General features: G+C 42.6%; 1 protein-coding gene across 8 annotated transcripts; it reads right to left on the minus strand.

The window, feature by feature from the left end:
* Positions 1-12,350: 12,350 nt before the first annotated feature.
* Positions 12,351-51,369, minus strand: pebp4 (phosphatidylethanolamine binding protein 4). Of its 8 annotated transcripts, none has more exons than XM_002932705.1 (8): positions 51,262-51,369; positions 46,347-46,455; positions 45,190-45,327; positions 44,914-45,046; positions 24,282-24,380; positions 15,902-15,950; positions 15,657-15,770; positions 12,351-12,654 (listed from the first exon to the last, which is right to left on the minus strand). In XM_002932705.1, exons 3-8 carry the CDS (start codon positions 45,309-45,311, stop codon positions 12,563-12,565), a joined length of 609 nt encoding a protein of 202 aa, XP_002932751.1. In that variant the 5' UTR covers positions 45,312-45,327; positions 46,347-46,455; positions 51,262-51,369; the 3' UTR covers positions 12,351-12,562. The 8 variants fall into 8 exon arrangements, with proteins under 8 accessions (XP_002932751.1, XP_004912585.1, XP_031755173.1 ...); XM_004912528.3 differs by lacking the exon at positions 51,262-51,369 and adding an exon at positions 51,222-51,242; XM_031899313.1 differs by lacking the exon at positions 51,262-51,369 and adding an exon at positions 47,615-47,710 and having other exon boundaries at positions 46,360-46,455.
* Between the last annotated feature and the right edge of the window lie 17,420 nt (positions 51,370-68,789).

Genomic DNA, 68,789 nt, shown 5'->3' on the forward strand with positions numbered 1-68,789 from the left:
GTGATGCCCCTTTGAAAGCTCTGGTAACGTTGCTGCTGCCTTTGTATTGAAAGTTTGTATACATGGAAGGCGTGACGTGGCCTTCAAAAATCATGTACAATGCTACACAACAGAAGTCAAATATTTTGTGATGTCTGTAGGTTCATTTTAGACCAATAAAATTCAATTACCCAATAAATTATCCATTTTGCATGCATAGACTGAATTTGGGCAAGTCCCCGCATTGACTGCTGGCTGGGCGCAGGGGTTATTAACATTATTACACATCATTTTGTGTCTTTTGTATTTGTATCTACATTTTTCCTCTCCAAAGTGCCCCTCTGATGCAGAGGACCCAGAGGTAATGGCCAGTGGTGTAACCATAGAGAAAGCAGACGTAGGGTTGCCACCTTTGCCAGTGGCTAAATCCAAATAAAGGGGGCGGGGCTGATGCTATCGAGGGTGGGGCAGTAAAGCTGGGGGGGCATGATGATATCAGGGCCAGGCACATTGAATACAATTCAGTACAATTGGCTGGAATTCAGTTCAGTTTTTTAATGAAAAACTGGGATGTCCAGTTCAAAACCAGATGGTTGGCAACCCTAGTTCTGTCTTTATTCTGCCTGATGAGTCAAATCCTTTAATTGTATTGGGGTCTGTTATACCAGTTATCCAGAAAGCTCTGAAATTTGCTTTTTCTTTCTGTAATAATAAGAGATTAATTGAATTTTATGATAACTAAGCCATGTTGATAGAAAAAAAATCTCAATATTTAAATGCTTTTCATTTATTGGCCAGATTGTTGTCCAGGCTTCACAAGGCTGAAAACTGACGAGACCCGAACAGCCCCAAGGAAACCGAACTGTTCGGGTCAAAACCAAACAGGTGGCAACCCTAAGCAGACCAGGGTCGGACTGGGGGGTGAAGGGCCCTGCAGGTGCCCCCAGCCAGGCGCGTCCCCTAACCCCCCCGCAGGGACCCCCCAAACCCCCCCGCAGGGCCCCACCCTAACCCCCCTCACAGGGCCCCCCTAACCCCCCTCACAGGGCCCCCCACCCGACGTCCTCCTCCGAGCGCGTAAATTTGAAGCGTCAGGGGAGGAGAGGTCGGGAGGGGGAGCACCGGCAAAGGTCGGGTCCGCGGCCCAGTCCGACCCTGAAGCAGACCCCGCAGTTTTGGGGGGGCCCAGGGCACGGGGGGCTGGGACTGTGGGGTCTGCTTCCTCTATTTTACATAGTGGGTGGGGAGCAGGGATTTATACATGAGTGGGGGGTAAAGGGGATGCGTCAGGGTGACTGGAGGGCGCTTCAGGGCAGGGGGCCGGGTAAGTTAGCTGCTCAGCACTGGGCCCCTTTGAAGATATTTTTGCAGGGGGGCCTGGAGCAGAGTAGTTGCGCCACTGGTCACTGCACCTTTGCCCTGCAGCGATGTCACTATGGAGGAAGGCAAAGTACTCATTGTGCCACTGCGCTGCTTATCCAGGGTGCACGCGAGAAGTTACTACTCACAAAGTGGTATTTGAGTCCCCCTGGTATCATAAATCAGTCCCACTGCAAAAATACAGGCAGAGTTGAGAACGGAGCAATAATATGTGTAAGAGCAGATGTGGGATAAATATAGTATCTGTGGGAGAGAAGATGGGATCGGTGTAATTTGTCATGTATGTATGTAGAGCTGGGCCCGGAACAGCAGTGTTCCACTGGCATTACAGTTCATCCTAAGAAGACGTGTTATCTGTCCAAGAATTTTAAAGAGGTGGTTAACTTTTATGTATGTTATAGAATGGCCATATCTAAGCAACATTTCAATTGGTCTTCATTTTTTTAAATATTTTTTGAATTATTTGCCTTCATCTTTCCACCTTTTAAATGGGGGTCACTGACCCCAGCAGACGAACAAATGTTACTCTGTGAGGCTACAATTTTATTGTTATAGTTACTTGTTATTACAAATTCATATTTCAGTCTTTTATTTAAACCACTCCCTGGTGGCTAAGGTAATTTGGACCCTAGCAACTGGATAGCTGCTGAAATCCCAAAACTGAAGAGCCTCTGAACCAAAAGTGAAATAATGAAAAAAACAATCAATAATAAAAAACGAAAACAAATAGTAAATTGTTTGAGAATATCACTCTCTAAATCATACTAAAAGTTAACTCAAAGGTAAGCACAAGCGCTTTAATGAGCGTCCCTTATAATCTGCCATAGTAGTAGCCACGTCTCCCACTTTTCTAATTTTCCCCAATGAAGATGGAAACCCAACTCTGACAATGCCGAAATCCCTGATTATTAAGCACAATTGTTCTAGAGTAAGTTGTCGGCGTCGGGTACCTGGAAGGGTGGTTGTTAGGCACCTTGGGGTTGGTTTTTCTGCCACTTGAACTCTCACCAACAATGAAAACTGGAAGCTGGTCACTGTGAGTGGATCAGTGGTGGCTTACTAACAGGCCGGTGGCTGGTTGGATCAACTTGCTTTCATTTCAACAAAAAAGGGATAAGTATTCTTTATTAACTTTATCAAAACCATTGTGGTTTTTTTTTAACTGTTGGGTTTTATTTATTTATTTATTTATTTATTTATTTTTCAAAAGTAAAAGTAATTGTTGTTTTTGGTGCTAATTTTCAAAGTTTGTGGGATCCATAGGCTTACAGCAGGTTACATCCCTTTGTAATTACCCTCAGTTGGAGGTGGGTGGGGTTTGATTAGTTGACCTTTACAGACTGGCACTCCAGTGAGCTTGCTCTGGTGGTAGGTGCTCTGTAAGTGTTTGCTCTTTAAGTGGGGGCTCTGTAAGTGGAGTTATAAACTCAGGAGTTAGTGGGGGCTCTGTAAGTGGAGTTATAAACTCAGGAGTTAGTGGGGGCTCTGTAAGTGGAGTTATAAACTCAGGAGTTAGTGGGGGCTCTTAAGTGGAGTTATAAACTCAGGAGTTAGTGGGGGCTCTGTAAGTGGAGTTATAAACTCAGGAGTTAGTGGGGGCTCTTAAGTGGAGTTATAAACTCAGGAGTTAGTGGGGGCTCTTAAGTGGAGTTATAAACTCAGGAGTTAGTGGGGGCTCTTAAGTGGAGTTATAAACTCAGGAGTTAGTGGGGGCTCTGTAAGTGGAGTTATAAACTCAGGGAGTTAGTGGGGGCTCTGTAAGTGGAGTTATAAACTCAGGAGTTAGTGGGGGCTCTGTAAGTGGAGTTATAAACTCAGGAGTTAGTGGGGGCTCTGTAAGTGGAGTTATAAACTCAGGAGTTAGTGGGGGCTCTTAAGTGGAGTTATAAACTCAGGAGTTAGTGGGGGCTCTGTAAGTGGAGTTATAAACTCAGGAGTTAGTGGGGGCTCTTAAGTGGAGTTATAAACTCAGGAGTTAGTGGGGGCTCTTAAGTGGAGTTATAAACTCAGGAGTTAGTGGGGGCTCTGTAAGTGGAGTTATAAACTCAGGAGTTAGTGGGGGCTCTGTAAGTGGAGTTATAAACTCAGGAGTTAGTGGGGGCTCTGTAAGTGGAGTTATAAACTCAGGAGTTAGTGGGGGCTCTGTAAGTGGAGTTATAAACTCAGGAGTTAGTGGGGGCTCTGTAAGTGGAGTTATAAACTCAGGAGTTAGTGGGGGCTCTGTAAGTGGAGTTATAAACTCAGGAGTTAGTGGGGGCTCTGTAAGTGGAGTTATAAACTCAGGAGTTAGTGGGGGCTCTTAAGTGGAGTTATAAACTCAGGAGTTAGTGGGGGCTCTGTAAGTGGAGTTATAAACTCAGGAGTTAGTGGGGGCTCTTAAGTGGAGTCCTTACACCTATTTTTGTTTAACTGTTTCTGTAACTGGGAGAATGAGTGGTAGCAACATTGAAGGTATGACACAGTGCACAGCCTGCCGCATGTATGCAGTTGTGGAACAACAGTTCCAAGGTGCATACCTCTGTTGTGGATGTGAGCGAATTGCCACTTTAGAGGCTTGCGTTAGAGTCCTAGAGCAGTGCTGTCCAACTGGCGGCCCGCGGGCCGCATGCGGCCCGCGACCCCCCTCTGTGTGGCCCCCCACCTGTCTGGCTGCTTTGATGGCTTACCTTTGTGTAAGCTTTAAATGGTATCAGTACTGAGATTAACTGCCCCCCCTGCATGGTTCTCACCTCAGATTCAGGCTGTAATCAGGCTGTATTGTTTAAATATGTAATCCCCTGTGTTGGTCACACCTTTTAATCTCTGCATTGTTCACCCCCTGCAGTGTTCACACCTCAGGCTCAGGCTGTAATCACCCACATTGTTCCCCTGTTCACACCTCAGGAGCAGTAGAAACCCACAAATAATCCCTGCATACTACGAAAAGAACATATACTGAGGTGGTACTTCAATTAAAAAGTTTTTTAATATATAGTTATTGTGCAGACTGTAGGAGCAGTGCCAGCATTGTGTCACAGTAGGCTGCATGTGTGTGCCATACACACAGGCATCATAGGGCAAGCAGAGTATGGCACACACAGGCAGGGTAGGGAAGGCAGAGTATGGCACACACAGACAGAGTATGGCACACACAGGCCAAGTATGGCACAAACCAGCCAAGAATGGCAAACACAGTGAAAGTATGGCACACGCAGGTAGGGTAGGGCAGGCAGAGTGTGGCACAAATCAGCCAAGAATGGCACACACAGTGAAAGTATGGCACGCAGGGTAGGGCAGGCAGAGTATGGCACACACAGGCAGGGTAGGGAAGGCAGAGTATGGCACACGCAGGCAGGGTAGGGCAGGCAGAGTATGGCAGGTTTTTGCTGTAGTATAACCATTAATATAGGTATGGTCATGTGATAACATGGGTGTGGTTTCAAGTGGGTGCGGTTTCCAAAAGGGGAGTGGTCAAAACTGGCTTCCATTATCGGCCCTCCACCACGTAGGTCGGAAAAATTCCGGCCCTCGGTACAACAGAAGTTGGACAGCACTGTCCTAGAGGAACACGTTGCAACACTGCGTTCAATCAACAATCTTGAAAGAAGTCTCTTGCTAACTGAACAAGAACTAGCGGGGTCAGATAGTATGGGGGGAGGGGAGCAGCAAAAGGATGATAGGGCAGTAAGCTGGGTGACAGTTAGGAAATCGAGTGTGGGGAAAAGAAAAAGGGAGGCTGCTCCAGGGTTTGCGCATCCCAACAGATTTGCCAGATTGTGTGAAGAAGATGGGAGTGTGAACTCTGGACTGGCGGTTCTAGATGAGGCTGATCTCTCTAACAGCCGGGAGACCAGTTTCTCTAGTAGTGGTGGGGAGGAGAGCAGAGCTAGGCAGTGGCGTAGCGTGGGCTTTCGTCGCCTGGGGCCGACCGGAAATTTGCCGCCCCTCTATTTAGTTATTCTTAAAAAGTTCCCCCAATAGAAAGTGCCCCCATACACAGTGCCCCCATAAACAGTGCCCCCAATTGCCCCATACAAAGTGCCCCCAATAGGAAGTGCCCCCATACACAGTGCCCCAATTGCCCCATACACAGTGTCCCCATAGACAATACCCCCCAAAGACCTTGCCCCCCAATAGAAAGTGCCCTCATACACAGAGCCCCAATTGCCCCATACACAGTGCCCCCAATAGGAAGTGCCCCCATACACAATACCCCACAAAGACCTGGCCCCCCCCATGGAAAGTGCCCCAATTTCCCCATAGACAGTAGCCCCCCCACAGTGCCCCCAATTTCCCCCATAGTACATACCCCCAACAGACCATCGGCGGCGGCTCCTTCTCTCTTACAGGCAACAGGCGCTTCTATAAGGTTGCGCCTCGTCGCTGACGTGTGACATCATACGCACGGGTGCAACCTTATAAAAGCGCCTGTTGCTGCGCCATAAGAGAGAAGGAACCACCGCTGATGGTCTGTTGGGGGTACGTTAAATATCATGGTGATTGCCGCCGCCCCTTCTGATACGCCGCCCGGGGCCATGGCCCCCTCGGCACCCCCCTCGCTACGCCACTGGAGCTAGGCCTAAACAGATGGTGGTTATAGGGGATTCGATCATTAGGAAGGTGGACAGGGTAATCTGTCAAGCGGATCGCTTCAACCGGACAGTTTGCTGTCTTCCTGGTGCCAGGGTTCGGCATGTGGTTGATCGGGTTGATACATTATTGGGAGGGGCTGGGCATGACCCGGCTGTCTTGGTACATATCGGTACTAACGACAAAATGAACGGTAGGTGGGGGACCTTAAAGAGTGAGTTCAGGGATCTAGGCCCTAAGATTAAGCAAAGGTCCTCCAATGTCATTTTTTCGGAAATTTTGCCGGTGCCGCGTGCTAGTTTAGGGAGACAGCAGGAGCTTAGGGAGCTAAATGCGTGGCTAAAGTCTTGGTGTAGGAAGGAAGGGTTTGGGTTCCTAGAGCACTGGGCTGACTTTTCCTTGCGGTACAATCTATACAGCCGTGACGGATTGCACCTCAATGGAAGGGGGTCTACTGTGCTAGGGGAGAGAATGGTTAAGAGGCTGGAGGAGTGTTTAAACTAGACAAGGGGGGGTGGGTGAGCTAGAGCTCTATGGGAAAATTAGTGTAGACGGGGCAGGGGGACTAGCAAAGGGTTGTGGGGGAGGAGTGAGGGGGGCATATAGTTTATCAGATAAGGAGCCTTAGCTCTAATTCTCCATTAGCTAATGTAAACATCAGAGGGAGAAGTAATAATCTCCGCTGCATGCTGGCTAATGCGCGTAGCTTGTCGGGTAAATTAGGGGAGCTGCAAGCTATTGCATGTATTGAAAATTATGATTTAATAGGTATCACTGAGACCTGGTGGGATGATAAATGCGACTGGGCTGCGAATTTAAATGGTTATACACTTTTTAGGAGGGACAGAGAGATTAAAAAGGGTGGAGGGGTTTGTCTTTATGTAAAGTCAGATTTAAAGCCATGTAATAAAGACATCTCTTTGGGTAGAAATTTCTGTAGGGCTGAAGGTCACAAAGAAAATGATCATTGGTGTATGCTATAAACCACCCCGTATAGATGAGGGGGATGAGGCCCAGCTATTGTTGCAAATGGAGGAGGCTTCAAAACTGGGTCAAGTTGTTATTATGGGGGACTTTAATTATCCGGACATTGACTGGAGTAATGGGGTGGCTAAGTCAGAAAAAGCTAGTAGGTTTGTAAATATGCTAAATGACAACTTTTTATTTCAGGCGGTTCAAGAACCTACTCGGAATGAGTCTATTTTGGACCTGGTAATATCTAATAATACTGAACTTATCTCTAACATTTGTGTGGGTGAGCATTTGGGGAACAGTGATCACAACATGGTCTCCTTTGAGATAATGCTACAGAGACAGCGCTATAAGGGAGTAACTAAAACGCTCAATTTTAGACGTGCAGACTTTGCCAGTATAAGGGCATCTCTGCAATGTGTCAACTGGGAAAGGCTTTTCATGGGGTTAGACACAGAAGGAAAATGGAACATCTTTAAAACATTGCTTTGTAGGTATACACAACAGTATATCCCCCTTGTAAGCAAGGAGAGGCATCGCAAAGCAAAACCTTTATGGCTGAATAAAAGTGTTAGTGTCGAGGTTGGTAAGAAAAAACGTGCTTTTAGGGCATTCAAGTTAGCTGGGACAGCGGAAACTTTCATCAGGTACAAGGAAGCAAATAAAGCAGCAAAAAAGCAAAATTATTTTTTAATTATGTGAATAGTAAAAAAATGAAGCAAGAAGGGGTGGGAACTTTATTATCACGGGGGGGTAAGTTGGTTGATGAGAACGGGGAAAAAGCAGAAATTTTGAACTCTTATTTTTCATCTGTCTATACATCTGAGGAGCCAGATAATGAAGTCTTCCCTTGTAATATACCCAGTTCTAGTAATTTAGCTACTGACGCATGGGTCACTCGGAAGGAAATTCAAAGGAGACTTGAACATGTAAAGGTAAACAAAGGTCCAGGGCCGGATGGGATTCATCCCAGGGTATTAAATGAGCTGAGTGCTGTGATTGCCAAACCCCTTCACTTAATTTTTCAGGATTCATTGAGGTCTGGCATGGTGCCGAGAGACTGGCGGATTGCTAATGTGGTACCGTTATTTAAAAAGGGATCCCATTCTCAGCCTGAAAACTATAGGCCTGTTAGTCTGACATCAGTAGTAGGAAAACTTTTGGAAGGGGTAATAAGGGATAGGGTACTTGAATACATTGCAGATCACAATACTATTAGTTTGTGCCAGCATGGTTTTATGCGTAACAGATCTTGCCAGACTAATTTAATTGCCTTTTATGAGGAGGTGAGCAGGAACCTTGATGCTGGAATGGCAGTTGATCTCATCTACTTGGACTTTGCTAAAGCGTTTGATACAGTACCTCACAGAAGGTTAATGATCAAATTGAGGAATATTGGCCTAGAACATAATATTTGTAATTGGATAGAGAACTGGCTGAAGGATAGAGTACAAAGAGTGGTTGTAAATGGAACATTTTCTAATTGGACCAGTGTGGTTAGTGGAGTACCGCAGGGGTCAGTCCTTGGTCCTTTGCTTTTTAACTTGTTTATTAATGGCCTGGAGGAGGGCATAGACAGTACTGTTTCTATTTTTGCTGATGACACTAAATTGTGCAAAACTATAAGTTCCATGCAGGATGCTGCCGCTTTGCAGAGCGATTTGACAAAATTGGAAAACTGGGCAGCAAACTGGAAAATGAGGTTCAATGTTGATAAGTGCAAAGTTATGCTCTTTGGTAGAAATAATATAAACGCGAACTATCTACTGAATGGTAGTGTGTTGGGGGGATCCTTAATGGAGAAGGATCTGGGGGTTTTGTAGATAACAAGTTGTCCAATTCCAGGCAGTGTCATTCTGTGGCTACTAAAGCAAATAAAGTGCTGTCTTGTATAAAAAAGGGCATTGACTCAAGGGATGAGAACATAATTTTGCCCCTTTATAGGTCCCTGGTAAGGCCTCACCTTGAGTATGCAGTGCAGTTTTGGGCTCCAGTCCTTAAGAAGGATATTAATGAGCTGGAGGGAGTGCAGAGACGTGCAACTAAACTGGTAAAGGGGATGGAAGGGTTAAACTATGAGGTGAGACTGTCGAGGTTGAGGTTGTTTTCTCTGGAAAAGAGGCGCTTGCGAGGGGACATGATTACTCTGTACAAGTACATTAGAGGGGATTATAGGCAGTTGGGGGATGTTCTTTTTTCCCATGAAAAAAATCAACGCACCAGAGGTCACCCCTTTAGATTAGAGGAACAGAGCTTCCATTTGAAGCAGCGTAGGTGGTTTTTCACGGTGAGGGCAGTGAGGTTGGGGAATGCCCTTCCTAGTGATGTGGTAATGGCAGATTCTGTTAATGCCTGTTAATGCCTATAAGAGGGGCCTGGATGAGTTCTTGAACAATCAGAATATCCAAGGCTATTGTGATACTGATATCTACAGTATTAGTGGTTGTGTTTATAGTTTGTGTATGTGAGTGTCTTTTTTCAACCCTATGTAACTATGTAACTATGTTCAGAGACCCAACAAGAGAAACAAATCTAATCCCATACCAGCATTTCTGATTTTAATAATTAGAACATTTAATGCCACATTAAGGCATGGAGCCTGGACATTCTTGACTGCAACTGTCTGTACCAGGGATCTTCTCTGGTTTGGACTCCTGCTCATGAGAGTTGAGAAACTCGCCTCAGGCAGCGCCCAGCAAGTTACCTGTCGCAAAACAGGTAGGCATGGGGGGAGCAAAGGCGGCACCAACTTGGCCGCCTTAGGTGGCTATGACCCCTGAGGTGATGCTGCTCCTGAGTACAGATGTCCTAAGCCAGTGATTCCCAACATGTTGGTCACCAACCCCATGGATTTTTTTGCCACCCACAGTAATTTGCTGCCTGAGGCGAGTTTCTCAATTTCTCATGGAAGCAGTGGCCTCAAAGCAGATGGTTATTTTTTAATCTCTGGCTTGGAGGCAAGTTTTGGAAGCACAGAGACACAGTTTTACTATAAACAGAGCCTCCTGTAGGCTGTCAGTCAACATAGGGGTTACCAAATAGCCAATGACAGCTCATATTTGGCACCCCCGGAACTTTTTTTTAATGCTTGTGTTGCTCCCCAACTCTTTTTACATTTGAAAGTGGCTCGTGGGTAAAAATAGTTGGGGTCCCCTGTCCTAAGCTAATGTGTCTCCAGGGACACGAGTCAGTCATCTGAGGCTGGAGGAGTCTGTAGCAACAAAGTGCTCAGGCCGAAAGTACTGATATTGGCAGATAGTACTGGCTAATTAGAGCTGGCTAAAAAGTGATTTTACTGTTTTCTATAGTGCATATAAATGAGCATTGCCCATACAGAACAATTTACATTTGAAATAATACAGAAAGCTGTGTGTAATGCTATAGATTGTTGTACAGTGTGTTATGTGTGGTGCAGTTAGCAGTTAAAGGGCACCAGTAATGTGTATGAATGTGTCCCAACATAGCTGCTCACACCCACAGCTCCATCCTGTTGCGCCTGGCATAGCCCTTGTTACCCTCATCCAAACTACAGCCTGTATTAGCCTGTATTATCATTTTGCTTGGATAGGTGCCTTTTGATGGTCCCTACGTTTTTGTATAGTGAAAAATAAAGAGCAATTAATGACTTTAAAGGGGTTGTAAATAACATTTTGCATAATGAGAGCTAATTAAATTCTAAGCAACTATCCAATATGCACCAACTACACATTTTTAATTATTTTCAAGTTGTAGTTAGTGTAATTGCTATGGAAAGCAGTCTTTGGCTGTCCTTTGCTATTATCTGCACTGCAGGTTCTGACTACATGTCCCATTACAGCAGGGAGCTGGGCCCTCAGCCAAGACTCCATTCCTCTTGCACACTGCTGCCATGCAGGTTTCAAGGAAATATTTGGTGTAGATTATTGCCAAACTGCTTCTGCGGGAAAGTGTCACCCTGCTTTCTCTTATTAAATACCTATTAACCCACCTCCACATGTATTGGAGATACTATCTATCCTTTTGTGTGATACAGTTTGAATGGAAGTTTCAGCGAGAGTACTCACCACCCCACTGGAACAACTCACACCCACTGCCCACGTGCTGTCGCCTGATTGTTCAGGGTACATTTCTCTTTGCAAATCTGTAACTGATACCTGGCCCAGCCCTACACACACCTGTTCTGCTGGTTTCTTCTCCAAATCAGCACTGCCAGCCAGCCTTACACTCAAGCCAACAACTCAAGGATATTAAAGTAAAAGCAGTTTTACCACCTTTTTAGCCTGAAGGCTAATTGGTTGGACACTGGTCAGTATTTGCGGTGGTAAGTCTCGGTGATCTCAGATCTTTATAGGCTGAGTGCTCCAGAGAGTTCTTCTACTTTATACCTCAGTAAAAACCATTTGTGGCAAAAATTTGGCTGTACTGAGCCTCCAGGTTGTTTAACAAGGCAGACAAAACAACCTACAGTATTTTTTTGGGGGGGGGGGTAAACCCACTAGATAGGGTTGGTTCCATAACACCTTAAATGATCTTAGTTGTATCCAAGTATAAAATAATAGCAAACATTTTTAGTAATGAAATAAACCCTTTGTGTTGGCCAGAGTCTGGGATCTCTGGGTAACCTATACAACCCCAGGTGCTGAGCATTCTGGATAACAGGTCCCATACTGTCTTAACATCAGCTCCAAGACATCAGAATGAATAGACTGCAGAGATAAATGCATGAAGGCAAGCACAGCTGCAGATTATTGTAGTGCACATTAGGATCCCAGATCAGTTGTTTTAAACTGAATGTTATAGTCCAAGAAACTGCTGCACACTGTAGAACTTTGTAGTGACTTTATTAGCTCAATACAAGTAGACATCAGCAAGGCATTCTCTCTTTCCTTTCTGATGGCAGTTGTCTTGGACTATTTGTGCATGTACACCCACAGCAGGTTGGGTTCATATACTGCTTGGTACCTACTCCAAAAGGATTACCATAGGGGTAGAGCACTTTGCCACTGCATTAAACTGAATGTTATAACACCATAATACTCCCAAGGTCAGCCCTTGGCCCTTGCCAACAAGCCTCAATGAAAAAGAAATTACCCACAGACACATGGCCAGGCCCATAACCCACCTGGCCTATCTAGTGTAAATAAATCTAAAGCAACTGGTAATCATTGAAGACGTTTCACTACTCATCTGAGCAGCTTCTTCAGTTCAACCCAATTACCTGTAAGGTTTGCCTTCCGTTTATTGGCCGCGGAATAGTTAAAGGAAAACTATAGCATACTGAGTGGCCTATTAAAGAATCTTAGCAAACTGGAATACGTATCAGTAAAAATTGCATCTTTTCACTTGAGCCACCATTTAGTAATGAGCTGTGTGCTCCCTCAGAGTCAAGGCACTCAGCCTTGAATCTCCCAATAATAAACATGAATGTGGGGACGCAGAGTATGATTAGTTGACTCATGGCAGCAGAAGAATATTGTTTAAGCAAATGTTTTTTACTCATGTAATATATAAACACTCAGGTCTATAACCTAGTATTTTACATTTCATTACATTACATACTTTACTAATATCCCTTTATATAGTATTGCCAAAAAATCATATTGGACTGACATAACTGGCATGCCTAAAATACAATAAGTGTACAGCATCAAGGGAAGGGCAGCAAGCTTGGATGTGGTGCATTCTACTGAATAGGATTCATAGCCAGGAACTGGGTGGTGGCCACGGGCTCCCCTAGCTTGTTGCGCTGAACAAAGGCTTTTAAATCCCAGGTGCCTGAAAGAGAATGGCAAAGGAAATTATGAGATGCACATGTTATACGACTGGAAAGAGAAAACAGTAATAAGCTGAGATGGTGATGGCTATAATAATAATAGTAATAATATCAATAAGCCAACAGGAGGGTAAGAGATAATGATAGGGAGAGGAGACTGAGAGGGCAAATCTGGAGTAAAACTGGTTATTAATATTATTATTATTATTATTAAAGAGCAGTCAGTGTAGGACCAGAGAAGAGGACAAACAGAACAAAACCAATAAGGAGAACAACAAAAAGCGGGCTTGGGGGAATATATTGAGGAGAAGAGATAGATGTGCCATGGATGCGTCTCTTATATACTTATGTACTTCACTTTGTGTGCACTTTAGTGTCCTGGACTTGGACCTGGCTAATTGATAATTGGCCCCCCTGTCCTGATGGGCCCTCGGCAAAGCTCCTTTTGCCCCTGGTGGTCCCTGGCCAGAGGGGCTGCTGTAAGATGCCATAGAAAGTCACTATTTATTGGGCTGGTGGGGCTGTTTGGGCCTCTGGGTACTTAATGCCAGGGCCTATTTTGTGTCCCAGTCCAGGCCTGGGCATAGCAGTAGTATTAATGTTAGTCGCTACAGTAACAAGGTGCAAGCGCTTGCGCATGGAGGGAGCCACTTAATAATTACTGGATTTTGGGATTTTTTTCCCGATTCAGATTTTCTACGCTAAAAGTGGGTAAAAAAAAAAAAAGGGAATTTTCAGAGATTTACTATGTGACAATACTGCGACAATTCCAAATCACCGTCTAAAACATGTCGAGTTCATGTAGAAGCCAATGGCAGATGTCTCTTCCCTTCTATGAAAGATCTTTCTTTGTTTCAAAACTTTAGACGTTTTCGGATTTTGGCACTGTTTTTTGAGTGACAGTTTTCAAAAAGTTTGGAGTTTTACCAAGATATTTTGATAAATGTCAGACATTTGTTGAAATGAGTTTATTTGAATTTTTTAAAATGAAAAAAAAAAAATAAAAAAATGAGAAAAGTTAGAGTTTTAGTAAATCTGCCCCTTAGATAATGGGGCAGATTTAACACATAAAAAACCCAATGTCAAAAAATTTGAAACCTCTAAAGTTTCAGGGAAGGGAAGGAGCATCTGCCATTGACTTCTACATGATCTTCAGCGACTTTTAGCGCTAAAAATAGGGGAAAAAAAATCTGAAAGTTAGTAAATGGCCCCCTATGTGTCATACTGACTGGCAGACAGAGCCATACTGCAAAACCCTCATCATTTTAGTGATAAAGAAATATATATATTTATCCTGGCACTGATATATCGTAATTAATGATCAGGCGAGCATTGAAAGAAATAATAATATCGCCATTCATTAAAATACACAAAGACAAGGGAGGACAGACAGACGGCAATGGCAGGCAGAAGGAGTTAATTCCCCAGCAGATCTACCCAGACACAATATGGTTTTGTCAGAAGGGCGAAATGCTATCCTGAAGGTTTCTAAAATTTGCTACCCAAGCAGTTCTGCGCAAGTTCAATTATCATCATGCCAGAGACCCCAAAAGATTAATGGGGCCGCAGATAGGTGGGTGGTAGCAATTAAAAAGGGAATTGTTTTGTCCCTTAAAAACGCTTTAGAAGCGGCTAATACAATTGTCCTGAATGCACTTCTTTTTCAGTACAGGCAACAGTACAATATGGAACCGTCCTCCTGTTGTAACTTTTCTGTTATTGTACTGAGCCATTCAGATTGAAAATTGTCAGCCCTTGACTTGCCGCTGCATTGGGGAGGTTCTGCAGCAGTCACAGGTTTATTGTACAGGAGTTTTTCAACTGTGGGCTAAAGCAGTTTGGGGGAACTTGAAGGAAATATTTTAGGAGGTACCAGCAGTACCGCTCCTGTGTGGCTAGCATGCATTTCACCCTTGACCAGGATATTGCTACCTGCCTAACAATTGGATCTTTATATGGACTACATCTGTTTCCCTGGTTCTTTGGCCCTCAGCAGTCTAAACCTTTTGGTTGCCTGAAGGGAATTTGATATTTGTAGATGTATAAGGTACAGCAGAATGTCTGAGCCAATGGTATTGATTAACACCGACCTAAAAATTTCTTCTTTTCCAACCAGATCAGATAAAAAAAATTGAGCTTAGCCAATGTTCTGAAGCCAGACCTTTACCAGTGCAGTAAAGCAATTAAGCCCAGGCATGGGGAGCATTATTCATATTTTCAATCTTTAATGATCCAGGGATCAAAGTATCTGCTGCAAAGCTCCTGGCTCATTACCAGATGGGCACCGAGCATGGGGCTCGGCTTTCAGCACCATACCCCAGTGTTGTGGTCCCTTTTTTTTTCTACTTTCATCATCATCAACATCATCATCATCATCATCATCATCATCCTCATCATCATCTTACCAACTTTGCTTGGGAAACTTTACTTATCTATACCCTGAAAAGGGAGAATCTAGCACTGCTACATTATAGAGTCTTCCTGTGCACTAATTAGAAATCACTATGCAGAGCTGCTTTGCGCCTATGACTTTTCTTACCAATCACTATTCTACTGGGAGTCCATTCATAATGATGGTGGTTATCCAGATCCATTTCTACCAGTATTCTACTATGTGGGCTCCCTAACAATTATAACACATATAAGTCAGTGTTCCATTGATGAAGGAATCATTTGGTGACAGTTTGTACCCATCCCTATCCTATGCCAGCTTTGAGACAGTTCTATGTCTCTTGATGTTCTGATAGTGAGTCCTGCATAGAAAAAGGTTCAACAGAAATCCTTTGACTCTGAAGGTATTGTACTTGTCGCTTTAGAAGCCCTGTCACTGATAGGACTTAACCTATAACTGTTCTTACACAGTAACCATCTCCCTTTGACAGTTCTGTACCTATTACTATTTCATAAAAGCCACAGGTACTCACAACGTCATTTAGCGGACATGCAGAACCATGTTACTTTATAAGAAACTTAATCAGAATAGCAGGACATTTGGATAACATACTTCTGCGAATTTCCTCAGGGAGAAAGTATAGAATAACCCAAAGAGGCTGCTCATAGAGGTAGAATTGGTATCGATGGTAGCCGGTCCCGGGAGGTGGACTTGGCCGACGATAGGCTGAGTGAAGAAAAATGACAGTGAGCCTTAAATGAAACATACGGAAGGAACAGAGGTAGCAAAGCACTGGAAATATCTTGCAAAAATAATATCATCAGGATTCTTTGGGACTGGGCATTTCCACTTCTTACCTGATATATCATTTCCAGTTAAATCTCTTCCAGAAAGAAGCTGCCATCCCTTAAAAAAAAGAGGGAGAGAGTGACTCAGAAAAGAAAAGAAATATTAAGATAATGAATGGTGAGAGACTGAGGTACATAGGAAGAGAAGGAGATTGCAAGCCTAGGGAGATAAAAAAAAATGATTTAATGAAAATGGCCATAAACATCCCCTCTATGAGAGCCCTGCCTACCTCACATTGCTGCTGCCAACTAGTCACAGACACACGGGGTCACTCTATCTTAAACTCAAAATGAAGCCTTTGGAAAATGTAGCAGTTCTGCTTCCAACTAACAGACTATCATTTGCAGCTACAGTATTGGTTGGTTCTATTTTTGGGAGGATTAGGCATAATCACTCAAATAAACTTCCCTAACCCAAATCTTAAGGCAGTCACATATTCACCCGCAATGCAATGTCATGTTTGAGTCAATGTATCTACATGTCAACATGTCTACAATAGCCTGGAACTTCCAATCCATCCGACCATAACTGCTTACTTTCCTCTTACTATACCACCCACTTGGCCACTGGTTCAGTGCAATCTGATTACATTTTCTGACAGGGCAAAGATGGCTGGAGTAACATATATTTATAGATATTTTGGCACTGGCACCAAATAAAAGCACTAGAATGTTGTTATTTAATCAGATATTGGGCCATTCTTCAGCTAGAAAAGTCTCCAGTTCTTTCAGGGATGATGGACAGTGAGTTGGAAATGTATTTTGTGCTCTACCTTCCAGAAGTTCAATGACCTGGTAATTGGGGAGCTATGAAGGTGTTGGTGTCCATGACACCAATCTTCACTTTGTTTAGTAATGTGTGTGAGACGTTATCTTATGCAGGCATATCCTATGTTGCATACACCACAACCAGTATGCACCAGTATGGACCATGTTGAAATTCTGGAATTCTGCTGCATTTTGGGTAAATACCACACTTTGCACTTGCATAAGAAATGAGAATTTTGGACAATCTAGCAAAATTAGAATTGTTTCTAATAACAAGTCCAATACCTACTTTTGTGTAGGTGGTGCATCCGGAGTGGTGACTCTGAGAAGAATGCTAAGGAAGAATTTGCTTTACAAATATACTCTCTTCTTCCTATTGCCTGGCATTGAAATACTGTATATGTTTAATCCATGCAAGATTGCCCTCCTTGCTGCTGCTGCAGACACGTATTTTGTACTGATATACTCCTAGTACTCCTACCAAGCCAGTTTGGCTTTAGGCAATAACGAGTCCACTCCCTACTGTTGTGTAGGTGGTGCATCCGGAGTGGGGACTCAGGTGTGGCAATAGCATGTAGAGAATGTGAGTGGGCAAGTAATGTGTTTCATCTGGTCAATACACTTGACTTCAGGATGGATGGTGAGGTCGGTTGCAGCCCTAAGTGGGGTAATAAGCACGTTTGTACAATTCAATCTCTTTTCAAGTTCTATTATTATATATTATTTAAGATAAATGCTGCAAGTAGCTAGGGCTTCTACTGAGGTCTTCTCCATAACACCTAACTCAATAACACCTTATGTTGACCACAGCTCCTGAATGTTGGACAAATAGCTAATTGTATTAGTTTCATTTCTTGCATGCATTCAACAAATTCAGTTGCTAATGAGAATGATACATTTCCATTTTGATGGAGTTTGTAGACAATGCATGAATCCTTATTTCGTTAACAGTTTGGGATAGTGGGATTGTGATTGTATTGTAGTGCACATAAAGGTGGTGACATATCCATGAACAAGGTCGGACAGTTTGGTCAGAAGCTGATTTACTCCCTAACCATGCCGCCAATTGATGGGGAAACCTAAAAGTCAGCCTATATATTTTAGCTTTGGTCCTGTGTCTAATCATCTGCACCATGCCAAATACATGGCAATTGCACTTTAGAGTATTATCATGCCTTGAGGCCTGCTTCACAATCTGAACTGCAATGAGCAAATACATATAAGTCTTAACTGTCCCTAATGTGTAGGGGTATTCCTGGTATTCACGACTTGGCCAACTAAAAACTACAGAAGAATGTCAATGTTTGTATCACCAGAAATCAATTCTTTTTGTCTTCTCTCACTCAATAAACTATTCAACAACTGATACATAGTAGGTTGCTGGTATAAAGTTAGTAGTCTGGATCCAGAGACTGATCAGTTTAGGAGGCCATACATGGGCAGATTTAATCTGCTGATTTGGGCCCTTCAGACTGATTTCCTTATTTACCCATGTATAGGGCCCTCCAATGGGCCTATCTAACATATATCTGGCTGAAAATCAACCAGATGTCCATTGGGCAGGTTTGATTTTCCCATCAGATCAAAAACTGCATTGGGTTGTTGATACAGTCCTCTCCCCGACGGCTTGTGTTTCTGTCATTGTAATTTGAGAAACATCCGCTCATTTGAGAACCTCACCAAACCAGTGGATCTCACAGTATATGACCAGCTTTAGAGTCAGTAAATATATTTCTCTCTCTTCTGTTGGAAACAGAGAACGCGTTCAGAGTTTTTTTTCCCCCTCTCTTTTGTTTTCCATGAACTAGAATCTAAGAAGGAATTATCTGAGTTTGATCTTGATGTGGAGTTGTCTATTCGACTTTAACATGATGCTGCCTGTGTACATATATATTATAGATCTCTGCCGCTAATCAATCATGGGGGCAACATACAGTCTAATGTACTTGTCAGTCACCACACACAATTATACAAAGAGAATCTGCACTACAGATTACTGGGAGATCACTGTAATGTTTCTGCAGCTTTCTGAGTGTATTTGGGGGGGACCAAATGATTGTTTTGAAAATTCAAAATCTCCAAAAGGAGTGCCCCTTCATATTCTGATATCCCCAACTAAATAATTCAGCCGTTGAGGTAAATAAACCAAATGTGTCTGTATATAATGGCTGCAGTGATTTCTGTCCACCTTTTATACTGTGATTGATTCACTCTGTATCTGACCCTTTCTTATGGATCTGATACCTGGTATGGTTGGTAAATCCAAGCCTGCTTGGGCAGGATAGGCAAAGGTAAGGAAGAAAGGTGGGCAAAAATCAAATATTAGGGAAATAAAGGTAAAAGTAAAAGATAATAGTCTGGTGCACCCTATGGGCAGGGAATTCCTGGCAATGGTACCATAGGTGGGTAGAGTTATGAAATATATATGAAATGTACACATGTTTCTGTGTGCCAGTATGTGTGCCTGTATTAGTTCTTCTGCATGTATATATGCTCAGAATAGGGAAATATATACAGATCACTAGCTGTCAATACATCCTACAATACATTCCGTAACTGTACTAAGCTTCACTGCGGTTGTGCAACAGATTTTGCTATGTGTGTGCTGGGTATGGTGTATTTTCATTTAGAAAAGCAGGAGGTAGGGCAGGTTTAATAAAGTAAAATCAGTACAGGGCAGGTTGTGCAACTGTGAGAGCTCGGCTGAACATGAACATCGTATAAATGAAATGCAGCAGAGTTTAGAATAGGGCTTTCTAGAATTATCTCTCTCTCAGCAGTATCAGTATCACTGGGGAATATATAAAAAGCAGGGTGCATTAAAGAGCCTTAAAGGTATTTCATGTAGTAAATTAGAATAAGCATAGTACATTGCAGCATTTGCTGAAAAGGGAGAATGACAACAAGCAGGACCAAACTCTGCAGTGGCCGCCTATGTAGCTCTAAATAGCCCCTCATAGAAGCTTAGAAAAGCTTCATTATAATACAGGTATGGGATCCGTTATCCAGAACTCCGAATTACAGAAAGCCTGTCTCCCATAGTCTCCATTTTAATCAAATAATTAAGAATTTTAAAATGTATTTCCTTTTTCTCTGTAATAATAAAACAGTGCCTTGTACCTGATCCCAGCTAAGGTATTATTAATCCTTATTGGAAGCAAAATAGTCCTATTGGGTTAAATTAATGTTTAAATAATTTCTCAGCAGACTTAAGTTATGGAGATCCAAATTACGGAAAGATCCCTTATCTGGAATACCCTTGGTCCTGAGCATTCTGGATAAGGGGTCCTATACCTGTAATATGTTCTAATAATAATGATCAGGCTTCATTGAGCTGCAGTAAGAGTACTCTTGAAAAAGTTACCTGTATTTTAGAGCACATTATAATGCGTAGGGTGTAATGATGTGCGGCTAGGGGAAAAACTCAACCTGAACCCAATCTTATCCTGTAAAACCTTAATTTGCACCCAACCTGAACCCAAAAAATGTTGCCATTGTAGGTCCCACACCCAACCAGTACCCATGTCTTTCTGATCTCTACACTACGTCTGTGCATGACTTAGATTTCAAGACAGGGAAACTTCGGGATCAGAGGAAGTGTGTTCTGCCCCAGTCTAACCCACATCCAACTGGAATGCATAATAGTTGCCCAAATTTTAACCCTAACCTGCCTGACCAGAGGGTTAACCTGTGGGTTCTACTGGTTGTGGGTCAACCCGCACATCACTAGTAGACTGCCCTGTTGACTCAACCTGCTACTGTAACCCTGGAGCGACCACCACATCCAGGCTCCTCTTATGGAACTCTGATGTGACAGATCCTGCTAGCCCACTCTTCCACGGAGCAGGAAAACCTGTGCCAGCACCAAGCCCCGGAACCTTCTGCAGCGGTACTTACAGGGAACCTATTTACTCCAGAGGAAGGGACTGGCAAGGTGCAGATCAGGAGAGCTATTAACAGACAGTAGTCAAAGGGGGTGATGTAACAAAAGGCACTAAGTTTGCCCAGGTACAGTAACCCATAGCTACCAATCAGCAGAAAGCATTTACTGGTCACCTGTTTGAAAGCAAACATCTTATTGGTTGCTATGGGTTACTGTACCTGTGCAAACTTAGTGCCTTTTATTACATAAGGAGGCAAAACTGGAGAAGCAAAGTAAAGCAGGGAACTTTGCAAAAAGTGAGAATTTTAACCTAAAAGGACAGCAAAAATGAGAAATGGGTGGCAAAAAAACACACAACATCATGAGAACATACACCGGCGCCATCAGGGGCACATCCTGACATTGTAACGTGCGCCGTAGTGTGATGATGTAGCACAAGAGCAACTGGGTTCTGGCACACTGATAGGTAGGAGAAAGTGCCGCTCTTCCACCTACAATCAGTACATACACCATTCATCAGAGCAGGTCGGCCAGCTGCTTTGGCGCTCAATGCAGAATGTAAGTGCTAGAAGCGTGTATAGGCGCAAGTACCTTATCTGAAGGGCATAATGCCTGCTTACTTATCCCCCTGTTTGACTACTTTGCACTTACAATTGCAATCATAAATGAGGCTTTTGGTTACCCAGAGTACTCTCTAAATATATTGTGATAGAGTAATAGAGGACTTATGTGTCCCAGTCCAGTAAAGTGAAGAACCAGTAAGCTCCAAGCTGCTGTACCATGACAACCCTTTTGCAGCTGTCACTGCACAAACCCCTTAATTCTAGGGTGCAGTTAGTTAGAAGTTAATTTGATGGTATTATTTGATGGTAAATCCTGAGGATCAGAGGGCATAACTAATATGCTGTGGGGCAAGTAATTGGTATGTATTCTCTGCTAATTAGGATACATATTAGTAAGGGACAGGCAACCTGTTGCCCTCCAGACTGTGCTGAGCAACAACTTCCCGCATCTCCTGATAACTTTCGGCTGTCAGCTCTGCGGGGCAAGGTGTATTTATAACAGTGAGCTGTTACAGGGAAACTCTTGCATTCTCCCACTCCTGGGCCACGTGTGAAAAGGAATCTCCCACTCAGACACGGAACGGCACAGAGAATCAGGGAGAAGACCAGGCGTGGGAGAGGTGGAGGGGGAGAGAGAAGGAAAGCCAGGGATGACGATTAGAGAAAGGCATATGCAATACTGATAGAAGTGAATGAGGGAAAAGTGGCAGATTAGAGAGTAAGAGGCTGCAAAGAGAGCACTGGGTGGTGGAAATGACTGGAAATGGAGGCAAGGAATTAAGTGAGAAAAAGGTGAGGATAAAGAAAGGTAAAATGAAGGAAGGCCTGGTACCACATTCATATGCACATAACAAGGGTGGCTCTGGCTCATATCCGCATTATCCCTCACTATCCCGTTTTCTTCCACATATTTTTGTCTCATCTGACAGTTTTCCCCCTCTTGATCTCCTCCCATTCTCCCTCAGTTTCTCTTCTGCTGTCTTTTCTCAGTATTTCTCTCTGCTTATCTCTCCCCCCCACCTCTCTTTCTAGGCTCTCCCCCTCTCGACATCTCTAAATGCAGTAGTTCCCTTGGTAACTGCAGTGGGTTTGGATTTTGGGATGAGTCAAAAGAAGGCAGTTCGCTTTCTTCCTCCACTTTAAGTTCTGACCATGTGGGACAGAGCAACATAACTTTCAGAGACAACAGTCTAAAAAAAAAATATATCCGCCCCCACCCCACTGATCCTAAATTCAACCCCCCCCACCAAAATATACATAATATCTTCCATTGTGCAGCAACCTAACTCTTAGTTGTCTAACTCATCTAATAAATCCATAAGTCTTGAGGATATGTGCACTACATTTAATCCTAGCTTATTTATATGGCCAATGGCATCATTTTGGCTGGATTGCCCACCTGGGTGACTTTGCCTAAAATACAAAGTCAAAAACACACAATAAAGCCAACCCCTGAGATCACTGAACAGCAATTCTTACTCAAAATTGCATCCATGCATCCATGCTTTTAGTAAGGCAAAATTTGGTGGGTAAGATGACTGAAATCACCTGTATTCCATTGCCCTATATATATGTGTGTTGGGCCAGCAAAGAAAAGCAAAAAGTTGTGCCAGGTGTACAAGACATCTGCAGGGGTATCCTCTACACACAGGGGTATCCTCTACACACAGGGCTATCCTCTACACACAGGGGTATCCTCTACACACAGGGGTATCCTCTATACACAGGGGTATCCTCTACACACAGGGGTATCCTCTACACACAGGGGTATCCTCTACACACAGGGGTATCCTCTACACACAGGGGTATCCTCTACACACAGGGGTATCCTATACACACAGGGGTATCCTATACACACAAGGGTATCCTCTACACACAGGGGTATCCTCTACACACAGGGGTATCCTATACACACAGGGGTATCCTATACACACAGGGGTATCCTCTACACACAGGGGTATCCTATACACACAGGGGTATCCTCTACACACAGGGGTATCCTCTACACACAGGGGTATCCTCTACACACGGGGGTATCCTCTACACACGGGGGTATCCTATACACACGGGGGTATCCTCTACACACGGGGGTATCCTCTACACACAGGGGTATCCTCTACACACAGGGGTATCCTCTACACACAGGGGTATCCTCTACACACAGGGGTATCCCCTTCACACAGGGGTATCCACTTCAAACAGGGGTATCCTCTACACACAGGGGTATCCTCTACAAACAGGGGTATCCTCTACACACAGGGGTATCCTCTACACACAGGGGTATCCTCTACACACAGGGGTATCCTCTACAAACAGGGGTATCCTCTACAAACAGGGGTATCCTCTACACACAGGGGTATCCTCTACACACAGTGGTATCCTCTACACACAGGGGTATCCTCTATACACAGGGGTATCCTCTACACACAGGGGTATCCTCTACACATGATGTGATGATCAGATTTTATCTGACCTACAAGACTTTATTTGACACTATCCTACAAAATCTCCAGTGTAGTTTAGCACTGATTTTTCCTGTCCTCTTCTATTCACTTTCCATCATGACTTCCAAACTACTGCTTGGTTGCTAAGGTAATAAATCCTACCAATTATATAGCAATTCTGAACCTGAACTACCCCTTTAATTACAAGTTATTGTAATTAGTATCAGCTCATTATAAGAAAACAGAAGCACAGTTATGGTTCAGGCAGCTTTTTATTTTAGCTCTGTGGTTGGCTACTCATGTAGTTTACAAATGTAGCCACACGCATGGTCAAAAATTGGACGCAAATGTTGCATTTTTTTTGTGCCATTAATTTAAAGCTGCATTGTGAATGACCCTTTCCTATATCCTCTCTTTCAGTTATAGTCATCAATATCTCCAGTGCTGACACCAGGCCCAGACTGGCAATCTGGGGATTTTGGCAAATGCCAGAGGGGCTGCTGTAAGATGCCATAGTCACTCACTATTTATTGGGCTGGTGGGCTGTTTGGCCTCTGGGTACTTGAAATGCCAGGGCCTATTTTGACTCCCTCCCTGGACCTGGCTTACCCTACCAATCCCCAGCATTTATGTTCTAATAATCTATAACCTCCTCCAAACCACAATTCATCTCTCAGCGTTCTGGCTTGTAACTTGTTCTGCTAAACGCCATGTCCTGCATATTTACTCACCGGTATATCAGTAAGGACCCAGTGCCTCCAGTATCGATATTTGGGGTCCCATCGGGATGGTGCATCTGGATCCACCATAATCAGGACATATTTTAGTCCCTAAAACGAGAAACATTTTTTTAAACTCTCAATGCTTACTAAAAGAACAATATATCAAAAGAATAATAAAATAATATAAAATAAATAAAGAATGCTCTTATATAAACACATTGCTGGGGGAGGGGCTATCATTCTAATGCAGATAAAATACAGATAACAGTTGTAACTCTCAGCAAATAATGCAGTTTATGGGAATATTACAGAAGGCAGAGCTGTTCCTTTATATGACAATTTACAGCTCCATTCAAAAGGCACCCATATGTTCTCTCCTCCCAGGCCCGGACTGGCAATCTGTAGATTCTGGCAAATGCCAGAGGGGCTGCTGTAAGATGCCATAGACACTCACTATTTATTGGGCTGGTGGGGGGCTGTTTGGGCCTCTGTGTACTTGTAATGCAAGGGCATTTGAATCCCATTTTGGATCTGCCTCCTCCCTAGTCATATGAATGTATGGGGAGCCAAAGAAAACCACTAGGAGTTGGGAGTAAAAAGGGAAAGAAAGTCAAAGCAAGAGAGTCACCTAGAGAAAAGGAATGATAGTCCTGGAGCATTTAAGGACATTTAAGCAAAGCAAGTACTATCTAAATCCCCAGAGAGGCAAAATGGAAATGGAAATGCAGGAAACTGCCCAAAGAAAATATCAGACATGGGTGAATTTTTATTTACTATTATGGCAAAGTCTGACATTTTCCCATGATCTTAGTTTCACCGGCACCTCTATCTATACTGTCCATGTCTTCCTGAAAGCTCCCGCCAACTCTGCAGAACTCTGGCCATTTTGGGGAGATACTCACCCTAAAAATCTGTTAGTGGATCAGGCTTAGAGTCCAACAGAATGAGCACATATGGGTTGGTAGAAGAACTTCAGAAACCGGCAAGCTGCAGAACAGGGTTTGTGAAAGCCCCCATTTGTTATAGTGATTGGATTATTTAAAGCTCCGTTTCTGTGACAACTGCTCAGCCTGAAACATGCATTATGTGTAACGTGGAGACCTCATTGAGAAGGATTCTGGGAGATGCCGTGGCAAGACATCTTCAGCTCAGCAAGCCTGCCCTCCCCTTGGAGCAGCTTCTCAACCTCAAAAACTATGCACAGTATTTCTGCATGAATTCTAATCCCCCTAGTTATATAGATATTCATCCGCAGACCAGCCAATACCTACTGACCAAACTGCATTTTGTCTGTCATCCCACGTCAGGAAAGATAACTGCATAGGGCGACACGTGAGAGGAGGTGCTTGGTCTAAGGTGCATGGGGCACAGGGGAAAGGGAGGCTACCTGCCCCAGTCTATACTTTGGTCTGGTATGAGAAATAAGATATCAGTCATAAGGTGCATTGGCACAGGGGAAAGGGAGGCTACTTGCCCCAGTCTATACTTTGGTCTGGTATGAGAAATAAGATATCAGTCATAAGGTGCATGGGGTACAGGGGAAAGGGAGGCTACCTGCCCCAGTTTATACTTTGGTCTGGTATGAGAAATAAGATATCAGTCATAAGGTGCATTGGCACAGGGGAAAGGGAGGCTACCTGCCCCAGTCTATACTTTGGTCTGGTATGAGAAATAAGATATCAGTCATAAGGTGCATTGGCACAGGGGAAAGGGAGGCTACCTGCCCCAGACTATTCTTTGGTCTGGTATGAGAAAGAAGATACCAAAAAAAAATGCATATAGGGCACTTGACTTTATTATTCTGCATTACTGTAGAGAACAGTTCTTGAACATGGCTTGAAGTAAAAAAAAAAATAGAAAATTCACTGAGGAAGGTCTAATACATATATTGTTATCATGAAATAAAATAGAAGTTTAAAGTCAGAGGCAAATTCTAACAAGGCATAATTGAATAAGAAATGACATATACAGCATTTTAATGTTGTTCCCAAGTGTCCTTTGGGTTAGGGAAGATGCAATGGATGTTGAGAGAAACATCAGGTCAGTCTAAAGACTGCCAAGTAGCTTTATTTATCTGTTTGTTATAGTTTATAGGGTTTTACATCATGTGGTATCTTCAAAATAATGTGGGCTTTAACTTTTTGGCAGAGCCCACAGACATGCAAGTAAAATGCAACAGATTGCGCTTGCCTTGCTGACTGGCCAATAATCATTCATCCCCAGCTCATTTCATACCCAAGGATTCTATCAATTTCTTTGTATGGCTTCAAATAATTCATAACTGTAGTGTTTAAAAACAGCGGTTCCCAAATTGTGGGCTTTTCCCCCCACTAGGGGCTTGTGTATAGGGTCTTTCAGGCCTCACAGATATTGTTCAACTATAACTCCCAGAACCATCCAACAGCCTTTGTCTATCAATGGGGTGCAGGAAGTTAGTTAGTAGTAGTTTAACAACACCTACAGTTATCCCACACCAATAGATATGCAGGGGAGTACAAGGAAATGATCCCATGCAACTTGCTTTACACAGCAGTTTGTGTTTCTTTTGCCAGTACTTGGGCAGCAGCAGCAGCAGCAGGGAGACACACAGTTTATTAAAGTCTTATTGATTTTTTTAGGCTTGCAGTCCGACTGGAGGCGGAGGGGCTGCAATTCTTCCCACTTCTCCCTCCCCTCGGCAAATGCTATCCTCCTCCGCTGGAGACAACCACTCGGGCTTCCCCTGGCTGGATCACTGCGGGGGCTATGTGGAAAATACCAGAGAAAGGGAGATAGGAGAAGGAAGGCTGAGCTACTGAATGTCACATTACACAGGAAGTGATGATCAATGTGAAATAACCCTTAAGGTGCCAAACTGTGCCAGGGATAACTTTCCAGATCCATTTCCATACTTACATAGGGTCCCAGGCTGGGGTTTTTTAAGCCACCTTTTTATCAATTTTACTATGAATTTTATGGCATCTATTTATTCTTTTAAGCACTTATGCCCACCTTTTTAGCACTTTTATGGATTTCGGTGCAATAGCCTCCGGGTTCCACTTTGGGACCTCTTCGGAGGTCCATTGTTTACCCTGTCCCCTTCTACGCTTTGACTTGGAGGGGAATGGACAAAGGGATCCCTCTAGCCTTGCGACGAAGGGACCCTTGCCTCCTGCGGGCCTTTTGGCTGGGGGGGGGGGGGTGTCAGGGATGAAGGGGTTCCCCTGAGCTTCGGCGAGGGGGTTCCTGAAGATTTTGGGATCATTTTTGCGCCTTTTGGCCAGGTGAACCTGGAAGTTTTGGACTCTTTAGAGTCATGCACCCTAATGCATTGTGTGGCATTTTTGCGCCTTTTGGCCAGGTGAACCTGGAAGTTTTGGACTCTTTAGAGTCATGCACCCTTATGCATTGTGTGGCACTTTTATGTGAGCACTTTTTGCACTTGGGTGACTGAAGCACACGGGCTTCAATAAGAATAAAACCGGTGCCATCTCAGCTACAGTGCAACCAGAGGCAAGAAAAGAGTAGGCTTTACTATATAACTGATACTATCGTTCAGTATGTGAAATAACCATCATAAGACAGCAAATATAAAGGCACCAGGCACTCCTGGGAAGTCCAGTCTGAGTCAGTTGGACGAATACAACTATGATCAGACTTAATTGGTCTAACATGTCCACCATATAATAGGCTGTGGCACTTGTACAGCTGGAGCACAGCTAATGCATATACTGATCTAGTTACATGAGATCCAACACTATTAGACCACCATGCAGAGGCCAATAAAAGCTGTCAGTGTATGGGGTCCTGCCACTGGCCTGCTTGCCTGATATCTGACCAAAAATGATCCAGATATCTATGATGGAGGTTAAAACATCCCAACTGGTGAGGATCTTGTTGCCCCATTGTGGTTTGATCATTGGTTCAAGGCCAGGAGCTTGATTGGTCCAGGTCATTGGTGGCCAAACGAGGCAAAGATACGTTTGTTTGGTAAGCAGATTTTAGAGTGTATTCCCAGCTTTAAGTATCTTTCTAATCTGAGTTAGCCCAGGCCAATCTGCATCCAAATTACATGGAATAGCTAAGAATATGCACCTAAGAATGATGTGTGCACTTCAAATTAAACTTATGTGTTCTGTAACTTAGGGATTCTGTTGTGATTGGTATGGGGTCATTTTATCACTATATGACACTGTGTACATTGCAAAATAATCCATTCTACCATTTATAATGTTATTCTTGAACCAATCTTAGTGCATTGTGCCTGAGTCTGAGCTTTCAGAAGGAGCCAGCGCTACACATTAGAACTGCTTTCAGGTAACCCATTGTTTCATTGTTTCTTCAACTCAATGTTATTTCCCAAGTCGTGTGATGACTTGGCTGTCTCCCATTGTTCCTGCTTCGGTGCTATTCTCATATCTACCACTAGGCGGGGCACAGACCATGTTTAGATTTTTGAATTAATTTTAATCTATATAATGCTAAAACCTTTTCTGCCCTTAAAGTAAACTGCTTTATCTGTAGTGTCAGAAATCATTGCCTCTCACTGTATATATTGAATTTTGGGCTAAAGTTCCTACTACCTGTAAAATTCTCATTGTTATTGGAAGTCACTGTACCATTGTTTACAAGTGAACATTGTTTATATATGTATATATATATATATATATATAAATGGAGCACACCCTATAGTAATTCAAACGCCCTGGGTGCTGGCAAAAAATAGTAATAATATAGAAGTGTCAGACAGCTTCATTTTACAATATAAAGTGGTATGAGTGGCTTCTGGCATTCCTCTGCCAGCTAATATATTGTAGAACAACTGCCCCATAGCTATTAGGCCAAATATATATATATATATATATATATATATATATATATATACATAGAAGCAGAGAGCCACACACACAGGGACTTTGCAATAAATGAAAAGTTTATTGAAAAAAAAAAACAACGTTCCTCTTCCCTGCTCGAAACGTTGGATTTTTTTCATAAACTTTTCATTTTCTGCAAAGTCCCTGTATGTGCGGCTCTCTGCTTCTATGTATATATATATATATATATATATATATATATATATATATATATATATATATAATAGCTATGGGGCAGTTGTTCTACAATATATTAGCTGGCAGAGGAATGCCAGAATCCACTCATACCACTTTATATTGTAAATTGAAGCTGCCTGACACACCAAGTACAGTTGGTTCTCATCTCAATAAATGTATTTTGATAACTACCAGTACTAGCAGTGTTAGCCATTAGGGCTAAGGCACAGAGGGCATTTTATTAGGGTAACTAAATGCCCCGTTACCACTCCTGATAATATTATATGAAAAGCACATTGAGTTGACCTCCCCCTGTCACCAGACCAATAAATAGTGACTGTCTATAGCATCTTACAGCAGCTCCTCCATAGTCTGGGCCTGGACCAATGTGGTCTGAAGGCTCAGTGATAAAGATAGTAAGAGTCTGAGCCATAAAGCATGTAAGAGTTGCAGCTTTGTAAGAGTGTAAGAGTAAGGAAATAGGCTCCAACATTGGGTAACACAGGAACCGTTGCAGGAAGCATTTCCTCTGTGACAGCAGCTTCATTCAGAGACATACTGATCTTGCTATCTCTAGTGCCCGGGGGCCTCTCAGCTCATAACCTGAAACCGCTTAATGCTGCTACTTTCTGTCTTGACAAACTAGACCAGATAGAGTCATTCTAGTCTCATGTGTGGCCCCTGCGCTGCCCTATATGCACGAGTGACAGCCAATGGACACACATTACTACAAGCAGATATTTCATAGAACATAACAGCCCTATAGAGCTGCACAGCAGGGACCCTGTGTACCAGACTAATGTTATGGGCAGGAAGTGTATGTAATCAGCTGGTTACTGTGACTCACATATACCAAACTGTACACTGGAATAAATGGTATTATAAGCAAAATGTAGCACTGGTTCCGGGAACGCAGGGCCAAAAGCTCAGCCAGAAATAGATAAGGAGAAGAAGTATTCTAAAAGAAAGGAAAGAGGAAGGGGAGGGGACAAGTGACATTACAGGGAGGGTGAAACAGAAGGGAAAGTACATCATTTGAGTGAGGGGGAGAGTGACAACTAATGGAAACTTCAGAGAGAAGAAGTGATGATGACACACAATGAAAATGATACACAATACAAGGAATAAAGAAACCCCGAGACTCAGGTTAGGGACCCTGCGGGGGCCCCAGGTAAAGGCATGGCTGAGGTAGTACAGCTATAAGGAAAGGTTATAGATCTGAAGAGAGATGGAGAGAAATAGAGGAGCTGGGAATGGGGCAACAGGAAAAGAGAAAATAGCAAGGGGGCAAATAAGGAGTAATAAATCATAGATAGATATTCTAAAATAAGGAATAAAGAGGAAGTTCACTATCATTACATCATTTCAATTTTGTAACAATACTATTTATAATCATTCATAACTCTATGTATCTGTTTATATAAAACAACATACACAATACGGCCAACAGTATCTGTACACCTGCCTATCCAACATCTCATTCCCAAACCAAGGAGATTATATATGAAGTCCCTTTTCTGGCAAGGTTCCACTAGATGTTGGAACAGTGTTGGTGGGATTTGCTTCCATTCAGCCTCATCATGGGGATCAGGCCTGGGTCAGAGGGTTCCAATTCATCCCTCAGGTGGTCAGTATGGTTAAGGTTAGAGCTCTGTGAAGGCTAGTTCTGCTCTACTGCTCCCATCTCTGCCAACCCATTCTGTATGGACCTGCCTTGCAAAACAGTTTTGAACCCAAAATGTATGGACATGACGTTTTTGGCTAAACATTTTGCCATATACAGGTATGGGATGCCTTATCCGGAAACCTCTTATCTAGAAAGCTCAGAATTACGGAAAGCCCGTCTCCCATAGACTCCATTTTAATCAAATAATTCAGATTTTTAAAATTGATTATTTCCTTTTTCTCTGTAATAATAAAACAGTACCTGTACTTGATCCCAACTAAGATATAATTACCCCTTATTGGGGCAGAACAGCCCTATTGGGTTTATTTAATGGTTAAATGATTCCCTTTTCTCTGTAATAATAAAACAGTACCTGTACTTGATCCCAACTAAGATATAATTACCCCTTATTGGGGGCAGAACAGCCCTATTGGGTTTATTTAATGGTTAAATGATTCCCTTTTCTCTGTAATAATAAAACAGTACCTTGTATTTGATCCCAATTAAAATATAATTATTCCTTAGTAGAGGCAAAACAATCCTATTGGGTTTAATTAATGTTTTATTGATTTTTTAGTAGACTTAAGGTATGAAGGTCTAAATTACAGAAAGGCCCCTTATCCAGAAAGCCCATGGTCCCAAGCATTCTGGATAATGGGTCCTATACCTATAGTATATATTTCAGTTACCATGATTTGGTTTCTTTGCTTACATGCATTACCTCTTACTAAAGGGAATAAATATACTTAATGCAGACTTTACCTATACAGAACCTATAATTAAGTCATTTTATTATATATCTCTGAGCAGATTGTGGCATTGTTCCTGTAGCAGATATCTATAGAGAATTCCATTACCAACCGTGTTTGTCTAAATACACCCATAATTACATGCAATAAGCTCCCTGAGTCACTGGGCTGAGCCCATTTTATTACACTAAAGGTGGGCCGTGGTAGGTTGTGGTCAGCCAGTATGAGACAGTGGCTATTTAGGCTTAAAAAGACTGCAAATTAGGGTTGCACTGGATCCAGTGGCATGCAGCTGAATGAATTCTGACTTTATAGGGGGTGTTCACTGTTACATTTACTTTTAATATGACATAGACTTTGCAATGTGTTTTCATTTTTTGGGGTTTTCCACTTATTTAACTTATTGTTCAGAAGCTATCCATTTTGGAATTTCAGCAGCTATCTGGTTGCTAAAGTCTTGTTTAGCTTAGCAACCAGACAGAGATGCTAATGAGATACTGGAAGATGAATAAGAGGGGGCCAAATAGAAAGATAAGTAATAAAAAGTAACAACAACAGTAAAATTGTAGCCTCAAAAAGCAACAGGTTTTTGGGTGAGTGACCCCCATTTGTAAGTTGGAAAGATGTAGAAGAGCATGGCGTATAATTCAAAAACTATAAAAAATAATAAAGACCAACTGCAAAGTTGCTAGGAATAGTACCGTACATTCTATAACATACTAGAGGTATGGGACCTATTACAGGTATGGGATCCCTTATCCAGAAACCCGTTATCCAGAAAGCTCCGAATTACGGAAAGCCTGTCTCCCATAGACTCCATTTTAATCAAATAATTCAAAATTTTAAAACTGATTTCCTTTTTCTCTGTAATAATAAAACAGTACCTTGTAATTGATCCCAACTAAGATATAATTAACCCTTATGGGATGCAAAACAATCCTGTTGTGTTTAATTAATGTTTTATTGATTTTTTAGTAGACTTAAGGTATGGAGATCCAAATTACGGAAAGACCCCTTATCCGGAATACCCTTGGTCCCGAGCATTCTGGATAACAGGTCCTATACCTGTATATAGAATGCTCTTGACCTGGGGTTTTCCGGATAAGGGGTCTTTACATAATTCAGATCTCCTACCTAAAGTCTGCTAAAAACATTATTTAAACATAAATTAAACCCAATAGGCTTGTTTTGCCTCCAATAAGGATTAATTATATCTTAGTTGGGATCAAGTACAGGTACTGTTTTATTATTACAGAGAAAAGGGAATCATTTAACCATTAAATAAACCCAATAGGGCTGTTCTGCCCCCAATAAGGGGTAATTATATCTTAGTTGGGATCAAGTACAGGTACTGTTTTATTATTACAGAGAAAAGGGAATCATTTAACCATTAAATAAACCCAATAGGGCTGTTCTGCCCCCAATAAGGGGTAATTATATCTTAGTTGGGATCAAGTACAGGTACTGTTTTATTATTACAGAGAAAAGGGAATCATTTAACCATTAAATAAACCCAATAGGGCTGTTCTGCCCCCAATAAGGGGTAATTATATCTTAGTTGGGATCAAGTACAGGTACTGTTTTATTATTACAGAGAAAAGGGAATCATTTAACCATTAAATAAACCCAATAGGACTATTCTGCCCCCAATAAGGGGTAATTATATCTTAGTTGGGATCAGTTACAAGGTACTGTTTTATTATTACAGAGAAAAAGGAAATCATTTTTAAAAATGTGAATTATTTGATTAAAATGGAGTCTATACGAGATGGCCTTTCCGTAATTCTGAACTTTCTGGATAATGGGTTTCCGGATAAGGGGTCCGATACCTGTACAAGTTAACCTACAGATGAATTACCCCATTTAAAATGATAAATAACAGAAGGGGGGTACTTTTTGTTCACAGGTGATGCAGTGGGGTCAGTTTTGGTGACATATTGGCAAATAAGTTCTGTATTTGGGCAGCTTTTCTGAAGGATATAGTATCTGGCTGAATTTTAAAATGATAGATTTGATGCATCCTTGTGGCAGACAAAGCCATTAGAGAAATTCTGCCGTGATTTGTTTTGAGGGGTTACTCTTTAAAGGGAATATAAACCCCAAAATAAAAATATGCTCTATGTTAAGCCACAATGCAAATTATAACAGGGTCTTAGACGTTGTTGCGGGTTGAGCCAGCAGTGGATGTGTTAAAACGCTGTCATTTTTCAGCATAAATACTTTGTACCTCTCTATATGGCTTTCTTGAATTTCTGTTGGAGATTAATAGCGGCCAATGATCTCAGCGCTTGAGTTAATGCAATCCATACATCAGGGAGCAGACGTGGGGAAATGCGCCTATTTATCAGCCCAGAGAGAGTGCTGAGCATGGCGCAAGTTTGCTACACGTCGCACTGAAGCTGCTGTACAGTGGTATCTGCTCACTCAGTGATAGGCTCAGAGGGGTGTTGTTTATACATGGACAAGTTGATGCTTCCATTCATGTATTCTGCAGTGGGGGGGTACAAGGGAACAGAAAGCTGCGGCATACGCTAAAGCCCCACAAGGTTTATCCCACTTCTTTGTATCATGTTTAGTTTCTGGCCCAACAGACAGTTCCTACAACGTGTGTGGGGGCAGAGTGTGGGCAATTACTCTTACTCCAAAGATGGTGGGCTAAAGAAATAAGGGAGATGGGAGGACTAAAAGCTGTATTGCTCACGTTTATCATCTCCCTTTAGGCAGTGGCACAAATGTATTACTACTAGGTACCAAGGATGCAGTCTTACAAAGGCAATGACTCTGTATTGGCCAATAACTAGGTTGCAAATATGGCGCATCCCTTTATAATCACTGGGCTCCCATTGTTTATGGAGGTACTGCAAGAGTTAAAGTGGCGGTTCACCTTTAACTTGTATGTTATACAATGTCTTGTTCCTAGCAACTTTGCAATTGGTCTTTATTAGTTATTTATTTTATAGTTTTTTTTATTATTTGCCTTCCTCTTTTACACCATTCCAGCTTTCAAATGAGGGTCATTGACCTCAGCAGCCAGAAAACCTATTGCTCTGTCCTTAACATTTTATTATAATTGTTACCTTGTAATCCTTATCTCTCTAGTCAGTCCCTTTATATTCCAGTTTCTTGTTCAAGCCACTGCCTGGTTGCTAAGGTAAACAAGACCCTGGCAACCAGCTGCCAAAAGTCTAAATTGGTGAGCTACTGAACAAAAAGCTAAATAACTAAAACAAACACAAAAAATAAAAAAAGGAAAAACAAATTGCAAATTGTCTCAGAATCTCAATGTCTATGTCATGCTAAAAGGTTTTTATTTAAAGGTGAACTACCCCTCGGCACATTGGGTGTTTTGTCCTACTAGCGATGTGTATATTTCCCCACTAGCAATTCATGTTTTGTCATCCACGGTAGCACAGATTTAAAGTGGGCAACCAAATGTACTGTATGCATTGCCCTAAATCTAGCTGTACACAGGGTCGGGCTGGGGGTGCTGGGCCCACTGGGGCTGCACCCCCCCAATGGCCCCTTCCGCCTTCACCTGCAGGGCCCCCAACACCCTCAGACCCCTCCCCCAAGTGCGCCTAAATGAAACTTATCTGCGGCGCATTGGGGGAGGGAGACCGAAGGATTGCGGGAACTCCCCGGGGGGGGGGTTCGGTTCAGGGGCGGCCCAGTCCGATGCTTACTGTACATTTCCCAATAAATTAATTTTATGATTGGGGAGGGCAAGCTAGAGTGATTGCTTTGAACCACTGATCAGACCCGGACTGGCAATCTTTGAGTTCTGCCAAATGTCAGAGGGGCTGCTGTAAGATGCCATTGAAAGTCACTGTTTAGTGGGAGCTGTTTGGGCCTCTGTGGACCTGCCAGGACCTATATTGACTCCCAGTCCAGACCTGTGACTGATATAAGTTGGGTCACTGATGATAAATTTCATGTGTTGAATCACACTATGTTGGCCAGTGCATCGTTCCTCTGCAGCTCCCCTTCCTGCTGTTCTGAGCTGATTTATACAGTACAATTGTGGATCCGACTGTTTCTACCTGTGTGGTGCCTGCTGAAAAGCCACAGAAACACCTTGCCTATCTGTGATTCAGGCCAACGCAAGCCGAGCTTTTAATGGAGTAAAGCAATCATTAAGCCTGCTCTGAGCTTCATCGGCTCACTCTGGCAAGTTGCCGCCTTGCATGGCAAGCCTCCAGCGAGATAGCAATGAAAACAAGAAAAATAATTATTTGAATTCCTTGTATGCATGCGTGTAATGCAAACGCAGTTTGAAGGAAGCTCGTTCAATAACTGCCCATTCTTGTAATCCCTTTCCACCCACCTTCCACCTTTCCACCCCATATTAAAAAAATAGCAAATATCCTTCCCACTGATGGTCAAGAACTGTGACACCTTGCTCAAGGTTGCTGTAAGGAATGGTTGGTCCCATACACCCAACCTGCCCAAATCTACCAGAAACCAGAGGGCTGGGATATTGAATAGAGTAGATAAAGCCAAAAAAACAAGTTAATCTGGCCATACACAGGCCATTAAGAGCTTTCCAACAATCAGCCAGATATCAATGACGTAGGTTTAAAATTCCTACTGGACAGGACCGCACTGACATAATGGCGTGATCCTTTCCATATGGATCTCTTTGGCCCCATTATGCTCCGATTGTTTACCTAGATCATCACAATTTGGCCCATCGTGTTGGTGGGCAAATTTGCTAAATACTCGCTCAGTAACTAAACTTGCCAAGTGGATTGTAAGATCTTTAGCTGCCTCAGACTATAGGGTATTAATAAATTAGGGCTGGAACTACCGGTAGGCAGAAGAGGCATGTGTCTATGGTACAGTGGTGAAGGGGGCTTCCAGGCACGTATGTCTTCTGTCTACCCTGAGTTCTGGCCCTTCTGTAGCTCCTAACAAGCCTGGGTCGGCGCCGCTCCCTCCCGTTCCTCCCCTGAGCCACTGTCCCCCCCCACTCACAGTTTAGCATTTATTGCAGAGGGGTCAGGGGGAGTTTGGGGTGACCAGTGGTGCATGGGGGAAGGTCCTGCCTTTGGTGCAATCAATATATATTGCCTTCCAGCACTGGGCCTTCATAAAGTACAGAAAGCATAGCATTGCAATATGTCTGCACCAGGGATCTGGGGGGGGGGGGGGGGGGGGGGGGCAGGCACCACATCTTCTGAAGTAGGGGGGGCATTACAAGCAGGGACTACAGGGCTTGAGCATTTAAACAGTCATATAACATACAAGTTCCATATTTGCAGGTTCATATCTAAAAAGAACAACTGAACCTACAGAGAATGTGTTTTATTTGACCCAGGGAATCAGTAGTAAAAAAAATATCCTGGGTTCCCTAAGTGGTGGGAAGTAGTTAAGGTAAACTGTGACCACTTTATATCAATATCAAGCAGCTCTCAGCACAAACCCGGTTAAAAATATTAACTGAATCACTGACAGATATCAGTTGATTATATGGCGTAGAAATAAGCCTGGAAAGTGGCCAAAAATGGTGCTAATACAAACCCCTCTGTTTCATGTTTCTGCCAACTTCATCACTGGTGGAGGGGGGGGGGGGTGGATGTATAAACGCATTGAGAAATCGAGAAAAGACATCCACTTAGATATATTGGCCGCTCCGATGGAGCTGCAGAGTAGTTGTAATTTGTCGCCATCTTGTGGCTGCTCAGAAAGCAACAAAGCGGTCAGTAGTGTGCAGCCAATCATGTATGTATGTTAGAATGAATACAGAGCTACCACTATATGCCACACTGTATGCTTCAACAATAACAGACATGGCAGCAAAATACCAAAAGCTGCAATTTAAAGTGGTTTCCGCACTGCCTCAATGGTGCCGAGACTGAATCAGCTGCTTTGCCAGGGCCCCAAGAGACTTGAGGGATGAAAGATTCAGACTTTTCCAGCAGGATTCGGATTCCGCCAAATACAGGTGTCTGGCCAAACTGAACCCTTAAAATAATGTGACTTTTTGCCACATGGGAAGTTGAAATCTTTCACAGAGATTCATGGTTCGGCCAGATCCTAGATACTGGCTTTGTACATCCCTAGTAATGTTACAGTGGGAGGTATGAAGAGGAGTCAGCCAGGAACGTATGGGGGCACCAGTGAAGAGATGTAGCAAAGTGAAGGGGAATTAGAGCCCTGGAAAAAGATGTGGAAGGCTTTGCCGACTGCTAAGCAGTCCTTCCCCACTCTCATATCCACTCTCTCACAATCCCAAACATGTTTTCAGCACTCCTCTGTCACTTCAGAGGACTTTGCTAGTTATTTCCATTTTCCAAGACAAAATTAAAAAAATGTGCAAGGAAATAAAGCTGAGCCCAAGGGACAGAGCACAAGCATACATTCCCTCCGCTGCTCCTTCTCTTAAATCCTTTCCCACACTGACAGCGGAGACTTCTCCTGTCTAAATCCTATTGTACCCCCTGCTCTCTTGATCCTCTCATCTCATCCCTCCTCTTGCACCTACGTTTACTCCAACTCTCACTTCTCTCTTTAATCTCTCTCACTCTCCCGGCATATTCCCACTCATTCAAGCACGCAGTTATCAAGCCTTACTATCTTACTGTCAGCCAATCTCTCTACTTCCATTCCCATCAAAACTACGAGAGCTTCTAGAACGACATGTACACAATGAACTCTCACACTATCAAACATCTAACTCCCCACTTGACCCACTTCAGTTTGGCTTCTGCCCCCACTACTCTACAGAAACTGCCCTCACTAAAGTAGCAAATGACTTACTCGCTGCCAAGCAAAGGGCCACTATCCTCCACTAATCCTGCCTGACCTTTCTGCAGCTTTTGACACTGTTGATCATTCTTTCTTGTTCCATATTCTATTCTTACTAGGGATTCAAGAAACTGCTCTTTCTTGGATCTTCTCATATCTTTCCGACCGATCCTTCAGTGTCTCCCATACGGCCTGCACCTCCTCCCCTCGCCCTCTGTCAGTTGGGGTACCTCAAGGCTTCGTTCTTGGACCCTTCCTATTTTCAATAGCTGTATATACCACTGGACTTCAATATGGGTTTCAATATAATTTATATCCATATGATACTCAAATCTACCTCTCTTCTCCAGCCTGCCCTCACTCTTAGCTTGTGTCACAGCAATGTTAGCAGTCATGTCCTCTTGTTGCCTCAAAATCAACGTAAACTAAACTGAACTAGTCATCTTCCCACCTTACAACTCTGTTTCCCTGCCTGTCATCACTGTTAGTGTGGGAAATAATAATATGACTCCAGTTCTGAAAGTTTGCTGCCTAGGAGTCACATATGCTTCCACCTTAAGAGCATCTCTTGAGTTTGACCCTTCCTCTCACATGAGACTAACAAAATTCTCATCTGTACCCTCATTGTATCTCATTTAGACTACTGTAACTCACTGCTCTGTGGGCTTCCCCTGTCTAAACTGACCCCACTCCAATCCATCATGAACAGTGTTGCCAGATTCATACACCTCTCCTCCCGCTCCACAAGTGCCACCTGTCCCGGCACTGGCTGCCTGTTATATATAGAACTTACCTACAAAGCACTCACCGGAGCCGCACCCCTCTATATAATCACCCTAACCCCCAAGTACCCCCCAGATGTAACCTTCCATCTCCTCCTCACTCATTACTTCATCTCTCACCCGCATCCAGGACTTCCCACGAGCTGCACCCATCCTCTGGAACGCTCTCCCCCATCCCATTACACACTCTCAGAGTCTCTAGGCTTTTAAACGATCACTAAAAACTCACCTTTTCATTCAAGCCTATAATGTAAGCCCTCAACAACTTGGTTACCTACTAAACCCACTACTCTTTGCTCACACACTCACTAAGAACTGGTATTCACCTCACTTTACAAACAGGAATTCTACCCCCCTCAGTAGTAGATACCTCATTTTCTCATCATTTATAAATTTGCCAAAAATCACTTTAAAGCAATTGTGCATTATTCACCACAAGAGCCTGTCCCAATGGAACTTACAATACAAGGCACATTCACACTACACACACATAAACAAACACACACACACAATAGAGTCAGCTGCACCAACAATGGTAGGTTGTTTATTTTCCCACGCGTGAGGCAACTGGGCACCTGTTTATACAAAGAATATCAGGGGGAGCAGTAGCCCTCCAGCATCAATAAGCGCAATTGCTCAAAATTCATCTTAAGGGTCAGGATGAAGAAAACTGATGCTCAGCGCAACTGTCCAAAAATGCAAGGAGTGTGTTTGGACTAGGGATGCACTGAATCCGGGATTCAGTTTGGGATTAGGCTAAGATTTCAGCTGAACCCAAAAATGATGGATTCGGTGCGTCCCTAGTTTGGACAAAAGTACCCTTAATATATAGTGTAAATATGTGCACAGCCTTGCATCCATTTTAGCACAGATTCACTTGCAGTCGTAAATAAGCCCTAATATATACAGTGCCTTTACTATAGAGGGAGCAGACCCAGTAATATCCAGTATATCCAATATTCCCTCAGTTACTGCCTGCACAACTGCACCTACAGGCATCCAGCACGTGCAACTGCATGGTCACAAGAAATGGCTTGGGCAGTGTCAGTATAAAGTACCCCAGTGGCACTGAAACTTCTAGTGCCACTGTTTGCTTAACAAGTCAGGTGTGCAACACAAACATAGATACCCACTGCCCCCTTGTGGCCAGTCTGTGAAACATTCTGCATGAACATGTATAGTAATGTCTAATAATTACAGTATCATTGTATATTATTTCAATATAATATATTATTATAATATAACATTAAGTATAACATATCTTATACAAAATATTTTCATATTATATACAGTTATATGTATTATAATATTTAAGTGTAATAAAAAGACACTAAATAAAAGCAAAGTACTAACATTTTCTACTTCAAAATAATTCAACCCATAATGATAGAATCTACGTTAGGGGTAGTTTGCCTTTAAACTAACTTTTAGTGTGCTGTAGACGGTTTGATTCTGAGACAACTTACAACTGGTCTTCATTATTTATGGTTCCAGGTTGGAATTTCAGTATTTTAGTAGTTTGAAAGAGATACTGCAAGATTAATAGTAAAACCTGACCTGGATAAAAGGTTAAAGCGGACCTGTCACCTTAAGAAATAATTTCAAATTGTTTTCTATTGTGTTTGGCAAGCAAAATAAACTTTACTTATACTATATAAATTATTTTAATCTTATTTTCTTCAGCCTTGGAATTCACAATTGCAGCAAGCAGGCAGGGGCCATTTTGTGGACACTGTTATCAAAGCAGGCATTGCATCCTGCCTATATTTTGTTTCTGTGCCAGTATGGGGGGCCTTATACCCATATCCATGCACTGGTTACATAATTACATGGTGAGGAGGGAGGGGGAATGTGAGGAGGGCAGCAACATCTAAGAAGTTCTGAATTGAAAGTGAAAGTAACTGTCTGCCTAAGGCATAGAGGCGGGGCAGGCAATATATGATTGACAGCTGGGATTTTAAAATGCTTTTATAATGGGTATGGATGCGGTAATAAAAAAAATTATTTTGGGTTTCATGTTTAATTTGAAAAGGGCTTTTATTATACAGCTTTTTATGTCTGGGTGACAGGTCCACTTTAAGTAATACAAAGTAACAATAACAGTACATTTGAAGCCTCACAGAGCAATAGATTCTTGGATGCCGGGGTCAGTGACCCCCATTTGAGAACTGGAAAGAGGCAGCAGAAAAAGGCTAATAATTGAAAAACTATAAAGAATATAAATGAAGACCGAAAAGTAGCTAAAAACAGGACTAAAAGGTGACCTGGTCACAAACTATCCTTTTGAGGGATTCTGAAATCTGAAGCTGGTAGGCTGCAGGGGAGGGTAGTGGGAGGAGCCAGCTATTGAAAAAAGATGGAATAAGAAGCGTGGAGAATTTTAACAGAAATGTAGTGTTTCAAATAAGACTTTTATTGTATAATTTCATGGATTATGTTTAAATGAATACAAATATATTACAATGGTATTAGGACTGTGATGCCCTATTATTTGGCTGTTTATATTTCAAATGGAGAGTTGGTCTGACATCTAGGGTTGCCACCTTTTTAATATAAATTTACCAGCAGGGGGCCAAAACAAAAGGGGCGGGTTGTGATGTAGGAGGGGGTGGGGCAGTAACAAAAGGGGCAGGGATATGATGTGATAGACATTGCCAGGAGTATCAGGGAAGTAGGAAAAGTAAGAGTAAGTTTAGGCAGCTTAAGGGGGCTGAACTTCAGGATATTATAGATTTACCAGCAGCTACATTGCAACCACTAGATGTTCTGTTTGTGCTCTAGTTAGGAGAGTATGGTTATAAGTCACTCTAGGAGTGACAGGCAGGATATTTAGATGGGCAGAGATAGCCCCACCAGGAGTAAGAGGGGTTAAGACCCCCCAGCACTCATGGCTGGAGTTCAGGGCATGTAGTGGCTAGTTAGATGACCATACCGGGAGATTCCTAATCAAGGGTACTTAGGTGTGAGTACCGGGGCGAGTCCTTGTGGTGGGTCAGCCTGGTGGGAGTAACGGGGAGAGCCCTAAGAGAGGGTCTCCTGGCGAGAGTACCGGGGGGAGCTCCTAGATAGGATCACCTGGCGGGAGTACCGTGAGTAGCTCTGAGAGAGAGGTTCTCTAAAAGAGAGGTAAAGGAGAAGTGTCACCGTAACTGTTCATGTACTGTACCCTGGAAGTCCTGCCTGCACTTAATAAAGCAAGTTCATCTGGTTCATCATCATAACCGGTGTCTTGGCTATTCATATACAGAGGATCAGTGTCGGACTGGCCCACCAAGATACCCGGAAAACTCCCGGTGGGCCCAGGTGTCAGTGGGCCCTCCTGCTCCTGACCATTTGGCCTACTTCATGGTCATTCCCTATTTCTGAATGGGAACAAAGGACAAATAGATGGAAAAATAGATGCTAGCATGTAAATAAAGGGAGGAAAGTCTGACACTGCAGAGGATCCTCAACTGCCTGGTAAGCAGCTACCCCAAGGGAGGGGCAAGGTATCGGGAGTTGTAGGGGGTCCCTGTCCAAGGAGGACACTACAGAGTTTCCCAGGGAGGAGTGTTATAGTTCTACCAATACCTGCCCTGGGTGGAGGCATGCCAAGTAACAGCAATATCATACCTGCCCCCCATAGTAAGCGGGGACACATGGCTCCTGTAGCGCCACACACAGGTGGCTGCGTGTTAAAAGTACAACAGTAGCCATAATAGGGTTACATTTGTATTACTGGCCCCGCCCTTGGCAGGTGTTTTTTTACTGGACAAGCTGGGTAGCAACCCTACTGACATCAGAGGCTCCTGTTTGAACATACTCAATAATTCTGGCAGTTTTCATGTCGCTGAAGCAGCGTCTTTGGTGAATCTGGCACATCATTTCCATGGCACAGTTACATAATTCACAGTTGCCCCAAATGTGACTTTGCTTTGCATTTCTACCCAGTGTGTGGGTATTGTAGCTGATGGGCAAGGGTCCTGCTACTAAAGCAATAAGGGAGAGTAAGTAGAAGAGAGAATGGATTGCTGAGAAGGGAAGAACCTGAGTCCCTACATGCCGCCATGCTAATGTGTGTTAATTAGCGGCAGATGAGGTACAACAGCACCCGCACTGGGAATGCTGAAATGTCAAAGCAAGATTCTTGGCACCACAAGATGAACAACCATCTGTATAAGGAATACATCTTCTGTCATTCTTCTGCATAACAAACTGCATTTGTTCTAAGGAAGCTTGTGGCACCGTGCCCAAGATAAGTGATTGGCACAGGAACTTGGCTGCAGGTTATCTGGGCATGTGCTATTTGTTAAGTCTATTGCAACAGCACAGCCATCGTCATAGGGGTCTCTGAGGCAGCGTGCAAAGTGCAAAACCGGTGCAGTGTAATTTTTTGGCCTTCCTGCCCTGCACAGAAACCTGCAGCTACCCTGGAGAATATAGTGCTGACCAGTGCTGTATTCATGAGAGACTGGAGGGGCTTAGACACCCCATAAATTGCCTATTGTTTAGGCACGCAAGTTAGAGAGTGGCGGAAGAAGCAGGTTGCAACCTGTCCTTAAGGTACTTGAGTCAAAAACCTTTCTTTGCACTCCTGTATAGTTGCACTCAACGCCACTTAGTCTGTTCCACATCCCATTCCAAATTCAGCGCAGAGCGCCTATTGACACAGGTGAACTCTGGAGCTACTGCCACTTGTGTAAAGAATCAGGCACATCTTATTTTGGAGGCAAAAAGCACTTTGCACACTGTACTTATGGTAAGTATATGACACAACTTGCCTATTGCAGGCACTAAGGACAGGGCTGGCCTGCACCCTTCAAGGTTGGACTGGGCTGGCGCTGACTCAATCCCCACCACCTACCACTCCCTGCTGTTATTTCCTACATTTCTAACCATGTTATCGTCTAAGAGTAGCCCTTACCAAAGGTTGAACCTCCAAGGTGGGCTTGAACTGAAATAATACATCAACCACTGCCCTACAGTTATTTTTCCGGTTACACCCAAACCCCATAGTCCATCTCCTCCTGATACTGCCTATCTAGAAAGCTTCAAAAAGTTTCTAATAAAGTTTGAGGGACGTCAATAAAGTAATGAAAATATCTTGGAAGCAGTAAAGGGGCAACTGGAGCTCCATTATGTCCCTGGAATTTAATGACTTCTCACAGCAAATCATTAGGTATTAAAATACTGATGACTCCTGAAGTTTTTTACAAAGTCTCCACACAAAATGACATAGGTCTGCACTGACAAAACAGTTTTGAGTTCTGTTGTGGTTATTGGGCATGTACTTCTATAAATAGGGCAAAATGAAAAAAAAAACAAGTGAAAAATTTAGGACTCAGCAAACTTTTTTTTTTTATTCAGTGGTAAAGAATTGCTGATATTTTTGAACTTCAAAATGCCCAGTACTCTCCTATTTATCATATGCATGGTATTGAGCAGGGATCCCCAATCTTTTTTACTCATGAGCCACACTCAGATATAAAGAAGTGTTAGGAAGCCACACAAGCATGAAAACGTTTTTTGGGGATGCTAAATAAGGGCTGTGATTGGCCAGCCCCATGGGGACTGCTGGCCTGCTGGAAGCTCTGTTTGGGGTAAAACAGTGTGTCTGTGCTTCCAAAACTTGCTAACATTTTTTGGTGGAAAATAAAAAAGCACTTTCCATGATTTACGTATACTTACCGGCTGGGCTTTGGAGTATCTGAGGAGAGGATAATCCCACACTTTAATGAGGCTCCGAGGAAAGTCAAAACAGTTGGGGATATAGATGCAGGACACGCGGCCAATATCTGGATATATGACATCTAAATCTTTACTGCAAGGCAAAAGAAGGATGAGAAATAAAGGATAAATAACGGCATGAAAAACCACAACAGGGAAGCAAAGAGGATGGAGGTAGGGCAGGAAACACAATCTGTGGCTCATTATTTCTGGACTCATTTCTGCAAAATGTCTCACCTGCAGAATTTTTCATCATTAGCATTGAAGAGTTTCCTTATGGAACATTCCTCAGCCTGAAGTGTACAGAAATGGGCAGCCAATGACAGGAGAGCCAAGAGTGGCAACCAGATCCTGGCCATCGCGATCTAGAGCAATCTAGAGCAAGATAAAGAGAATCATGCAACATTAAGTTGTCTTGACTTGAACTGAGATAGAGGAACATGTAAAAGACATTTTCTTGGAAGCAGATACGTCAAATGGCCAATGTATCTGGACATTTAAGAATTAAGGGAATGAATAAGAAGTTGGTCCTCTTAGCCCGTTACACTTCTAGAAAGGCTTTCTGTGCTGTCCTCACTTTGTGAATATGGGCATTATTGTGCAGAAACTGTTGCCACAAAGTATGAGGCTTGACATTATAAAGAATCCCATGATGATGTGGCCCCTGTGTCAGCAATGCTATATAGTTTAGGCAATTCCAGTTATGAAAAGGGCACCCCCCTACATTTGCTCATATGTTCTATTTTTGTTATAAACAGCATCATTTAATCTGCTTCATATTAAAAACAAAGTCTACAAGACAGCTGCTAACAGTGTATTCAAAGCAGCATCACTGGTTAGGGGGATAAAACCCAAATATGCCACTGATAGCTAAATTCTAAACCCTAATGTCCACAACTGAGGGATTTAATACTTACAGACAATGGCGGAAGACTAAACAACAAACAAAGGGAGTTAGATATTCTATATGAATACAAATGCAGGATCTGAAGAATCATTAAGAAGATGTGCTTGCATTGTCTAGATATTAATTTCAGAGCTGCTATGGTAACAAGTGATGGGGTGGTGCCAGGGATCTAGGGCACCGGTGAAGAAAGCATTCTTGCAGCTGAAAGTACGTGGACACAAAATGTAAAACCAATGATTTATTATGTAACATGAATGGCATGGATGCAGCAAAAAGACTGTATATTTTTGTTTTTTTGTCAGAGTATAACTACTGTATACAGCACTGCCTGGGAAGACATGTTATTGTATCTTGAAAGACAAAGAGCACTTAATGTAACAGAACCACAACAGCAGAGAGAATATACCCGCTAGTGGCACTTGTTTTCCATACTGGAAAATGTTTTGGCTTAGGCACAATACATAAACCAGATGCGGGTTTTACTTACTTTCTGGACTTACATCCAATACATTCAGGATCTTTAGTTTTAATTAGACGGCCCTCAGCCTTCCTACTGCCAAATCCTTTATCCCTCCTTTTTCCTTAGTTTCTATCTTCTATCAGTTATACATAAAAGAGAAATAGAAAGGTAGTCAGTGCAGTGGTACCAAGAAGATAGTTCATAACTGATCTGCAGGTCTAGATTTGGTAGTACAGGTATGGATCCCTTATCCACAAACCAATTATCAAGAAAGTTAAAAATTACAGAATTACGGAAAGGCCATCTCCCACAGACTCAATTAATCAAATAATTCACATTTTTAAAAATAGTTTCCTTTTTCTCTGTAATAATAAAACAGTACCTTGTATTCCATCCCAACTAAGATATAATTACCCCTTATTGGGGGCAGAACAGCCCTATTGGGTTTATTTAATGGTTAAATGATTCCCTTTTCTCTGTAATAATAAAACAGTACCTGTACTTGACCCCAACTAAGATATAATTACCCCTTATTGGGGGCAGAACAGCCCTATTGGGTTTATTTAATGGTTAAATGATTCCCTTTTCTCTGTAATAATAAAACAGTACCTGTACTTGATCCCAACTAAGATATAATTACCCCTTATTGGGGGCAGAACAGCCCTATTGGGTTTATTTCATGGTTAAATGATTCCCTTTTCTCTGTAATAATAAAACAGTACCTTGTATTCCATCCCAACAGATATAATTAATCATTATTAGAGCCAAAACCATCCTATTGGGTTTAATTACTGTTTAAATATTTTTTTTAGTAGACTTAAGGTAGGAGATTCAAATTACAAAAAGACCCCTTATCCAGAAAACCCCAGGTCCCGAGCATTCTGGATAATGGGTCCAATACCTGTAGATCCAGGGGTCCCAGCTCTGTTAATGAATCTTCCTGTTGCATGGAAGACAGTTCATAACTGGACAGTAGATCTGGAGTTGTCAGTAGATCACAACAACTTATAAACAGAAACCTTCCTGTTTTTTTCTAATTTTTCACATTTCAAAAGAGTATCAAATAATGTATGAATGTATATAGAATTTATGATGTTATATTGACATGCAATTGATGTGGCCAAGGCTGTCATTATACTTTTTCCTACATTTGTAAGACTGTAGCATTCAGGGTACTTTGAGATGCAATGAACAGGTGACTAAATATTGTTTTTAAACCTCCGGAAAGTGGCCCTTTACAACTGTAATACAAAAACATAAAGGGCCACAGGAGACCACAGTTTAAAAAAACTCACCATGTAGAGAAGGTGGTCCAGGAGCAACGGTCCCTCAGTTCAGAGAGCGGATTAACCAACAGCAAGAAAACAGGGGGGGGATCCAGGCACGCAAGGATGCCCATGACTAAGTGCCCTTGGGGTCATGAAACACACAGAGTCACTGGAGATCTTTTAATGTAATATTTAATAAACATGTTTTTTTACTTTGATTTTTGCGGTTCTTGTGGAATCCTAGAGCCCCTGGTTACCCCCTGTTTTCTTACAGTAGGTTAACCCTATAACTGTACCCACTATATATCCTTAATGTTGTGTTCGTATCCCTTGATAGGATCATTCACTAAAGGTAGAGCCCTCACTGGTAGTCTGTGTACCTGCGTTCACGGGAACACAAGGAAAGTACAAATCAATGGGAGTAAGCTACTGAGGTCTCAATTACTGTTTTGTGAACAATGAATAAATGAAGGATAAATATATATAATTATAATATACAGTGGTGGCGACAATTGCCTGTCCACTATCTCATTCCAAAATGAAGGGTATTAATAGGATTTTGGTTGCCCTTTGCTGCTATAACAGCCTCTATTCCATTGGGAAGGCTTTAATGGTAAGGACAAGTTTTAGTTCTGTTTAACCATAAGGCCACTTTTGTTATGTTATCAGGTCTGCCTTGCAAGTAGATGTCCAAAATATTGCACAGGAGTTTGCCTACCATGTCTAGCATGCCATTTAAATAACAATTCAACCCAAAATATAATTTTTTGCCTTATAAAAGAAAATATCATTCTAAACAACATTGCAGTATACATTCATTACACATAAAATTGCTATAAGAAGTAGTGTTTGCCTGTCCTTCTCTATTCTCTGCACTGGTGGCTCTGACTCCTGAAACAATGTAACACAAGGCAGCAGAATGACAGACCTGACTCGCTGGAGGAGACCGACCTTTGCAACATTGTTTAAAAAGTAACAACCAGGGTTTAGCAAATGCTGCTTTCAATAGCAATTACATTTACAAATAACTGTTAAACATGTTCAATAAATTCACTCAATTCAATTGGAAAGTTGCTTGGAATTATGTTTTCTTTTATTAGGCAAAAAATTATTTTTGGGGTTGACATGTCCATTAAGACCTAAGGGAATTAATAGGAAGTTGGTCCTCTCTTTGCTGCTAAAACTGCTTTTGCCCACTACACTTCTAGAAAGGCTTTCCATGAGATGTTAGAACATTGATATTTATGAAGGTAGAACAGCATTCTGCCTCCTTTACCCACTGCTGGAAATCATTTTCACTTGCCCACAAATATTATAGACAAAAAAACAACACGTCTGTGCTTTCTCTTTTTATAGCTGGCTCTTGCTTCCTTATATTTGGAAGAGTCATACTTTTTTTACTCTCCAGCCAACAACTCCATGAACGCAATGGCCAGAAACTCAGGGGTTACAGTGCATGCAATGCTGCTCCATGGAACTGAATATGCTCAGTACCCACGAGAACTAGTAACCTACAACTTCAAACCCCAATCTTGCTGACTTGAATTAAGCAAGTAAGAAAAAAGTATATATAATTTATAGATGCAACCTGTTGCAGCAAACTTTGGTCCAGTGGTCAAGCTCAGTAATGCAAAAAGAACATTATAGTGAGCCCAGTACTCTCATACTCATAGACTATGGGTTCAACTCAATGGAAGAGAAGGCTGGAGTGTGACTGAGCTCAGCTGGTAATACTAATACAGTTGGTAATGCATTATAATGAGCATCATTAAGGGCTCCTGAGTATCACTCTTTAGCCAACGAGGCAACAAGGCCCAAAAAAACCCAAGTAAAAAACTCAATATTCCTGTTTTGCTGCGTCAGCCTATGTTTCTATAGACACGTTCCAAGGTGCCTGTGTAAAGGCACAGGGTCTAGCCTCCTGCAAAAGAGTGTGTTTGACACAAGCACTATTTATTTATACTATTTATTGGTTGGAAAAAGGACACATCCCCACAATCTATCATGACTACGCTTTCTGCATGTCTCCCCTAATGCCAGACTCACAGTCCATGTTCCCTCAGTACAAGCCACACACTACTCTGCCAGATTGATGCCACAGCCTCTCAGCAAGCAGTGCTCATATTTCCCTGACAGAGCTGCCTTTCAGTATGAGAAACTCTTCCGAGTGACACAGCACCCTATCCCCTGACAGGAGCTCAGGGAGCGATGTGCTTAATATAAACAAGCAGTGCCTACGTTACTTCTAGCCCAAGAGAGCGTGTTTATACAGTACGGCAGCATGACTTACTGTATCCTTATCTTACTTGCCCCCCAGCTCAATCCATGCATTCCCTTAGTCATATCTGGGACCCTACAGTAATAATATTAACACTTGCAGTGCAGTAGAACACAAAATTTAACCCTGTTTGCTTCAAATGCCTTTATTAGAGGTGAATGGGGTCCCATGTTGCGAAATGTAGGACTTGCATGCCCATGCCCCTTTCCTCTAAATGCCACAGCACCCATTCCAATACACTGCCAAACTGCAAAGGTTGAATTACATGTGTGTATTATAAAGTATGCAGCCAGAAATGTGCTTACAGGTATTTAAAAATGTTCGTTAGAACCCTGACCTAACCAGCTAGTGCCCCTGTGTATAACTTCTCATCCAGAATCTGATCCAAAACCCTCTAAAGCTCCCAATCTTAATCATTTCTATGGTTCTTCCATATTTATCAACATCAAACATGAAATGTTGCAAAATTGGCATGTGAATGGCCTTCCCTATTAATGTTTATACAGCTATGGTATCTATCATCCGGAATGCTTGGGACCTGGGGTTTTCTGAATAAAGGGTGCCTCTGTAACATTACTGCCTAGCAACACAGAATGCAGTGCAGGCTGCAGCAAGCACCTAAATGCATATAGTCTGAATGGGGAAGAGAAGACAACAGTAAATTGTGGAAAACCTCTCCAGTGATTACTTGGTTATAACCAGGGAGAAAGCTATAGATCCAGGGTGCTAGGACCCATGGGTCCTTAGTTGCAGTATAACTGGCAGCATCACTAACTGCCATAGGGACACTGTGAGCTGGCCAGGACTGGCAATTTGTTGGTTCTGGCAAACGCCAAAGGAACTGCTGCAAGATACCATAGACAATGGTGGGCTGATGGGGGGGGGGGGGGGCTGTTTGGGCATTGGTACTTGAAATGCCAGGGCCTATTCTGGATCCCAGTCCAGACCTCACTGTGAGGTGCAGTACAATAACAACAACTAGGGGGTGTATCTATTAACATTGGAGACAAACATCACTGGTGATGTTTCCCATAGCAACCATTCAGCAATTAGATTTGAACGGTCACCTACAAGATACAAATCAAAAGCAAAGATCTGATTGGTTGCTATGGGCAACACCACTGTGATGTTTATCTCCAATGTTAATAAATACGCCACCTACTAAGGGGGCAGCAGCTCAGCTGTCAGTTATCAGTTGCCAGACATTGCATTTGTGTTTATTTCAACACAACCCCCACCCATCAAAAAAGTCTCTACATAATGCTAGGGCAAATGCCCTATGTGTGCCAGCCCAATTCCCTGGCTATGACCCCTTTAGCGCCTTAGTAGCTTCACAACTGAGGGGCCCCAACTTACAGCTGATTCCGACCCCGACTGTCTCACCCCCAGCTCTCACCTCACGACCGTTCCAGTCACAGACTTTATTGAGAGCAACGCTTGGGGCACACCTGTTTATTTTGGCACCTGCCCTGCCCCCACCATGCGGTTTACTTTTGACATCTCCCTGAGCAGCTGCTTCTTCCTCTCATTGGTCCTGCCCGCTGTCACTCTTATGTGTGTGGGTGGGAGTGCTGGAGTGCTTTCAGCCTAACTACTAGTTGTTTTCTTATTCAGTCAGTTTTTTATTCGTTCATTGAAGTTGGTTTCTTGTTCAGTCAGTAAATACGTAACTGGTGTATTATAAGAAATAAATTACCTTGGGCTATGGATTTAAAAGTTCACATTTATTGTCAGAATTGCCCTACATAAACCCTACATAAACTGCAGCTTGTTCCAGCCTGGCCCAAAATGGTTGTGGGCAGAACTGCCACCAAAGTGGCAATAGTGTATTATTCGGTCCAATGAATTAGTAACCAATGATTTAAATGGTTAAATGGCCTCAGGCCACTGATTTTGACCCATATTTTTGCAGTCAGGGTTGCCCCGCATTGTATGCACCCCATTCCAGACTGGCCCGAAAAGGTTCTGGGCAGAAAAAGTGGCATCAAAGTGGGCATCCTTGCAATTCTGCCTATTTGAATACGTAACAGGGGTGCTGAAGGGGTTAAATGGCCTTGGGCCACTGATTGCAACCAATATATTCGCAGGCACAAATATCCTGCGTTGTATGTAAGGTTATGGGCTTTTCGGGCCAGGCTGGAACAGGGTGCATAGAATGGAGGGCACCACTTCCTGCAAACATATCAGTTGCAATCAGTGGCCCAAGTCATTTAACCCCTTCAGCACCTGTTACTTAATCAAATAGGCAGAATTGTGTGGATGCCAACTTTAAAGCCACTTTTTCTGCCCAGAACCAGAATGGGTCGCATACAATGTGGGGCAACTATGTGGGTTAATATCAGTAACCTAAGGTCATTTAATCCCTTCAGCACCCGTTACTTCAGCACCACAACTGCCTGCATGAAATGCATGGGGGTCACAACTGTCTGTTATGAAATGTTTGGAGCCGCCCCTGTGTTTATCCTTGAATACATGAGGGCCACCATGTAGAAAGGCATGTGTTTTTGTTAACTGGGTGTGGTATTTGGAGGGGGTTCCACACAGGGCAGGAATTAGGGTGATGCCTCATGGGGCACAGTTATTTTTACGCTACACACAGCAGCACACAACTGGGGGGTTTTATAGGGAAAGCACAAGCATCCCCATAATCAGTTCCCCACCCTTATTCCTCATACTCCGAATGATGATTCAGTATAAGACATGGGCACAGGTTGTTCTGCACGGGTAGCCCTAAGTGTGTGCATACCTGTATTTATTATGTGGGAGCTACCAGACTGTTTGTTTGCTAATGTTAAAGCTAATATAATCCAGAGAGATTGTTTGGAAAAGGTATTCTCTACCTTGTAAGTAAGACACAATTTAATTTAGAATGGCTGCAGATCTTTATTAAACAATTTTCTGTAAACAATTATCACACACACACACATATATATATAAATGTCAAGCCAGACTAATTTTCCTGCATTATTAAGCCGCCTACTTACCCATATAATTACACATTCCAAACTTAAGCCAGGAGTTTTTTTTTATCTCAACAAAAAACATCTACTTTCCTCATATCTGCAACAATATTTATTTTTATATTCTTTTGTAGGGGCAGATTCCTCTGGAACCAGTCCGTTGCCAAATGACAGGTAAGCCCCCCTGGGAGCTGTTCTTTTGTACCCTGCTGTCTGTCTGTAACCTGCATCCCATCAGCTGTAACTGTAAGTGGAATGGCTGTTACTGCACGGATGAAGATTCCAACCTGCTGAAACTCCTTAAGGGCAAGTATTCCCCTGCGTCTGTTTCATGTGTTCCACCAGAACTCTGGTTTGGTGATGAGTTCTCATAGCAGGCTGTACAGGTATAGGATCCCTTATCCAGAAACCCATTATCCAGAAAGCCTGTCTTCCATAGACTCCATTTTAATCAAATAATATAGATTTTAAAAACTGATTTCCTTTTTCTCTGTAGTAATAAAACAGTACCTGGTAATAATATAAACAATGATATCAACAATCCTTATTGGATGAAAAACAATCCTATTGGGTTTAGTTAATGTTTTATTGATTTTTAGTAGACTTAAGTTATAGAGATCCAAATTACGGAAAGATCCCTTATCTGGAATACCCTTGGTCCCAAGCATTCTGGATAATGGGTCCTATACCGTACATACCTCCCAACTGTCCCGCTTTACGCGGGACAGTCCCGCTTTTGCCACCCTGTCCCGCTGTCCCGGATAGGCGCCGATCTGTCCCGCTTTTAAAGGGCTCCGCTCCCGTGACGTCACACGCACGTCTCCCCTTAGCGCCGCAGCTTCTGCGCCGCTCACTTCAGTTTTAACATAAAGGCATTCGCAGTGCAGAAGCTGCGGCGCTAAGGGGAGACGTGCGTGTGACGTCACGAGGATGAGAAGAAGAGCCCTGGGGCCGAGGAAGCTGGTGGTGGTAGGAGCAGGGGGACGCTGGGGAGGACACTGGAGGAAGGTAAGGGCAGCTGGAGGATGTTGGGGAGGATGTTGGGGGGGCTGAAGGATGTTGGGGGGGCTGAAGGATGTTGGGGGAGCTGAAGGATATTGGGGAGGATGTTGGGGGGAGCTGGAGGATGTTGGGGGGGCTGAAGTATGTTGGGGAGGATGTTGGGGGAGCTGAAGGATGTTGGGGGAAACTGAAGGATGTTGGGGGAAACTGAAGGATGTTGGGGGAAACTGAAGGATGTTGGGGGAGCTGAAGGATGTTGGGGGAGCTGAAGGATGTTGGGGAAGCTGAAGGATGTTGGGGAAGCTGAAGGATGTTGGGGGAAACTGAAGGATGTTGGGGGAAACTGAAGGATGTTGGGGGAGCTGAAGGATGTTGGGGGAAACTGAAGGATGTTGGGGGAAACTGAAGGATGTTGGGGAAACTGAAGGATGTTGGGGGAGCTGAAGGATGTTGGGGGGGCTGAAGGATGTTGGGGGAGCTGAAGGATATTGGGGAGGATGTTGGGGGAGCTGGAGGATGTTGGGGGGGCTGAAGGATGTTGGGGAGGATGTTGGGGAAGCTGAAGGATGTTGGGGGAGCTGAAGGATGTTGGGGGAGCTGAAGGATGTTGGGGGAAACTGAAGGATGTTGGGGAAACTGAAGGATGTTGGGGAGGATGTTGGGGAAGCTGAAGGATGTTGGGGGGAGCCGAAGGATGTTGGGGGGAGCTGAAGGATGTTGGGGGAAACTGAAGGATGTTGGGGGAAACTGAAGGATGTTGGGGGAAACTGAAGGATGTTGGGGGAGCTGAAGGATGTTGGGGGAGCTGAAGGATGTTGGGGGAAACTGAAGGATGTTGGGGGAGCTGAAGGATGTTGGGGGAAACTGAAGGATGTTGGGGGAGCTGAAGGATGTTGGGGGAGCTGAAGGATGTTGGGGGAGCTGAAGGATGTTGGGGGGAGCTGAAGGATGTTGGAGAGGATGTTGGGGGAAACTGAAGGATGTTGGGGGAAACTGAAGGATGTTGGGGGAGCTGAAGGATGTTGGGGGAGCTGAAGGATGTTGGGGGGAGCTGAAGGATGTTGGAGAGGATGTTGGGGGAGCTGAAGGATGTTGGGGAGGATGTTGGGGGAGCTGAAGGATGTTGGGGGAGCTGAAGGATGTTGGGGAGGATGTTGGGGGAGCTGAAGGATGTTGGGGAGGATGTTGGGGGAGCTGAAGGATGTTGGGGAGGATGTTGGGGGAGCTGAAGGATGTTGGGAGGATGTTGGGGGAGCTGAAGGATGTTGGGGAGGATGTTGGGGGAGCTGGAGGATGTTGGGGAGGATGTTGGGGGGCTGAAGGATGTTGGGGAGGATGTTGGGGGGCTGAAGGATGTTGGGGGGAGCTGAAGGATATTGGGGAGGATGTTGGGGGGAGCTGGAGGATGTTGGGGGGCTGAAGTATGTTGGGGAGGATGTTGGGGGAGCAAAACATAACACCTGGCTACCAATGTCTGTCATGAGTCTGTCATTAAATACAGGTGCCACAGAGCATAATGAAATCCTTAGGGCCACAATATGTCATAAAATGATTGGGGCCACCATGTCTGTCTTCTGGTGCACTTTGTGTATGTTATGTTTTCAGGTGTGGTTTTGTAAAATGGGCCTGTTTGGGGGGGCGTGGCCATAAAGTAGGCGTGACCTAAAAAATTTTGCCACGCTACGCGCGGCAGACATTTTTGTCCCTCCTTCTGATTTTAAAATGTTGGGAGGTATGCCTATACCTGTATTCATATTCATAACTGCGCTTAATTTGCAGCAGGAAGAAGGCAGCGGCACCATACGGAAATGCAAGGGCCTCATGTTGATGTAAGTACCTTTAATGAATAGGGTTTTTAGTGAGACTAACTAAGGGGAATTTGTAGCCCCACGACTGTGGTATGTTATTCTTTCTTATCTTACATGTCCTAACATACTCTTATTTTATATAGATATTAATTTCAGGGTCTTCTGAACAATTTCAGTATGGATAGAATTACACATCTATGAGGTATGTAGAGACTCCTTAATAAAAATAGCGCACACAACATTTTTATGGGCAAAAACAAATAATCAAGAACAATTAAAAGAACATATGGTACAGCCAATATTAGTTCTGCTAGTCCTGCTGTGCAAGTAACATTTTATGGGCACATGAAATAAACAGAAAAAGCAGAACTGACTGGAATTATTAGCTTCTCGTTGTGAAAAAAAACACTTTTTAGGGCAAAATACTGTAAAACGCTGTAAAATAAAAGTGCAGATGCGTGCAAATGGGTGTGTGCACTTGTGTGTGTACCTATGGGTGTGTGTACCTATGTGTATTGATGCCATTCATTTTGGGTAGTGTTCAAACACACTCCTTGCACTTCTGTATTGCTGTGCATCATTACGTCTGTCAGTCTGCTCGGGCGCATTATGTACAAATGCTTTTTGCCACCGAGGTGGCAGAGTGGGCCACAACTTCTGTGCTTAAAATCTGCCTTGCACAGACTCAGCCAGGGGGGCAGGTATTCTCCTTTTAGTTTGGGTGGAACCAGTGCCCCCTGTTTTAAATGGCACTTGTTTTTCAAGGCACAGAGGTCCAAGTTCCAGGCATAACAGCTAATCTCTTTGTAAGCATCTCTACAATAGGAAATAAATTGTAAGCCTTACCAGAACTCACCATTAGGTGGCATAAAGCACCTCCCAAATATTTCATACTTTATTATTATTTATAAAGTGCCAACATATTTAGTAGCACTTCAGTTGTAGTTTATACATCATTCACATCAGGATCTTATCCATGGTCCCTATCACATTCACATCAGGATCTTATCCATGGTCCCTATCACATTCACATTCACATCAGGATCTTACAATCCTTGGTCCCTATCACATTCACACGCGCACTAAGAATCCACTATTCACTAAGGCCAATTTTATGAGGAGCCAATGAACCTGCATGTATGTTATTGGAGTGTGGAAGAAAACCCACACAGACACAGGGAGAACATACAAACAAATGTGCCGTGCCTGGAATCAAAACCAGGGCACCAGTGCTACAGGCAGCAATGCTAAACAATGCACCACTGTGCTGCTCATGTGTATAGGAAATATAACATAAAAGTGCTGATCCTGTAGTCCTGACACCAGGCCGGAACTGGCAATTTGTGGTTTCTGGCAAAAGCCAGAGGGGCTGCTGTAAGATGTTGTGGAGGGCAGTTTGGGCCTCTTATGTACCTGATATGCTAGAGCCTATTTTAAATCTCAGTCTGGATCTGCCTGAAACTGTTTGGTAGTAAATCTTGTGCTATATTGTGTCAAATCTCTTTATGTAATTCTGAAATAGTTCATGTGATCACTGTAAATACAGATAAATAACAACAGGATTCTTGTCCTTCAAGAGACTGCACGCCGGTGATGACTACAAAAATAAATTGCCGTATGCTGACAATCCCCATTACAACAGGGAACTTTTAGTTTAGTGTATAACATTCTTAGTCAACCCTCCCTGAACAATAAAAACTGAACTGAATCTTGAAATTGGAGAGAGACGTAAATGCAACACTTTCAACACAACAATGATCCCAATGCAGCTTAACAGCAAATCATCCATTAAAATCCTTCACAGAAAATCCTTAGTTCCAGGCAGACTGAACAAACTCTACTCTACTTGCAACCCACAATGTTTAGAGGCTGCACCAAATATGCTACATATGTGCCACACTCCTTAGTATTACTATAGGAAAAAAAACCTCGAAAGTATACTAACTTGACTCACAGTATGAAGGTAGCCATCCACTATGCAATCCACTCATTTGGCAAGATCGTCGAATGAGCAGATGTTCTCCCAATATAGCCACCTTAGGGCTAATTCTGTCATTTGGCCCTAGGGCCAAGGGATCAAATTAAAACAGTGGGCATAGGCATTGCTGGACCGAGGACCACATCAACAAGCCAATGCAGTCCATGATCCGATGGAAAATCAAAACTTTTGAGCTCAATTGAGCTCTGGACAATTTTAGGCTAGATGTTGGTTGGGTAGGCCCATCAGGGATGTCCATACACGGACAGATAAGCTGCCGAATTGGTCTAACTCTAAAGGACTCGAAATCTGCCTAAAATATACCTGTATATGGCCGTGTATGGCCAGGGCAGATATCAGCTCTAAAATGCAAACTCTTGCGTTTTTTGCCAATATCCGCCATGTGTGCCTGCACCCAGGGTGACACAATTGTTCCTGGTTCAGGCAAGGTAGGAGGCTGCTGCCAGCGGAGGGGCCACCAGCCCAATAAATAGCGTCTGTCTATGGCACCTTACAGCAGCCCCACTGGCATTTGCCAGAATACACACAGTGCCAGTCCAGGTCTGGTCTCTATGTTCCTTCTCTATTCTCTGTCACCCAACTTTCATCACCCACCTTAACCCTAATGTTTTGCCTAACATTAACCCTAGGGTTGGGGTCACGGAGAGCATTATGGGATGAGGGAGGAGAATGGAGAACACATGCAGAAAACTGAGGAAGAACCCAAGCCTTGGCAACTGAGGCCAGTTAATGGGAAGGATAAAATGTATCACAATGTGTCTATAAGGTCCACATATGTTGCATATATATAGTTCTGATAACTAGTTCTGATAAAAAGTTCAGAGACGTGACACAATAAAAGCCAGATGTAGGCTAAGGAGGATGTCCTGAAATGGACCTGAAATATGTGGATGGCTTCTGTAGCATGTCTGTGTCTATCCCTAACTGTATGGGTTGGGTACTAGTGCTTATTTCCCAGAAGTACACTAGGATGTGGGCTTTTGACCTTCAGCCAATCGCATCTTCATACATGCAGTTTCCTGCCAGGTTTGCTGAGCCTCCTGCAGATGTGGAGCAGAGTAGTGGGCCCCACACCTGCAAGATGGCATTTAACTGGCATTCTACAATGCATATTGGTGAGTACTGCCAACCCTACCTAAAAGCCCAGGAGAGAGGCAGAAGGTGATTAGCTGAGGGGTGCTAGTAAGTTTATCTGTGCCTGTTAGGGTGCATACTGGGAGACCAGTGCCATAACTGACTGTTATTTTTTTTAATGATATCTGCTTATATTTTTCATTGGATGCATCCACAATTATTTTATTGTGTCTTGGGTTCCCCTTTTTGTGATAGACAATGAGGGCATATCCCTATAAACATGGAGCTACTGGCAGGTGTGTAGTGGCCATTGACCACCTTATTATTTACAGTAGATGTTGTTGGGAACTGGGCCAATCTGCTCTAGTGGCTTAGCCAACCCTATACTTGCAGCCGGATGCCCCAAGTCTACAGGGGTTCTTGTAAGGTCCGGAATGTGCCAGAGCCATTTAGTTGTACTTGTTTGTTCTGCTCTAGTAATCAGTTAGCAGAACACTGTGCGGGCAGGCTGGCATATGTTTCTGTCATTTCAATGCTATTATGTATTTCAATATTGTCACTGTGCTAAATATTATAAATGTTACACTAGATGGAGCTTCCAATTTGTCAAGGAGAGAGAGGTCAGTGATCAGCACCAGGCAGGGCAGGAAGCTGGCACACTGTGCTACTGTTATGCAGGGATGGTGGTGCCAACAGAAATGTTTCATGCACTGTGAGTTTATTTATCAAAAGAAGTGGCCATCATTCCCTACCAGAAAAGAATAATGTGCTTCTTTGTCTAAATTAAATCGCACAGCAATGTGAGGCATGTTATCTGAAAAGTGAAGAAAGATGGTAAGATCTAGGATAATAATAATACTACTACTACTAATAATAATAATAATGTGTGTTGTTGTTATTATTAATTATTATTATTATTATTAATTATTTTTTATTAACAATAACAGATATCATACAAAGTAAAGTGTTCCTTTTATAAAATTGAATCTCAGAGTTCCCTGTATAACTCAGCCTGCAGCCTTGTGCCTTTATATGGTCACAGAACCCCTCAGTGACTTCTAATATCCTTATCATTTACAGTAGGGGGTACATTATCCCTTATAATACATGAGTGATACTCAGAGTTCCCTGTATAACTCAGCCTGCAGCCTTGTGCCTTTATATGGGCACAGAACCCCTCAGTGACTTCTAATATCCTTATCATTTACAGTAGGGGGTACATTATCCCTTATAATACACGAGTGATACTCAGAGTTCCCTGTATAACTCAGCCTGCAGCCTTGTGCCTTTATATGGTCACAGAACCCCTCAGGGACTTCTAATATCCTTATCATTTACAGTAGGGGGTACATTATCCCTTATAATACGAGTGATACTCAGAGTTCCCTGTATAACTCAGCCTGCAGCCTTGTGCCTTTATATGGTCACAGAACCCCTCAGTGACTTCTAATATCCTTATCATTTACCGTAGGGGGTACATTATCCCTTATAATACATGAGTGATACTCAGAGTTCCCTGTATAACTCAGCCTGCAGCCTTGTGCCTTTATATGGGCACAGAACCCCTCAGTGACTTCTAATATCCTTATCATTTACAGTAGGGGGTACATTATCCCTTATAATACATGAGTGATACTCAGAGTTCCCTGTATAACTCAGCCTGCAGCCTTGTGCCTTTATATGGTCACAGAACCCCTCAGTGACTTCTAATATCCTTATCATTAACAGTAGGGGGTACATTATCCCTTATAATACATGAGTGATACTCAGAGTTCCCTGTATAACTCAGCCTGCAGCCTTGTGCCTTTATATGGGCACAGAACCCCTCAGTGACTTCTAATATCCTTATCATTTACAGTAGGGGGTACATTATCCCTTATAATACATGAGTGATACTCAGAGTTCCCTGTATAACTCAGCCTGCAGCCTTGTGCCTTTATATGGGCACAGAACCCCTCAGTGACTTCTAATATCCTTATCATTTACAGTAGGGGGTACATTATCCCTTATAATACATGAGGGATACTCAGAATTCCCTGTATAACTCGGCCTGCAGCCTTGTGCCTTTATATGGTCACAGAACCCTTCAGGGACTTCTAATACCCTTATCATTTACAGTAGGGGGTACATTATCCCTTATAATACATGAGTGATACTCAGAGTTCCCTGTATAACTCAGCCGCCTGCAGCCTTGTGCCTTTATATGGTCACAGAACCCCTCAGTGACTTCTAATATCCTTATCATTTACAGTAGGGGGTACATTATCCCTTATAATACATGAGTGATACTCAGAGTTCCCTGTATAACTCAGCCTGTAACCTTGTGCCTTTATATGGTCACAGAACCCCCTCAGTGACTTCTAATATCCTTATCATTTACGGTAGGGGGTACATTATCCATTATAATACATGAGTGATACTCAGAGTTTCCTGTATAACTCAACCTACAGACTAGCGTAATTCCTAATATTCTTATATGTTACAGTAGGGGGTACATTATTTTCTGTATAAAGATTGTAGTAAAATCATAATGTCATGCAAATAACTCTGTTAAGCCCATGGACAATTGTGAGGCTTCTAAAGGGGCAGAATAGAAAAGCATATGAAGGTGCTTCACCTGCCACATACTAAAAAGATTGTTCAAAAGTATACTGTATATTTAATCTAATATATGGGTAATGGAAATATATTGTTTTATTGCTGTGGTGAACAATTGTGAAACCCCTATTATATGTGCTCCCTGGGTGCAATTAGCCAACAGCAAGGAATTCTGGGTTAGACCGGTGTGTTCCTACACAGGGAGTTCTGGGAGAGTCAGGAGGGTGGCACTGGGTGCCATTTATCTCACTGTACTGAATAGATGGATGAGTAAAGGAGAATATGATAACACAATTATGCGGAATGTAGACATGATGTCCCATCTCAATCTGGGAACTTCTTGGAAATACGTGTGTGTGCATCAGGAACGGTCCGGATCAGATGGGAAAGGGCAACTAATCTCTGAGAGTATGAAGAGCAGTGCGTGGTTAGACACACGGGGCCCGATTCACTAAAGTCCGAAATAAGGAGTGCTATTTATAGCATGCGTTAAAAATCTTATCACTTCTTATTTTTCGCTCGATTCACTAAAAGAACACTTGTCATAATTAAGAAGCGATGTTCTTGGCGTTATTTATCTTGTGACGACATATTTTCAAGCAATATATTACGCAGTGCACAACATATTACGCAGCACGTTGCTTGAAAATATGTCGTCGCAAGATAAATAACGCCAAGAACATCGCTTCTTAATTATGAAACAGACAACTGGGACTCATTGGCTCTCATATCTACTTACAGCTGCACAGGCAACTGGTTCCCAGAAATGTTGGGACACTGTGTAATGTATAAATAGAAAAAGAATGGGATGATTTGCAAATTATTTAAACCCTAATTTAACACCAATGTAAACCCAATTTAACATCTAATTGCAAATAGCACAAAGACAACATATCAAATGTTGAAAAGGAGAAATTGTGTTGTTTTCTGAAAAATAGCTGCCAGCAATTGATGCCAGTAACACATTTTTTTAAAGTTGGGGAGGTGCAACAAAAGACTGGAAAGTTGTGTACTTAAACAACCTGGAACATCTCACCAACTGGGAACAGGCCAGTAACATGGTTGGGTATAAAAGAGCAGATCCCAGGAGGCAGGGTGTCTCAGAAAAGCTGGGGAGGGACATACTACACACACTGAGCGGGGGGCAAATATTGCAACAATTTAAGAATATTGTTGAGAGATTTCTAGAGCACATAATATTGTTAAGATATTCAGAGAATCTAAAATAATCTTTGTGCATAACCTTCGGACACTCAGGCAGCACTACATTAAAAACAGAATTCTGTGATGGGCTCAGGAACACATATGGAACATGATCCAGAATTTCTACCACCTTCTCTGGGCCCAGGATGGACTGAGGCAAAAACTGTCCTGTGGTCTAACCAATCAAAATGTAAAGTTCTTTTTAGAAATCATGGATCCCAGGTTCTCCATGCTAAAGAGGGGAAGGACTATTTGACTTGTTATCAGCACACAATACAAAAGCCAGCATCCCTGATAGTATGGTGGTGCATTTGTGGGTTCATTAGTGGACATGGCATGGTGAGCTGGCACATCTGTGATGGTATGGGGGTATATTAGTGCCCATGGCATGGTGTGCTTGCATATCTTGAAAGGCACCATTAATGCTGAATGATATATACAGGTTTTAGAGAAACATATGCTGCTATCCAGACAGCATCTTTTTCAGGAAAGGCCATGGTTTTTTCAGCAGGACAGTGCCAAATTACTTTCTGCATGTATTACAGCAGCATGGCTCCATAGTAAGAGACCCCCTGCCTGAAGCCCAGACCTGGTACCCATATGGGTACCAGGTCTGGCAAAGGAGACCCTAAACTATTGAGCAGCTGGTATCCTGTATCAGGCAAGAATGGGACAACATTTCACGGTCAAACGTTACAGAGAGTTGGTGAAAGGAATATGCCCCATGCCTAACTTTATTAAAATGTGATGCTATCATCAAATTCAGGATGAGCAGATATATTTCACAAAACAATAAAATGTTTCCATTTCAGAATTTGTTATATTGTCTTTGTACTATTTGCAATTAAAGAAAGAGTTTAATTGAATTGCAAATCACCCCATTCTTTTTTTTATTTACATTTTACACAGCTTCCCAACTTTTTTTTGGAAAGGGGGTTGTATAAATTGGTATATGAAGGTTAGCATTGCTTAGACTTGATATAGGTCACAAAAATTACCCATCAAATAGGTTAAGCGGGAGGGATTAAAGGGGATTAAAAAACCCAAAAAGAACATATACCTACTCAACTCCTGAAATTTTCAATGATTTTCTATTTTAGTGGTTACTGTGATATTAGCAGTTTTGGACTGGTAGTAAAAGGCTCACTTCCAAAGTCAGAGTGTCCTGAACCTTCCCTTTTCTTTTGATATAGTATCAGTCATTATGCTATTAATTCCTACAGCACCCAGAGCAGACAGTATGTGTGTACTCTACATATTAAGCATTCATCCCAAATCCTACTGCAATTGCTTTTCTCGCTGGGTCCCTCTCCACTCCTTTAGGCCCCCCCCAAGTGGGAGTCATCCCCACAGCTTGGAAACCTATTAGCCCGTAAATGTTCAGACTTTGTTGCTGCCCCACTGTATGTGCCTAACTATCAGGGAGTACAAGGGGTTCGATTTAGAAGGTGATATTAGCACTGGGCATTTTTCAAAGCCATACTGAGCCATTCCTGTTAGAATCAGTATCACTTTAAGGTTCTCTCCCATCTCTCTGTATGGGAATTATCATTCATCACTGTTTCCCAGAGAGCTCCAGAATGTGCTAGAACTTTCTAAATAAAATGATAATAGTTATTGATTGGTGTTTGCCGAATACTTTATTTGTATTACTTCCTTGTTAATTGAACACTTAGCTATTTTAGCTTGGCTGTGTCCCACTGAAAGGCCAAGTTAATATTTAATAGCTATTTGTCCTGGAAGCCTTAGTTTAGCAGCACAGTTATAGATTTATTGCCACTCACAATGTGCAGAAAAGGATCACAGAAAGTTAAAATAAGTGCTTGGAATAAAACAATGTAAGTAAAAGGTTATTTGCCGGCTGAGTTGTACTTCTCTGTATTATGCCTTGCAGATGGTCTGCTTTAAAGCTGGCTAATGTGTAGCGGGTAAAAGCAAGAGTCGGCCCCTAAAGTACCGTAAACCTTAGACAAACTTTTAATTTTAATTATTTTCCTGCTGGTCAGTTCCTGTAATTGTACAGGAGAGATATACCTTTAGAAGGAAAACAGAAAACTGTTCAAATAATGCTCTGCTCAGGAAAGAGATCAGAAGCATCAGATACCCTGTTCTATCTCTTTCCTCAGCAGAGCAACATCAGAACACTTCTCAGTGAACGGAGCACATTTTAATGCAAGTACCTTTAATGAAAGTGGTTTTATGAACAACTGACTGCTAGGAAAGTACAGCGACTTGTCAGGGAAGGTACCTGCAGGACATTCCTCTCTCTCTCACGATATATATATTACAGTAGTTATTACAGTAAGTTGGGTTGAAAAAAGACATACGTCAGTCACGTTCAACCATAATACCTGTGTATAACCTGCCTAACTGCTAGTTGATGCAAACGAAGGCATAAAAATCCCATCTGAAGCCTCTCTAATTTGTTGAGGGGGAAAAAATTCCTTCCTGACACCAACATGGCAATTGAACCAGTCCCTGGATCAACTTATACTAAGAGCTATCTCCCATACCCCTGTATTCCCTCACTTGTACTGAGAGCTATCCCCCCTACCCCTGTATTCCCTCACTTGTACTGAGAGCTATCTCCCCTACACCTGTATTCCCTCACTTGTACTGAGAGCTATCTCCCATACCCCTGTATTCCCTCACTTGTACTGAGAGCTATCTCCCATACCCCTGTATTCCCTCACTTGTACTGAGAGCTATCTCCCATACCCCTGTATTCCCTCACTTGTACTGAGAGCTATCCCCCCTACCCCTGTATTCCCTCACTTGTACTGAGAGCTATCTCCCCTACCCCTGTATTCCCTCACTTGTACTGAGAGCTATCCCCCATACCCCTGTATTCCCTCACTTGCTAAGAATCCATCCAGCCCCTTCTTAAAGTTATAATGTATCAGCCAGTACGACTGATTCGGGGAGGGAATTCCACAACTTCACAGCTCTCACTGTAAAAAATCCTTTCCGAATATTTAAATGGAACCTCCCTTCTTCTAAACGGAGTGGGTGCCCTCGTGTCCGTTGGAAGGACCTACTGGTAAATAAAGCATTAGAAAGGTTATTATATGATCCCCTTATATATTTATACATAGTTATCATGTCACCTTTCAAGCGCCTCTTCTCCAGTGTAAACAGACCCACCTTGGCCAGTCTTTCTTCATAACTGAGACTTTCCATACCCTTTACCAGCTTAGTTGCCCTTCTCTGGACCCTCTCTAATTCAATAATGTCCAGTTTGAGCACTGGAGACCAATATTGGAAATGCCTCAGCACTCTTGTCACCACAGCAAACCAAAATCTTGGTGCATATTTCTATAGGTGACGCCGTCTTGTCTCCAATTAATATAAGAGAACAGGAAGAATGAAGTTATTTTATTTTGAGTGCCGCTTCATTCTTTCTGTTGGCTTATATATATATATATATATATATATATATATATGTATACATATTAATGGCAAAAAATACATATCAGAACACTATAGCACATTATTTATAAGGAAAAGGTTAAAGAAAGAGTTCAAGAGAAATCCCAGTGCTTCTCATCCACACTCTGTTTAATGATCTTAATACAGACATTTTCTCTTAAACCCTTCCTGTTTGTTCTATTGTATAATGATCCCCTTGCCAGAGATTTCACTCTCCTTGACCTGACATCCCAGATACGGTCACAGTCATGGGTTGGGGTGATCATCAGTGGTCTGAATCACAAGCAGCAAATTGCTTGTGTGATGTACTATATTTTTGCCTGGCAGTGAGATGTTACCAGCCATTGGAGGAGAATAATGATGGCTATGGATGGGTTTGGTCTTCCCTAAAAGATGCATCTGCTGTTTATCAATATATCATTACACCTATAGAATTCAACCGATGGAATTCTGAATTTCCCCCATTTTGTTTTTCTGGAATTTATGGATGTCACCCTTCCTCCAGGATATAAAAATATAAAATTTAAATTGCTGTTCTTCATAGGGGAATAGAAATAGAACAAGTAGGGGATCAAGTGCCTAAGACACTTGTGCTTCAGTCTATATTTATGACCATGCTAGGGTTTTGCTATAGCAAATGTAAGCTCTTTCCAGGGGAATCTGTCCAACGCAACCACTTTGGTAAATCATTTGCAAGTTGGTAGACACACAGCATAGTGGTTATTCACAATTACACTTGAAAAAAGCTGCGTTATGGGTACAAAAAATGGTGATTTGTGCCTTGAATTTCATTTGCAATTCTCTTGCATTAATGTATGGGATAAACCTATTTTAATCCAGTGCTTTAAGTAGTGTTCTTTTCCATTTGTTATGCAACATTCAGACTGGAAGTTTACCGTCTAAGGTGGCAATTAGCCAGCCTTCCGCGGTTTAGGTGTCAGCTTGATTTAAGTTGACAGGTCGAACAAACCATCTCTCAATATACCAAGCTTTAGAGCAAGAGCTTTAGTACTGCAGAGGGTTTCATTAGGCCTATTGTGGTTAAGCAATGTACTGTAATAATCTCCATTATGAGGCAATAGAGTCTATTAACAAAAAAACAGATTAAGATCCCTTTGTTTGTTGACCTGGACAGTCTGGTTTGAAGAGGTTCTGATAAGTGCTGAGATCACTGTCCTCTTTGGGAAAACAGGCAGGATTGTAGAAAATCTTTGCAATGTACCTTCAGGCCTTCCTCGTGGTGATTTGCCCCTTATCCCCACATACCTCTTTTTTTGTTTGCCCATTCCCACAGGCTGGAACTTGTATGAACACTGTGGATTAAATAAACATCAATGTAAGATTTAATTCTTCTCCTATAAATGTGCCTGGAAATTTTATAGGAATGGGAGTTGCCACTTTCTCAGATGTGAAAATGAAATAACTCTGAGACTCATAAGAAAGGGACACATTTATCTCCACTCTTCATCTCTAATTGCAGCAACTCTTTTGCCAAAACCTGCCATCACCTGTAATTATATCAAGATCCTCTCTACTAAAACCTCATATGCACCCTCATCATATCCCATCTGGAACACTGTTTATAGACCATTCTTCAGGAAGGTAGAAGGGGTGGCCATATAAGGACTGATGAAGAAGGCCTTTCTGATTGTCTATCCAACCAGGGTTATTACTTTATCGCCCACGTTTTTTTGGTTCCATTTGCTTGTGACCTATGGGCCACTTCCCCCCTGATTCTGCCTTATTGCCCCTGGCCACTCAGCCTGCTGTGCCCAACCAATATCTGGCTAAACTTGCCTAAATATCTATTGGGTAGATTACAAATTCTAAAGTTCACGCAGTACTCTCCCAAAGGTCTCCATAGGCCTTCATCATGATCCAATCATTAGCCTGTTGGCCAAAGGATTGAATAAGCTCCATTTGTGTGCTCCCCAGTGTGTGGTCAAATAGGGAAAGAGCTGCTTATTTTGCCAACCTTGCCAAACAAGTGGATCTTATGGATGTGGCACAGTTTGGTCATTACCTTTAATTTACAGCCAAAGTTGATTAGAAAAGATAGAGGGACAGGAGATTTCACCTGCCATGATGGCATTTAGTGACTTCCAGGGCAGCTTTAAACCTACAGATTATGCTGAACACTCATAAATGCTCAATCTCTTGTATACATCCACAGAGAGTCATGAATGGTTCATAACTCATCCCCAAATAATGTGATATTTTTTATTCCACTTATTCCATTCTATAAGTTTGGCCATAAAACATAATATAACTCTCAGGATTGAATGGGTGCACTTCTCACCATTAACCCTTTAGGCAGTGTTTTTTGCCCACAGTGTACCTGACCAACCCTGAGTTGGATGCGGTGCCACTCTTTGTGCTCCACAAAGGAGAAGAGAGAGTTTAGCTTTTGGACTTCTTAGCAAGGAAATCTGTAAAAAGTATTAGTTTACACATTAAACCTTTCCCTATTGTGGACATGTTAAAACTGATGTATGTAATCCCTCGTAAATGAGCCAAACCCAAGCCCTAATTGGAGCTCTGCTTTGTTTCTGTGACCGTCAGTGTTAATAATATTCTTTATATTTGTTTGCATAAGGGAGTTAATGTGAGCATATATAAATGGTACTGATAAGGACACTTACATTGATGTATGGAGTAAGTGCTAGCATATAAACAAGAATCCTGCTTTATCCGCCGCTCCCCAGGATTGCATTGGGTGCTATATAGGTGTGTGTCCAATCCATTCATTGTTCCTGCCTTAGCTCCACTGTAACCTGGATAAATGCTATTGCTTTCAAAAGAGAGGCACCTACAACCAACTGCAGAGCGAATAACCAAACAACCTTATAAA

This window comes from Xenopus tropicalis, chromosome 3, assembly GCF_000004195.4.
Source record: "Xenopus tropicalis strain Nigerian chromosome 3, UCB_Xtro_10.0, whole genome shotgun sequence".
NCBI classification, from domain to species: Eukaryota; Metazoa; Chordata; class Amphibia; order Anura; family Pipidae; genus Xenopus; species Xenopus tropicalis.

Coding starts and splice junctions, on each gene's coding strand:
- pebp4 (XM_002932705.1), bottom strand. CDS start 45,311: ATGGCCAGGATCTGGTTGCCACTCTTGGCTCTCCTGTCATTGGCTGCC. Junction 15,951..24,281: donor GGGTCCTTACTGATATACCG/GTGAGTAAATAT, acceptor CTTTTTTTTAAG/GGATGGCAGCTTCTTTCTGG. Junction 12,655..15,656: donor CCCTGAGGAAATTCGCAGAA/GTATGTTATCCA, acceptor ATTCTCTTTCAG/GCACCTGGGATTTAAAAGCC.